This window comes from Artemia sp. Qi Xiang Cuo, chromosome 18 (assembly GCF_049724085.1).
Source record: "Artemia sp. Qi Xiang Cuo chromosome 18, ASM4972408v1, whole genome shotgun sequence".
NCBI lineage: Eukaryota > Metazoa > Arthropoda > Branchiopoda > Anostraca > Artemiidae > Artemia > Artemia sp. Qi Xiang Cuo.
Window position 1 is genome coordinate 37,454,131 of NC_142811.1, and position 72,089 is coordinate 37,526,219.

A 72,089-nucleotide genomic window follows, 5' to 3' on the forward strand; every position below is an offset into this window, starting at 1 on the left:
CTGGTAAGCATGATAAGATAAAAAAAAAAAAAAAACTAAAACAAGGATATTTACAACCAGTGAAAATGAAAAATGCAGTGTAAATATTTCGGCCGAGACCTACGCTCGACTGCCCTCAGTGCAAACACAAAAAATAATTAAATAAAAGACAGTGAAAACTAACCGCTAAAATAAATGAAAACAAACCGTAAAAACACCACTAAGATAAAAGAAAAAAAGTTACGTACCCTTTTTCACCGTTACTTGGAAAGGATTTTGCTTTCATTCAAGTGTTTTTCGCGGTTTGTTTTTGTTTATCTTAGTGGTTGTTTTTTACGGTTAAGGTAGGAAATGGGGTTAGTAGCTCGTTTCGTATTAAGTCAGGAGTTAAGCTGGGTTGCGTCCCACCCACATTTGTATGGATCATTTTTGATGGACTTTGTCTTACGGAGCAAAGCAAAGGCAATGGGAGAACACGGAATCAATTGGGGAAGCAAAACTCTCTTAGACTTTCATTATGCTGATGATTTAAGCACCCTAGACTACCTAGACGAAAATGTCAGCAAAATGTATGAATTTTTGGAGGTTTTGAAAGTTTAGGGTACAAGAATAGGTTTGAAAATTAATGTTAAGAAGACTAAGTCGCTAAGATTAGGAATAAGCGAAGAAGTGATGTTGGTTAGCGAGAAGATCAATAAAGTGGACAACTTCACTTACCTACGTAGTATTACTAGTAAAGACGGTGGATGCAGTGAAGATGTTAAAAGAAGAATAACCAAGGCCGAGGGTGTTTTTACTCAGTTGCAAAAGTTTGGAAGAATAAGAAGAAAAGTCTGCGAACAAAGATTAGAATATCGGAAGCTACAGTGATGATAATGGTCAAGTATGTTTCTGAAGGGTGCACACAAAGACGGAGGAGGGTTTACTAGATGTTTTCCCGATACATTGTCTACGGATTGTTTTGGGTACCCGAATGACTGGCAGTATCTCAAACGGTAAGCTGTATAAAAAATGTGGTTCATTCCCACTTTCTAGGACTATAATGAGAGAAAGGTTGAGATGGCTAGGACACTTTCTGCGATAAAGGATGATATATTGCCAAAGTTCGTCCTTGTCGGCCAACCATGCAGGGCACAACGAAAAGCAGGTCATCTCTGAATGGGGTGGGAAGATGTCGTAAGAAAAGATCTAAGGGAAATGGGAACTTCTTGGGAGGGTATAAAGAGGGTACAAGAGAGGCTTTGAATATATTGGGATGGAGGAGGAGCGTGCGCAGCTGTGTTGGCCTCAGGCGGCTTGGCGCTGCAGTGAGTTGTTAGTAGTAGCAATAGCATAGCTTTTGAAACCGAGAATTTGACAAGTCGATTTACCTTGACATCTACAGCACTAAAAAATAGAAGAACTGTAAAAATCAAGAAACACCTTTGATGGCTCAAGATCAGCTGTAAAGTTACACGAAATATAAACCAACAATTACATATATAATGAAAGAAAGACAAACGTAAAATAATTAGAGGGGTATATTGCCATGTTTCTTGTACGGGTTCTTCAAGCATTTGTTTGAAAGCAAGGCAAGGTCCTCACAGATACGTCTTCGCGTAGTTCGTGGCTCAATGATATCATCAACAAATCCTAAAAGAAACAAAAGAGAAAACTGATTTTTCTTTATCTTCACCCGAGGGAGAAATCATAATAAAAAAAAAAATTCTTTTATTAGCTAAGGCGTGTCTCCGCCATGCCATTTGTTACTGACAATTGTTAATAATGGTTCTGGTACACAAATATCCCTCACAAGGTTCTAGGTCGTGAACAATAAAATACATTATTCAACATACAATTTAAAAATTGGATACATTTTATACAAAATTATACTAATTCTAAGGCTCAACAATTTCATAAACAGATACAGGGAATTATAAAACCACAGAAACAGTTCAAAATAATTTAGTAATAAGGAAGTCACTGATATTATTTGTCCCACGCTACATTTTGAGAATCTTGATTGCTGATTCACAGCAACACACTTCTTGGTCAAAATTATTTACAAAAATTCTTGTAGAACGACAGAAAGCCCCTTAGAATTCAATTAGAGAAGACCAAAGCTTATTCATCATATTTTCATTAAATCAATGCATTTGATTTTTTTTTTTGCATTACTACAAAGTAGTCGTAGCGTTAAGTAAACAGATTCCGAGATCAGGCATATACGCGGGAAATTTTAGGGGGGGGTGAGAAATTTTTAGGGGCAGAAAAAATACACAGCATGTATCATTTATCACAGTAAAATTTACACAGAATTTGCTTATCGTCTAAAAAGTGCGAGAAAATTTGAGAAATTCCAGGATTTCCGGTGCCCCCCCCCCCCGGCGTACGTGGTTGCCAGAGACACTGACGCTGAACACCACTTCTTTCCATACCATTCAGAGTTACTGCTTTGATCGCCTTAAAAATGACCCAAGTGATTTCAAGTCATTGTTATAGTAGGATAGTAGTTTCATCAATGAAATTAGTCTATAATATATAATCCCAATCATTTGACGAAAATGACCCAGAAAAAGGGTATGGAAAATGGCAACTGAAAATAGCTCACCCAAAACATATTCTTCAATAAGCTTTAGCTGATGGAATGTTTTCCGGGGCGTACTTATTTCTTACAGAACATCAACTCCCATTATTAGCTTCCATCTTTTAAGGAACAGACTCGATTCAAGTCAAACTTTGTCGAGTGATATGCCACCAAAGGGACGTAATAAAAGCAATAGCAGTCTTATCCATGCACAACTTAATTGTGCCACTCAGCTTCACGTTGTACTATGTTCCGCCAAACTGTCCCACTCTCTCCCATGCCAAGTTTGTCTGATCACCTTACAGGCTATTCGACTGAATAAATATTACTTACGAAAAAAGCTTCTGATGTAACACAAAAAAAGAAAGAAAAAAGATAGTTAGTAGTCATTATATTCATACTCAATAAGCGGACGATTCAGATACCATACCGATTCAGATACGTTAAGAAAAACCGAATGGAATAGTTTAATTTCAAAGGAATTTTTCACTTTCTTGAAAAATCCGTCTTTTTTACTTGAGACGCATTTTTTTTTTCAATGAAAAGTAAAGAGTGATGCTAAATTTAAAACTACTATAAATTATTGGATATATATTTAACTTGTGAGTACCCTATTGTTGGCGCATCGCCACTGAAGCTCATGTCTAAAATAACATTTGAATTAAAAAGAAAAAATCTAACATATCTTCCGCTTCTTTTTTAATGTCTATAGTTCAGTGCATTCTTTTGACTATAAATAATTTTGTGTGAATCTAGAACGAAAGAAATAAGTGCACATAATCAATTAGAGTCGATCATTTCTGGCGTGAGCCTAGGGACCTTAGGGTTAAACAAATTCTAACGAAACATTATAACTTAAGATGCCAAGTGTGGCGGAAAACGCATGGTCTTGCTTTAAGTACAAGCACGATTAAGATCATTTCTGAATTTTTTTCATTTGCTCTTCTTTCTTCAGTACCTCTTCTTCTGGATCGCACTTAGCTACTTCTTATACCTTGTAGCTTAGGTTGACTGTCTTAAAGCCATACCCATAAACATGAAGGGAGAAAGAGGGGGGGATTATCACCAAAATTGTTTCAAAGACAAAAATCTATTACGCTCGTACGTCCCATCCGATTTTGACGTAGCGATGCATAAAGCCATTGTTGTTTTGTACTTGAGTATATATACCAAGTACAAGATTTGTGTACTTAGGGTAAAATATACCCGAGAGTCCAACTATTCTCTGGGTGGCTTTTTGCATTTCTAACTTTTATATTAGCATGCGCACTGTTTTCTTCTTTTTTTTTTCTTGGCTTGGATAATTTTTTGGACTTGAGTCCTGGAGAATTTTTTCTTTTATACGAAGAGACAGATCTCAACCGTTTTTAAGGGTTCATTTTATATGACCAATCAAAGGCTGAAATTGAAAAAAGTAAGAGAAGGAACAGTGCACAAAACTTTATAAGTGATGTTGTTCTCCAGGTAATGGTTGACATTTCTCATTAAGATACTTAATCTTTATGCTAAAAAATTTGCTAAAATGTTATTTCCCAGGCAAACCAACTTTTTAGGACTTTTCTTTCAACAGAAAAAGCCAACCTCAGCCAAGCTTTTATTTATATTTACTATAAGCCCTGTTTCTTTTGATTCGTAACACATTCACTCTAAATGGCTTGTTTCAGTTTCCATTTTTTTTTCTTGTTTAACAGAGCAGCAATAACAGTCACTACTTGCCTCTATTCAATTTTTTTTTACATATCTTACATCATATTTCTTGGATTGATCTTTAAAATAAACTAAGGTTCAATATATCATTCTAGTTTCTTATTACCAAGCCTGTATTCTATTTGGGAAAAGATATAAACAAATGTTCCTTTACCAGAAGCAGATATTAAATACTAACTAAGCTTTTTCAAACTACAATGAAATAGCGAAAACTAAAATTACAATGTGTAAACAAATTACGATTTACAAATTACTATTAAATAGCCCCCAAAAAATTACTATTATAGTAATTATATATTATATATGATAATAGCCTATTATATATTATATATTATAATTAATTAATATTAAATAGCTCAAAGATAGTCATTTTGTGCCCTCATCATGCCTTTTTCCCTGTAATGAAATTACTTGATCACTTTGGATGTTTTTAAAACCGCGGACAGAGAAAATGAGATCTGATTTGTTGATTGGTAAAGTATAAACTTACAATATAGATATATCTTAAAAAATTAGCATTGGGAATTCAATTTTAATAAAAAAGACCTACGTATACGGTTATCTAGTTTTTGGTAGTAGCGGCCACCTAATTTAAAAAGAAGAAATGTGGATAAAAATCAGCAAAAATAAGCTAAAAACAGGCACCAAACAGCTTAAGAATTTGTAGCATCCCTTTGAGGGGTAATAAATATATTGTTAATGTTTGAATTTGTACGGACGAAAAGCGCTGTCAAGTTTAACTAATTAGTTTTACTTGCGGTTAAACGCGACAACACTGACAAAGATATGGTACTGCCTTGATGTGATAGAAAATCTTAAAATTTTGAGATTTTCTTCTTTTTTTAGAAAATCACAGTCTTCAGGTATGAATAAACCTAATAAGGCCGAGGGGCGGGGGAGGGGGCAAAATATTTTTGTTTTGATGTCCTTGATTCTTTCAATAAGGTCCTTTAAAATAATTATTATAGATGCTTGATCAGAATTTGGCAAACAAACTTCAAACAAAGTACACGAGTCATCATTAACGGGAAAAGATTAACTGCGACAATACAAGACTACACTCTAGATCTATAAAAAACAATTTCACGAATGCTAGGCTTTGACAGAAGGCCATAAATTTGGCTGAGTGAAAACGACCAAGCGGCGTTGTCATGTGAAATCCAGCTGATAGGTGAAATTTAAGGCGACAATTTCCAAAGTTTACCTAGGATATCTCCCTATCTAAAAATGATAGGTGTTTTATTTTAGATACATGCATAAAAAAGAGTACTAATAGTACACTTTTACCTCCTTATTCAACCTATTTTTCAAGTTTTCAGGGACTTTTAAGTCCCCGAAAAGCGTGGCAAAAATCTTCCAAGTGTGGCTCAAATGCACCAAGATTTCAAGATAACTATGCCACGTGTGGCATATGACTTTTATGGGGAGAATTATTTGAATACAAATTCAAAAGCTCTTATTCAACCTATTTTCAATACAAGTCAGCCTGCCGGAGAAGCGAACCTTAACCTGCATACGAAATAAAAACAAACCCTATATTTGCCCAAACAAAGACTTTTTTCGTTATGTGGGCGCTTAATCCGGGTTCCAAAGTTAGATTTGACCCAATTCAGAACTTAGCTTAAAGCAGGGTCTTCATCCTATCGCTAGTTTAACTAGTACGAAATAACCTCACCTCGAACAGCGGCTGGGAATGGGTTACCGAACTTCTTAATGTACTCCTGTTCGTATTGTTGAACATTTTCTTTGCCCCTGTATAAAATTGAAACAGCTCCTTTGGCACCCATCACAGCAATTTCAGCAGTTGGCCATGCATAATTTTTATCTCCACGTAAATGCTTGGATGACATAACATCATAAGCGCCACCATAAGCCTAAAAAGTTTAACGTTCAAATCGGAGCCATCATCGGCATACCCACCCCGTGATCAATATAGCTGACTACAATTGATTGCAATCAGCTATTTTGAACACGGGACTTGTATGTTCAAAACTCACAAATTTTCAAAAGAAAGAAAGAATTAGTTTTAGCACAATTAGACTGATTACAAATACACCTAATCTAAGAATGAAATCCAAGAAAGTCATAACACGTCAATACTAAAGATCTTGTATTAGTAGATACTAAACAAACTATTTTCAGCAATCTCCATCCGTCTTTTCTTGGGGTAGGGCAAAAACGCCATCTGTTAAAGATTAAAGTTGGGTTCAAGAAGTAATTTTGAGATATAACACGTGCTTAATTTGACTTTTTATTGATATAATTTGAGTTTGAGGATAACCTACATATTAATCTAGCTTGCCCTCTTTAACTTTTCTTATAAAATGTCATAGTTGATCATTAGTCTTTTTTTTCACCCATACCGTCTTGTCTTGTCTGTCATTCATATGACGAAATACAAGTAAGCAGTTACGTGTTTTTTACGGGCTCCTTATGCTATTTCCTGGTCTTGGAAAGAGTAAATCATGTACTTAAAGTCCATGGGAAGTCTAAATTTGTCTCAGGAAATTTCATTGACAGCAATATTATGTCTCCAGTCGGAACAAACGTGAAAATAAAAATCACACAATTTATTCTGGATAATGAAAAAAAAAGGTGCAAATATTTTCTAGATCATCAGTGCAATGGATCAGTCGAAATCCGTCTGTACAACGGATTGGGGGATTATTCGTCAAAAATCATGTGCCTTACAATGCTCAAGTATGGAGTTCAACGAGACAGTGAAAACTGAGTGATGCTGCTAAGTTAATGTTGTCACGTGCTCTGAACTCTCGGTTTTTCGACTAATTTATTTTTCTAGGAAGAAGAGCTTCAGATTACACAAAATCCTGTTGTAGATACCAAAGTCTCGTGTTGTAGATGGTCTTGTGGTAAGCTATGACTGGGTTGTATCGCTAGAGTTATGCAAACAAGCAGTGTCTATCTTATTCTGCCAACAGAAGCTACTTATCATGCCAACATATTTGCAAAAATCAATGAGCTGATTTTCAAACTTCAAGGGTAGAGCAGTCATATGATTTCTTCTATTGCCAGTAGGCGAGTTTTTCTTAACAAAGTTACCTTCAGAGAAATACGATTGCTGTCAAACATCTTGCGGTATTTCCAAAAAAATACGCTTTCGGGAAGATTCGAACACCAAGTTTTCAATCTTCCCTAAAATCAAAGTATTGATCATCTCACCTTTGAAGAGACTAACGAAATTCCGCTATATTTTCTGAAACTAAAATGAATAGTGCCCAAATTAATTAAATTCTGGGTCCTTTCTGTGAAAAAGATATTTTGACAGCAGAACTTCCAGCTGACTTTCAAGATAAACTGTATGGAATTCTTTAAGACAGAACTTTACAGTATGAATAGATAGCAGCGTGGGAGATGTCTGACACAGCTTACTTAACGAATACGAAAACTTCAATAATGCAGCAAATTCAACTATACTGAATTATCCATCTGCGTATTCATGTAAGATTACTTATGTACAAGGTTTTAATTCTGAAGTAGGAGTGAAACTGTGTCATGCGGTTTATTAACTAGTGAGAATGTAATACTGATTTGATTTTTGCTCTGTTTGTCTTTTTGTTCTTGCATATCAATTATTATGGCGAAAAATGGTTTGAGTATGTAGCCAGTCTTGTGTGTAAAAAAAAACTGATTCAAATTTTATGTTTAATCAACATTACCTTCCTTGCTAATAATCTACTTTGTCTTAAAATAATCCGCCTTGACTTTTATGGAGATAATCTACGGTATCTAAAAAAAATTGATCATACCTTCCTTTTAATAAGTTTATTTTCTTTGAATAAAAATATTTCGGTTCTATAAATAATTAACATTAAGTTCCTAAGTAATAATCTATATTGTCTTAAAATAATCTTTTATGGGAATAATCTACACTATTAAAAAAAATCTGCCATACCTTTCTTGTAATAACAGTTATTTTAGGTACAGTGGCTTCAGCATAGGCATACAAAAGCTTAGCTCCATGACGGATAATCCCACCGTATTCTTGAGCAGTGCCAGGCAGGAAACCAGGAACATCAACAAAGGTGATGATTGGGATGTCGAAAGAATCACAAAAACGGACGAAACGACCACCTTTAACCGACGAATCAATGTCCAAACAACCTTAAAGGAATACAAAGATATATACCATTTTACCCTGAATTCACACATCCGCATTTTCAACAAAAACTTTTTGAGTTCAGTTTTGTCGCAAGCTATTGAGTTTGGGCGATTTATCGGATATATTGGAATATTTAAACCGAGCCGTCGGGAATCTTGCCCGTATTAAGATAAAAAAAAAGTCCTTATGATCAGAAAATAAAACTTTGAAAGCAGTTTTATTTGTAAGAAGTTATCCTATTATCTCATAAAACAGATTCATAACAGATATAAATTCTGGTTTGCTGGAAACAAATGGTATGTTTTGTTGCCTATATCTGATACAAGTGAGCTGTTTCGTGACAGAACAAAGTGTCATCCTAAGAGCCCTGCAATAGTCAGTGATCCAAGGCTCGCTATCCTTCAAAAAAGGGAGGGGTTGGCTCACATCAGCCGCAGTTGGTTTGAATCACATTCCGGGGTAATCTAAGGTGCTTAAAACAAATATCGGGGTGCACATGCTCACACTAATGTAGGCAAAAATTTCAGAAAAACCGATAAAACTAAGAAAAGGTATATTAAAAAACCTTGTTTTCAAAATTAAATAGGGATTAACTAAAAAAATAAAGGTTATGGGGAAAAACTAAAAATACCAGGTGAAAGTACTCGTTCTTAGAATTCAGAATATGTCAAATTTATAAAAATTTAAAGTTCATTTTACCGTGGAAAAAAAAAAAAATCAAGAGCGGTATGACGTCGTTATAAGCCAAATTTGACTTTATAAGCTAAAATGACCATGTTCTACACGCGTGCGAACTTGTGCACCCCAATATTCGTTATCAGCGCCCCCGATAGCCCTGGAATCCACCCTCGAACCAACTGCGGCGAATGTGAGCCACCCCTTGAAAGATAACGGTCCCTGGATCACTGACTAAAAAGCAAGTTCGAAGCCAATATGTGCGGGATTATTTATTTCGTAAAAGTTATGGAAGGCTAGTAAAAAATAATAGCTATAACTGTTATGAAGACACAAGAAATGAGCAAGTATCTCCAGTTCAAAGACTAGCACACATGATTCTTTGAAATGTGCATGAAAATAATACCTATATTTTTCATGTGCACAGTGCACCGAAGCTCAAGCACAATTTTTTTTTAATCATATCGTTGAAACAGCTGTTCCCATTAAAGATTTGAAGCCATTACTTCAAGCTATTAAAAATCATGAAAATATTAGACCTGCCGTTCGGTTTCAGGTGATGATATAGTTTTGAGAGTAAAATTGCCATCTTCGCCTGTTAAGCTTAAAATGAGGTGTGAGCGTCGTTTGTCTGCTGTTTTTGTTTATTATTTGTTGAATCTGATTTTTTGTTGTTGAAATATTTCTTAGTCTCCGAGCTACTCGTATAAAGACCTCTGAGATGACACGAGGGGAAAGTTATCTGAAATCTCTTTTTATGTTTACAAAAAATGTTGTTCTCAGGAGACTTCTTGTTTTATTAATAATACGGTTACAATTCAAATTTGAAAGTCCAGTTTCGAAATAGGAAAGTCATTTTCGTAGTCTTTCAGACACAAATAGGTCAGTTTGAAATTCAAAACAATTTAACAAGCCCTTACGCATGAGCTAGCAGGAGGAGTTACCCCAAAACATTCAATGAGGATGGCCGGGACTTCAGTAAGTAAAATTATAGTAAGAGCCAAAAAACCTTTCAAATTTTTTTTGGCTTTACAGAACTTGATTAACATTTTACTTCTAAACAGAAAAACCACTAACGTAGAATCCGAAAACTTTAACTCAAACAGTTTTTATTTAACTGATTTAGACTCGGTAAAAACCAATTTACAATTTTATTTTTCTCTGTATTTTTTTTAAGATTCTAGCTTTTTCTTCTATAATTTTTTTTTTTTTGGTTACCAAAATAATTTTTGTTCAGGTTGGACCAAAAGAAGACGAAGAGGAGGTTTATTTCCCCTGGACTTTGTCTAATGGTCTCAAATAAGGTTTTATTACCTGTAATTTTAAGGCCCATTTACGAGTCAGAGAGATATTTAAGCCCCCCCCCCCCCCTCCTCCCTGGATATGGCCCTGTTTAAGAACGTTTTATAATTGTTAGTTTGATTTTTTATTTATCTATTATTATTTAAGAAACAAACTTATAATTTTTCTGCTCCCTCTCGTTTGGCTAGAAGACTGTGTTTTACATCTCTTTGTGTTTAAAGCCGTTAATGAAAAACGGACATTACTTGCAGGCACAGGGACCAAAGTTTGGTGGGGGATGGAAGACTGAGCCACTATAACGAAGCCGGTAACGACTCTACAGATTCAGTATATATTTATATTTAGTATATCTTACTAAACTAATATAAATTAACCACAGCCCCCCCCCCCAAAAAAAAAACTGACAACGCAGCATCCATCATTATAAGTGTAAATTTTAGTGAGGAGGAGGGAGTAGGTCTGAAATACCAAAAAAGCACATTTTTAAGTTGTCACTTATTCATTATCCCTCGGTCAAGGCTGGGAGGATTGACTTTGAATCACTTTTAAGGGGTTAGCCTCTATGCCCTCCTCTTTGTGAAGGCATACTAATTGTAATATACTAAAACTCAAGCCATGACACTCGATAATGACAACCCATAAGTAGAGAGATCAAACCCGTTTAAGATGGGCGATGAAGCGATTTGGATATTTTCACATCCTTCTAGATTTAAGACACCCTGATATTTGACATGTTTTCAACTCCAATATTTAGTTGACGCTTAGCGCCAGAGTGGTTGTGAGGTTTTTGATAAAGCTATGAAGATGTTTATTAGTGAACATTGAATAACACTAATACAGCATATCTCTAAATGCATCTTTATGGTCGAAATATGTTTATTAACTATATACCTGAAAAAGGGGGGGGGGGAGGGGGGCTTGCCATCATGACTTGGCTGAAAGAATTCCTTCTCCAAAATATCTGAAAAACTGTAAGCTCAATTTATAATTTCTTAACTTTTTTGTCTTCCAAATCCTTGGAAAAATAATCTGATATTCCCCTCCCCCCGCCACCTCCAGGCTTGGGTCTGTGCGCACTACAATTAGCATAAACACAAAACGTTGGAGCTTTATGGAAATAAAGAACATATCTAATAAAATCGCAGTTATCGTGATTGGCAAAAGAGACACGTGTAAATAAATCAAATTTCAAACAATCAGCATTTTAATGAAGCCATCAGTCATCTGTAACGAACAAACGTTCTTTTTTTCAAGTAATTACAAATCATTCCTAAGTGAGTTGTTTTTTTTTTTTTTATTAAGGAAGTCAATGTCGACAGGCTTATCAACAGTCCTCCTAACCATAAAATCCCGTTCTCAGAAACCCTATTTTTGATGACAAGTAAATTGTTCGGTTGTATGGTAGTATATGCTGCTCAAACTGTGCTATTAGGGAACAAATACGAAACCCAAATTTTTGCAGGAGGAGGTAAAAACCGATTTGACATTCTTTTTCTCAGGGTCATACTTAACTCTCTAATCAGTTAAAAACAGTCGTGCACTTCTTTTTATTAAGCCCATAACAAAGTGAAAGAAATGAACTTAAGTATAAACGAAAAAAAAAAAAAAATTCGAGAATCATGCAAAATTCTAAAACATACTATACGAGACTGTACTCGAGATACGTTACTATTTTTCTTATGAAAATGTTAACTGAAAAAAATCGTATAATGACTTAACCAACCGATTCAGCATGGCAATTTGATCTAGAAAATGCACTATATATGGTTCAATTTATCTTAATGTGGTAGTTTGCCCCTTAGAGCAGCCACAAGTTGGTACCTAATCTGAATTTTGTAGGTTTTACAAATATTTTAGACTGATTTTTAACTATTTAAGAACATAGCAAATGCTACAAATTAGGCACATACCGGCTGCGACCTTTGGCTGGTTCGCCACAATCCCAACTGTGCGTCCATTCATTCGAGCAAAGCCGGTGATGATATTCTTAGCATAAGCTGGCATAATTTCAAAAAAATCCCTCTCGTCCACAGTACTCAAAATCACGTCCATCATGTCGTAAGCATCTGTTGTTTCCAAAGGAACTACTGTATCAAGACCTGGAACGTCACGATCCCTAACAAATTAACAATATTAATTCTCAAGAATATAGTTCTATATCCATGAATATATGTCATATCATAGGCAGTGGGTACAATGTATTATTTGTTTGTTTGTTTGTTTTTTTTTTGTTTTTTTTTTTTTTTTTTTTTTAGGCCAGGACATTTCGTATCGAAGGAGTCGTCATAGAAACTTCGAAAATGGCTCATTCGACTGGAAATTAAAATGGCTAGTGGCCTTTTTAATAACCGAAAGTGATTGGAGTGCAAGGTCAACTAACACCCCTCCCACGCCCATAATTTTCCCAAACACATCCAATAAAAATTTTGACATAGGCATTTTGTCCAACGTAGTTGAAAGCAGCCCTCAGGGCAGGGTTGTAGTTTATGTTCTGGGGGCATTTAAGTTTATATAGAAAGGGTGATCGTATAAACTTCGGAGGGGGGCTCACTGAAGTACTAATCAGAAGTTTAGTGCTATTTCTTGAGATTCAGAGCGATCAGAGGGTGGATACCCCCCCCCACCCAACTCTTATATTTTCCCAAAATGTAACTGATATAAATTTTGGGATGACCATTTGTTGTCATAGAAACTTCGAAAAAGGCTCATTCAAATGGAAATTAAAAGGGCTAGTGCCTTTTTTAAATGTAAAAAAAAATGATTGGAGGCCAACTAACCCCCCTCACACACCCACCATTTCCCCAAACACATGCAATCAAAATTTTGAGATAGCCATTTTGTTCAACGTAGTTAAAAGGTGCGGAAATTATCTATTATAGGATGACGACCCCCTACAGCCCTCAGGGTAAGGGTTGTAAGTTATACCCTGGGGGCATATAAGGTTTATATATAAAGGGTGATCATAAAAACTTTAGAGGGGGCTCATAGGACTGCTCATCGGAAGTTTTAGTGCCTTTCTTGAAATTCAGAGTGATGGGAGATCGGATACCCCCCCTCCCTCCAAACCTCGTATTATCCCGGAATGAATCTGATAGAAATTTTGGGATGGCCATTTGTTATCGTAGAAACTTCGAAAAGGGATCATTCGATTGAAAACTGAAAGGGCTAATGTCCTTTTTAATAGTAAAAAGTGATTGGAGAGCAACTGACATCCCTCGAACGCCCACCGTTTTCCCAAACACATATAATAAAAATTTTGAGATAGCCATTTTGTTCAACGCAGTTGAAAAGTCCGAAAATTATGTCTTTGAGGATGACAACCCCTCCCCCCAAGCCCTCAGAAAAAGGGTTGTAAGTTATGCCCTGAGGGCAGCGCTGCCTAAGTAAAGAACGATGTTGGCACTACATATTATTACTATTATTTTTTTTTTTTGGGGGGGGGGGGGTTCTTGGTCTTAGACCAGGGCACATCGTATCAAAGGAGTTGTCGTAGAGACTTCGAAAAGGGCTCGTTCGATTGGAAATTACCACAGGTAGTGCCCTTTTTAATGGTGGGAAGTGATTGAAGGGTAAATACCACCCCTTCCACGCTCACCTTATCCCCAAATACATGCAATCAAAAGTTTGGGATACCCATTTTGCTCAACGTAGTTGATTTCCAGATAGAAATTATGTTTTTGAGGAGGACACTCCCCTACAGCCTTCAGGGCAAGAGTTGCAAGTTATGCCTTGGGGGCGTATAAGGTTTTTCTAGAAAGCGTTGTCGTAAAAACTTCAAAAAAGGCTCATTAGATTGGAAATTCAATGGGCTAATGCCCTTTTTAATATTCGAAAGTGATTGGAGGGCAATTAACCCCTCTCTCACGCCCACCATTTCCCAACACACATTCAATCAAAATTTTGAGATAACTATTTTCTTCACCTTAGTTGAGAGTTGTGTAAATTAGGTCTGTGAGGATGACAACCCCCCAGAACCCTCAGGGCAAGGGGGGTAAGTTATGCCCTGGGTTCATATAAGGTTTTTTATAGAAAGCGTTGTCGTAGAAACTTCAAAAAGAGCTCATTTGATTGGAAATTGAAATGGCTAGTGGCCTTTTTAAAAGTCGAAAGTGATTGGAAGGTAACTAACACCCCTTCCATGCCCACCATTTATACAAACACATAAAATCAAAATTTTGAGATAGCCATTTTATTCAAAGTAGTTGAAAGGTCCGGAAATTATATCTTTGAGGATGACACTTTCCCCACAGCCCTCAAGTTAAGAGTGTTGAAGTAAATCAAATACATTATGTGTATACAGATTGTAAAAAGGGTACAACACAGAAATAACTGAATATATAAATTTGGAAAATTCAGGAAATGATAAGGGAGATGATCAAAAAGGCAATATTTGCATGCTATCAATGCTACTACAGTTACCACCACTACTACTACCACACTACACCATTTAGAGCATTAGGGGAAAATTGAACGAAATCAAAAGAAGCTTTGTGCATGCACATTGTTCAAATAGCGTATCTCAAAAACTGATCTGGGTATTAAGTTGAAACTTTCAGAGAATACTTCAAGGGGAAGGTCATGTCACCAAAAGGCAATATGTGCACACTACTGCTAATGCCACTGTTACTGCTACATTTACTACTACTACTAATACTTCTATTGTAACTACTTGTAGGGCCAATAGCATTGAGATGAAATTTCAAGAAGCATATAAAAATATAGGTTATCAAAAGGACATAACAGCAATGTCATAACAATAGCTAATTGAACTAAGTTCCCGCTTCTAAGACTTGATTAAAGTGGTGTACTGCTGACCAAAAAGCAATAGTTTAATACTACTGGTGCTAGCAGCACTACAGCTATTCAATACTACTACTAGTAATATCAATGCTACTACTGTGACTACTATTGTAACTATGCCTAAGGGTATGAAGATGAAAGTTTCAAAAAATTTTGAGGGTGAAAGACGAACTGACCCAGAACGCGCCCTCTGCATGCAGGTTGTCAAAAGGGTGGAACAGCAATATCTTAGGAACAGTTTAGTGAGCGAAATTGAAACTAACAGGGCTTGTTGTGAGGGATGTTGAACTAACAAAAAGAAAATATTTGTATCCTAATGCTACTGCTTCTACTCATACTACTGCTACTGTCACTATTATTACTAACTCTATTACTGCTACTGCCATTAAAGCTTAGGCTAATGCAATTAATTCTACAGCTACTAGTACTACTATTACTTCTATCAAAACTATGGATATTAAGGCGATAAATTTCGGATATATAGAAACTGTGTTCTGGTCTTGAGAAAACATGAGGGTTATCAGCCCTACTCATGTTAATTTTTGTTCGTTTTGAGTTTGACTTGCCTATTTATTGTAATTTCTGTTCGTTTTGAGTTTCATTTATTTATTGATAGTGATTTGTGGTAGTTATAGCCTACCCTTGGAAGATTGTTTCACTTTGTTTTTGCTCATTCTTGGATTAATGAAGCTTTTACCTTTCTTTGAGAAACTTGTTTTGTGGAAAAAGTTTTTTAAGTTAATTTTTGTTCGTTTTTTATTGACATGAAAATGTCGTGTCAAGCCATGTATGTGTCACGTCATGTCATACTATATGTCATGAATATAATAGAAGTGGTACCTATAGATTTGAAATTCCATACATTGTCATTTTCAGAACAGCAAACGTAACCATGCGTGTGCCCTATGAAACATTTCCAGCGGTGGGGGCAAGCTTGCAACGAATTGTTTGTGTCGGGCCAAGTTCGGTATCACTAAGCGATATTTTTCAGCTCGGCCCATAGAATTGCTGAATTTGCCCGCAAAGTCTACGAGATCATTTTACAGCTGATATAGAGATGAATACCTGGGCCCCTCCCCCGAGATTAGTCTAAAAGGCTGATTTACCAGTCTTTTTCTTCTAGAGCTTCATTGGGGGAAAAAATGACTGTTTTGATTTGGGTTGTTATTAAAGGTACCCAAGAAAGAAAGGACATCTAGAGAAAACTGGCCAAATTACAAATTACTTTTGTACGGTAGTTGCAAGTCACAAGGTATTAATAATAAAAGGAAACAGTATAGTATTTATAATTTCGAATAGGATGGAAGGACATTCCATATTTGGCGATATTTGGAATGCAGAGAGGTATCTCGACCTCCTGGTGCACAATTGTTAATATTTCAGAGAACATTAAAGACTTCCTTTTTACAAAAAGGGGGCTCCTCCACACTTTACTATTGCTGTTCGTGAATGAATGAATGCAACATATTCCTGGGAGAGGGTTAGGTCTACGAGTATTTAGCTAAAATGTCCTAATGTCTGACCTTGTGGCTTTTACTTTGGGATTGTTAAAAAAAAAACTTTCTACCATCCCCCAAGAGTTTCTGGGAATATCAGTTGATGTGAATTACGAGAGGCTTGAGAAACTGCAGGTGAATGCTGGTGCAATTACGAAATTTCAATAAATCTCACTATAATTCTTTTAATGTTATTCTTCTGTAAAAATTTATTTATAAACACATTAAAATTTTTAAAATAGGGAGAGATAAACTTTCTATTCTTAAAACCCATTGTTGAAACCACACAAAAAAGAGGTTCTGTTAAGATTAATAATCTAGCCCATTTCCGGTCTAGCAGCACCGCGAATATACTGTGGCCATGCTTTTAGAAACTTAGTCCGGAGTTTTAGTTTTGTTCAATGTAATTCATTAGCCTATGTTTTTATTTTATTTTTCTTTGCTCCATTTTCCAACTACCGTTGAGAAAGGGCCCAGGAAGTAATCCCGAAATATTCGCTATTTGCGTTCTATGTTATATTGTTTTTGACTTATCACTGTCTAAAATAAGAAGTTCCAATTTTATTGAAAAACTGTTTTTATATCAAATTAACGTTATGTTGGGAACTAACAGAACAAGTGGGATTACAGTGGGTTGAGTCTAAACCCCATATCCTGTGTTCCAGTATTTTATATACAGAAAGTCCCACTGAGAACCTCATTTATTATGTTCAAGGTATTTTGTCAAGATTAGCATTAATACCAAGCATTAGGTCACAGCCGTCTCTCTTGTTTTCCAGCAATTTATGTACGGAAAATGCCAGTATATCACGTATTTTTCCCACTGCTCTTTGGGATGTAGTCCTCGTGTAATTTCGGAATCCTCTTCTGTAACTGACTGGTTTAATTATTTCTAGTCGACCCCAAGCTTCGCGGATCTATTCAGCTGTATCTAGACCCTGGCGCCGCGCCGGCGGATCTACCGAACACCGCCAACGAGAGGCCGGGTCGAACGCTAACGAAGTGTCGTAACACTGCCGGCATGCCGCAGGCGCGCCGCCGCCGGCAGAGGCGGCGGCGTTCGGTCGACTTTAAATTAATTTTGCGGCAATTCTTTATTGCGTCAACCGCAAAGTCGGAGCTTTTCCTTCTCATGTGGTTTAGTATTTCAATTTTCCTGATAAGAAATCAAGCAGGGCTTGAACTATCCCCGAATTTTTGGGTATTTCCCCGAAAATTTATGCGTCACCCCGAAAAAAAATTTGGTTCCCCAAATCCCCGAAAATCACGCAATCATGGTGCCACCCCTATTGATTTATCACCAGTGACTTTCCCTGCCAAATATTACTTTGCATACCATAATTCTTCAATTCTCTCTTGTTCATTAATTTTCACCTCTTTTGATACTTTGCATAAGAACTAGACAGATGCAATATGCAATTACAACTATTGTAATATACACAGTTCTTAATATGTTGACAAAAAAAAGGATTGTCTTTATAAAATGAATTTAAATCCTTTCGTATGAAGTCTCTGAATCGCTATTTCTTACATCATTCGTAGTCAAGTATTTCATTTTCAAGTTGAATAGAATTATAGAACGCATTCACTACTATACAGCTTCAGCCTTCAGTTGGATTTTGAAATTGACAGCCGACCGATTGTTTCTACAGCTGAAGTGTAAGTTTGCAGTTTTTTTTTTGCTGTTTCTAGATCAGATTTTCTTAATGTTTAATACTCAATTGTTGAACGCCTTATAGAAAATACAATATTCTTTCTGAAACATTTTTAACCCCCCCCCCCTCCAAAAAACACCTTCTATTTAGATGAAATTTAGCTGTAGACTAATCTATGTACAAGGTTGGGGAATTAAAGACAGAAACGGAAGTTACCCCAAAAATATGATTCATAGATAAATTGTAAATTATTGCCTATAGGGGGGGGGGGGCTATTATTTTTAAATGATAATACCTCATTTTTTTTTTTTTGAAAGCAAGGGCGCAAAAAGGAAATAATTTTTTTAATTTAAAGTGGAGACAGAAGAAAATGATATCAAATTCCCAGGGAAACCATTGAAATATTTTGATAGACCCAGGGCCCCCTATTAGGACTTGTTCATTGTCTTGGGAATTTTGCGATTTCTCATAGGCTACTGGCCTAATTTGGCTTTTGTATGTGCTCCCTTTTAATTATATTCTTTGGATCTTATTGAATGCCACGGTGAATCTACGACTCAGTTTTCCAATAATTTGAGGTATATCTGAATAATTTCGATATTTTTGTTGTTGTCTTTGTACCCCTTTAGTCAAACCCTCAATTTTTTTCCAAGGAACACTAAGCTGTTTAACGTTATTTTGCGTGTTTGTTTGAATCATATAGTGACCTAGTTAATTATTAAGTAAATTATTTTCCTAATGAAAGCTGAGACGGTATCCTATCAAGGCCGTATCCAGAGGGGGGGGGGGGGGTAGGGAGGTATTACATTTAAATGATAATATCTCGAAATTTTTTTTATTGAAAGCAGAGATCCCAAAAAGTTAATTTTTTTTTAATTTAAAGGAGAGACGACATCCTATCAAGGTGGTATCCAAAGGGGGGGGGGGGGGGTAGTGAGCTATCACATTTAAATGATAATATCTCGATTTTTTGGGAAAGCAGGGGTGCCAATAAGTTAATTATTTTTTTTTATTTAAAGCAGAGACGGTATCCTATCAAGATGGTTTCCAGAGGGGGGAGGGCATAGGGAGTTATTATATTTAAGTGATAGTACCTTGATTTTTTTTTTTTTTTATTGAAAGCAGGGATACCAAAAAGTTGAAAAGTTGACAAAAATTAACAAGATTTCCGTGAATTATACTTGATACAGCACTTACATGGTTTTATCGTCCAAATGGAAAGGGACATATGCGTCCAACCCGTTTTTTCTTTCTTATTGATGAAACGGGTTTACTTTGAAAACATTCATTCATAAGAACCAGGCAGATTCACACTAAAACGAATTGGTGTGGCGAAAGCGATATCGACATCCCCACCTAACGTTGCGCTCGAGTGACAATGGAGCCCTTGGTCCAGTGCCCAAGTTACATTAAAAGGCCAGGTCATAATAAAAGCTTTCAATTTGGGAGGTTCAAGGAGGAGTCTTTGACAGTCTTATGACCTAAGGGTACTAGATGTTGCAACGTTCTTACGTATCTACAGTGGTTAAAAAAATTCGATCACCCCACAAATGATTACCAAAAATATGCACAAATATAACAAATGTAACACTTTTTTCAAAGCTTTGAAGAAAAGCAAAAAGTCTAAATACCCCTAACTACGCTTGAAAGCTATTTTAAAAAGAAACTCTTTGGAGATTTCCATGGAAATGACCATAGTAGAAGCTTTGAGCCTGGGTGGGGATTAAAGAGGAGTCTTTGAGTATTTTGACCACAGGTGACTTATTGTTGCGACTTTCTTAAATTTGGTAATTTTTGTGAGCATTTGGAAATCAAAGCTTAAACCCAATAACTGATTCTAAGTGTCCCAACATTTTGCTTGGATTAAAAGTGACGAACTAGGATGAAAATCTCAACATCTTCCTGGAGCTACTTCAGTCTGCATATTATTTCATTTAATTACATTTAAAACGGCATTTTTTACCTAAGAAAATAGCTGGCACTTCATTTTTCTTCATACCGAATAAACCATTAAGTGTTTTTGTTTCATTGTAATTGAAGTGTTCTCATGTGAAGTGTTCATCATGTATTTTTCAATTTGATAAATATACTCCTTTTTAGATGCAGTTTATAATTTGAGAGATATTAGGTATTTATGAGGTTATAACATGGAATGAATCCTCAAAAGAAAAAATGAATAATATTCAAAAGAGAAGCCAAAAGCAATAAAAAAGCAGCAGTTCAGCCTTAGCCTACATGACATATATTCCATAAAGAAACCAAAAAAAACTTTAAAATGCATTTTTTTTAAATTTTATTTAAAACCAGTTGTTAATTCCAGGAAGACTTTTTAGGAATCCGAAAAAGCAAAAAAAAACAATCAATATCAAAGTCGCCCATTTCAACTGTTTTAAAGTGACAAAACAGAAATAGGCAAAGGGCATTATGAAAAAATTAAGCTTCTATGTTCAAAGTTATATTCAAAGTTTTTACCCAGATAACTGACGAATTTTGTGATACGGTATTTGAAGTTTTGTATGCAGTAATGCTCGATGAAAAAAATACTACTAATTTTGATAATTATTTATGTTAAAAATACATAGCTAATAGATACTTCAACTACTCGTATTATGAAAGGGTTCTGAAACGCCACAGCCATTTCGTTTCTACCAGATTTCTACTTCTCTTGATGAATAACAAAGAAGACCAGTTTCAAACCAGCGACTTGTGAAGTTTTGAACTCATGAATAGGGTCGAATCTGTTGTAAATTTAAGCTGTGATTTGAGAAAGAGTGATGAAAACATTAATGTTTGCGGTCAACATTGATCGCGCCAGCGGCGCGCCCCCGACATCTTGCCGGCGGCGCGGCGCAGCGTGCTGTTTTTGGCCCCGCCGCCGCCGATCTTCCCTCATCGGCGCGGCACCGGGGTCTAGTTGTATCCATACCCCTTCCCTTTAGAAAAAGCTCTTACACTTCTAAGCAAACTTCGTAGAAACAACGGAGTTGGAGCAATAAATTATCCAATTACAGCCTATAGCTAGTTTACAAGAAACATTTTGTGAGCTTTGACGAAATGAAAAGGGTTAGTCAGAAGCACGGTATTAATCACAAGCTCCTTAGCTCTTTTTCGTTAGCCCATGGTTCCACATGCAATCACACGGATTACACGGATTACTAGGAGGGAGGGGGAGATTTCCGTTCATTCACCTTGTTTGTTTATATACATTACGAGTAACTTTTTAGTTTGCCCCATCCTTTTTTTATTGTATTTGTTAAATTAAAAAAAAACAAGTTTATTACTCAATTAAAGTCAAAATGTCTATTGTATCCTTTTGGTTTTATTATGAAAGGATACTCACAAGGCAACCATACCTTAATAGCTCTTAGGAGCCCCAGTGTTTCATTACTTTCGTAATGAATCCTGGAGGGTTCAAGTTTCCTTGAAGAAAATTGAATTCACTATGATTTTTTTGCAGACTTGGAATATGTCTGTATTATAAGAATATTTGTGTATATATAAATATTATGAAGGTAAATAAAAGTGAAAACAAACGAAGTAAAAAACATGAGAGAGAGAGGTAAAAAAGAGAGAGTGAAAGAGAGTCCTTACCATGGATCTTCACATACGCGGATCGGTGCCGGTTGTTTATTAGACCTTGGTAGAAAACCCATTAGACTTCTCAGCATCAACAGTGCTTCAACATCATTTTCAAATGCTCTGTGTGCAACACCTGATATTGTGGTATGAGTCTTTGACCCACCCAGCTCTTCAAATGTTACATCTTCATTCGTTACAGACTAAAGATAAGATAATCCTATATAGCTAGATATAATTTTAGCTCTTAGGTCTAGTTCTAGATATAATTTCTTAGATTTCTAAGAAACAACTGCCTTAAATGCTATGTATTATGATGCCTTTTATTTGCTTTCAATAGTTCGTTTTTGGTTACGTCCCAAACAATTTAGGGACTCGTATATATTTTTTTGCTTCATGAACTTGTGCTATATCTTTAAACGCCATTGTAGTGTTTTATGTTGTGAACATTATTATATAATCGGAGTTGTCCTATACAAGCCCAAGTATTGGACTTCTTGGTATTCTTTCGTCAAGTGCCTCCTTACTTTTATAAGCAAAGCTCCTTAACTCGAAAATTATAAGTATGACATTAATCATACAACTGTACATAATATCAATAATTGTAATACTACAATATACCCAATAGGCAAGAGCGGCAAATGACAACAGAGTTTTTAGGCTTAACAAAAATACTATAAAAATACTGGAAAGCTAAAAATTCTGTGATAGCATTTCGAACAATGGGTTGTTAGTAGTAGTAATAGTAGTTTTGGCTCCGTTCTAGATTTGGTACATGGATTTATACATTTAGAATTTGCCTCGTTCACCTTTTTTTTTCTATTTTAAGGTGTTATTTTAGTTCTTGAGTTATTCGGTTGTATTTCTACGGTCTTATTTGCTTTTAAATCTATTTTCTTTTTGACAGACATGGCCGATCAGGCCAATTCTTCTTCTACTTCTTCCCCCTGTCTCCCTCCCTCTGTTCCCTCTTTTTGACAAACATGCCCGAACAAGCTAATTCATCTTCTACTCGTTCCCCCTGTCTCCCTCCATCTGTTCCCACTTTTTTACAGACATACCCGAACAGGCTAATTTGTCTTCTACTTGTTTTCCCTGTCTCCCTCCATCTGTTCCCACTTTTTGACAGACATCCCGAACAGGCTAATTCGTCTTCTACTTATTCCCCCTGTCTCCCTCCATCTGTTCCCACTTTTTGACAGATATACCCGAACAGGCGAATTCTTCTTCTCCTTGTTCCCCCTGTCTCCCTCCATCTGTTCCTACTTTTTGACAGACATGCCCGAACAGGCTAATTCATCTTCTACTTGTTCCCCCTGTCTCTTTCACTATGTTCCCTCTTTTTGACAGACATGTCCAAACAGGCTAATTCGTCTTTTACTTGTTCCCCCTGTCTCCCTCCATCTGTCCCCACTTTTTGACCGACATGTCCAAACAGGCCAATTCATCTTCTACTTGTTCCCCCTGTCTCCTCCTTCTGTTCTCTCTTTTTGGAAGACATGCCCGAACAGGCTAATTCATCTTCTACTTGTTCCCCCTGTCTCTTTCCCTATGTTCCCTCTTTTTGACAGACATGTCCAAACAGGCTAATTCGTCTTTTACTTGTTCCCCCTGTCTCCCTCCATCTGTCCCCACTTTTTGACCGACATGTCCAAACAGGCCCATTCATCTTCTACTTGTTCCCCCTGTCTCCCCCCCCTCTGTTCTCTCTTTTTGACAGACGTGCTCCAACAAGCTAACTCTTCTATTTGTTCCCTCGGTCTCCCTCCCCTCTTTTTGACAGACATGCCCGAATGAGCTAATTCTTCTTCTACTTGTTCCCCCGGTCTCCCCCCGCTGTTCCCTTTTTTTGACAAACATGCCCGGACAGGCTAATTCTTCTTCTACTTGTTCCCCCGTCTCCCCCCTCTATTCCCTCTTTTTGACAAACATGCCCGGACAGGCTAATTCTTCTTCTCCTTGTTCCCCCGGTCTCCCCCTCTGTTCCCTGTTTATGACAGGCACGTCCGAACAGGCTAATTCTTCTTCTACTTGTTCCCTAAATTCAGTTTGATTACAGTATGACAAACTGGTTCACTGTCATACAAGAGAAATAAGCAGCCTGGTGATACACGATCTAAAATGTATCTCTGGAAATGTTAAGCTCTTCTTATCCGAAACGGGTCCATTAAGGAACTTCGGACCAGAGAAGACTAGAACTGAAAGAATTCCATTTTTAAATACGAGAAACATCCATTAGTTTTAGATTATTTTTTATAGTATTGGTGTAATATAAGCTCGGTTTAAAGTTGATCTTCATTCAGTATATACAGATACAAATTTTTATTTGAATTCGGCCCTTCGCGGCTTATGATAGGGATTTTTAGAAATAAATATCTTATCTACGAGCATAAAAATACTAAAAAGCAACCTCGAATAGAATTTTTATGACAAACTGGTTTAACTTCATACAAGAGGAATAATCAGCCTGGTCACACGATTTAACTTTTATTTCCGGCAATATTAAATCCTTCTCATCACAAACGGTTCCATTAAGGAACTTCAGACCTGAGAAACCAAAAATTAAGAGAAATTCAACTTTAAAAAGGGCCAATATTCACCAGTTTTAAAAAGAGATTGTTTTTGAAACATTAGTTTAATATATGTTCGGTATAAAGTTGAAAAAAATTAAGGGAATGATACATACAAATTTAATAGTACATAAATACAAAAAAAACTATAATAAAATTATATTTGTACCGTACGAAACGACTGGATGTCCTAAAGCTTAAAGAGAGTGTATTTTTGGAAAATAGTAATCAAGTTTAATAAATTTGTACCTATGTAAATCTATAAAGTTATTCAGTCATCCATTGCCCCTTATTTACGACCATTACATATTTGAGTTAAGTTAAAAAAAAAAGAGATAGTCAAATAGAGAGAACAAAGACATAAATATATTCCGGGAACTTCTACTGAAAGCAACTTTTTGTTATACTATTTCAATACCGGTATTGGCTTTTTTGTTTTATTTTTATATCGATCCTAATAAACTTATACCCGTGTAATAACATAGATGACCTACTTGTGATTGGACAAGCAAACAATATTTCATGGATAGATAGAAAACTAGACAGAGGAGAAAGAAAAAAAGGACCAAATATATAACTAGGTCTCAAAGTTATACTTTTGAGACCTTAAGTGGACTTCTACTTAAATTCTTAAATGGACTTTACTATAACATTTCTAACACATTAATTATTAATAAACAAACTAGAGTCAAAGAAGACACATTGACATAAGCTGGAAATACCTCATTACCAATTTCGTTACATACAATTACATTTCATACACAACCCTTGATGGCCAGGAAAAAAAAGAGAAGTTTTGTGACCTGTAACACACCAAGAACTACAAATACAAAACAATGCAAATAAATTATCAAGACTAGAAACACGAAAATAATTAAATAGACTAAGATTCACAAAGAAAATCGTCGCCATTTTATTTGGAGGCCTTAAGTAACATCCTATGATACAGGCCATATTCCAAGTGTTAGTAGGAGCAGACATTTTGATCTGTAATAAGAGGAGACAAGAATACTATTTTTCCCATTAAATTGTCCTTTTTTTGCATAACCCTGCGTTGTTGTTTTTTTTCTATAGTAAGTAAGTGCATAAATATGTGATAACATAGTCAGAAAAATCTCCTGTCCAACAATCAACCAAAATTACAATAATACAGGCTGAAGCTGATAAATTTTAGATTTCGCAGAATATTCAAAAAAATTCACACACAAGTCAGTAATATTCAGATAAGGGTCAGTAGATGTAAAATTATGCAAAAAAAAATGTTTGACAAAGTATTCAATCCAACAATTAGCTAAAATGGTGAGGGGGTTTTATGATATATTAAGAATTAATATAATGCTCAAATTAGAATTTTATATCCAGCGGTAATATTGACATATCCAGGGTAAACACGACATATCTTACAAAAAAAATATGATCAAAAGACAAGGTATCAAAATCCAATTAGTATAGTAAAAAAAGAAGTTGAATTTGGGTTGAATTCTTTATATTCATCTTCAGAACACATACATTTCGTATTGTCTAATTCACCTTGGCTACTTCTAAAAAAAAGAGGGGGGCATACCTTAACGACGTCTGGTCCCGTAATGAATAGGTATGACGTATCCTTGACCATAAACGTGAAATCTGTCAAAGCTGGACTATAAACAGCACCACCAGCACATGGACCCATAATCAACGAAATCTGAAATTAGCCAAACAATATGCTAGAAAATAGGAACCCTTGAATAATTTTCAAAGCCATATATCTATTTTATCTAACAATTAAATCCACTTTTTCTTATAGCTAAAATAAATACAGTTCTATTATACTCTGTAACATTCTGACATTTGACCTGTTAACACCTATGCTGGGTCAAATTTTTGAAACCCGTTTTGGAAGTTATTATAATCCCAAATTCAGTCATTGACCAGCTTTGAGCTATATCATCTTGATTTTTTGTTTCACTATTATGTCAAGGCCCATGAAATTCACATGCCCAGAGTGCAGACTTCGTGCCGCTAGTGGAACAGTGCAGTGCAGCCGGTGTCAAGAGTGGTTTCATTCAAAGTGTGCAGGCATTTCTATTGAGGAGAGAAAACAATGTGGTGAGTGATTAAGTTTAAACTGCCAGTCCCCCCGTTCTAATGATGACCCTGAACCACCTTTAACACCACTTTCTCTACCCCCTGGCTCTAAACCACGCTCTACATCCAAGTCTGTCATAAAACTTACAACCCAAAAATCAGTTTCAAATTGTTAAACATATCAAACAGCAGGCTGATCTCCGAGCTAAATGCAATTCCCAGTTAGAGAAGAATTCAGACCATGAAGTAGCCATAGAAGATTTGAAAAAACAAGTTGACAAATTTTTCAATGAACAAAAAATTGGTAACGATATACTCCATTAATATGATCTGGAAATTAAAAAATTAAGCGAAAATATCAACTCCCATAATTCCCACCGCCTTCTTATGGAAGATGAACTCTACAATCTAGAAAACAATCAAGTGACCCTTAAATATAAAATCACCAAATTACAAGAGGACTTAAAAAACAACGAAGCAATTATTACTACACTAGGGGATCAATTATCAGAGTTCAGCAAATCCACCATTAATTGCAAAGTATCCCACGAGAGCATACAAATACCAACGTGTAGTATGAATACTGATGACGCCCTTGAGTTCGTGAATAGTCCAGTGACTTCCGGTTTTTTACATAAATTATCAGGTGATAATGAACTAAACGAAACGATTAACAAGGTTATGCAGAAGTCATCACCAGACGATGACATTGTTATTATTTTTGAAAAAATTACAAAAGTGATGGATAAAAGGGAAATAAGTCAAGTTTCGCAAACAATGCAAGTTTCTACATATTTGTCGTCGTTTTATTTAGGGAGTCTGTGTGTCTGATAAGGGTATTTTTGACCATGTTGATCTGTGTTCTGTTTTATCTTGTAATTGATAAGTCGTGTACTTTTGCTCATACATCTTCAGGATTGGAGCGTAGGTTTAAAACCCAACGTTTTTAGGGTGACGTCGAAGGTATTCACGACCCCCCCTCCCCTAGTTCGTGTTCCATTCGACTTTCAGTCTTATCCCCCTGCATACCCGACACAGAGCAGTATACCTCAGGAATCCATCCCTCGAAACAATCCTTCGCCCCAAGTACGTACGCATGGCCAGTCAGTCCAACCCCCACAATCATTTTCCTCAATTCGGACCATCTCCAAACCCTCCTCACTCACATTCCTCCCAAAAATCCACTTCCTTTCGACTCCGTTCTTCTCCGTGGGACCAAGAAGTTACCGACCGGTTCTGGACTCCACCCGTTATTTGCCGAAATAAACCTGACCCCTCCCCTCTCAGACACCCCCCACCGTACTTCCCTCCCTCAGCATCATCTTGCCCCCCCACTCCCCATATAAAGAACACTCCCAATTTGACTTATTCCCAGATCACCAGGAAACCTTTCTCCCTTCCCTTGCACTTTATCCCCCCTGGCTACTCTACCAGTATGACTCTGGTTTAAGAGTAAGCAGGCAGAACGATCCACAGGTAACACCTCCATGCAGAGTTTCTAAAACTTCAAATAGTAAAACGAATTCCACCGTAGCTCCATCCCAACTTAATAATATCCCCATAATTTTTCCCAGGTCCTCCTTTTCTCTCAAGGCTTATCCGGTCCATGCTTTTAATTATACCTCTAAACCACCCCACGACCCACAGAATTCTTCACCTAAAATTCAGCTCCAAATAATTCCTTCCTGAATTGAAAAAAAAATCATAATGAAGGAATAGGTTTAAATTTCCAATTTTTCTACTTACCAATGCTGAGAGCTTAAATTTTGACACAATTACCGAACTCAAGGGTATCTCTGAAATTCATAAAATTAATATTATTGCTCTGACAGAGGTTCAGTCCCAGAACCCAGATTTCCTAAAAATCAGCAATTATACTCAGTTTATAAAACTTCGCCCTCCCAATCACCCTCTGTGGAAAAAAGGGGGTGGTATATTATTTTTTTTTCCGAGATAACCTCCAACCTAAACTCATCCCCACCCCCAACTTATCAGATTATGATGAAATTCTATGGCTGAGCCTTAGACCAAAAGTACTTCCCCGCCCTTTCAATTTAATTTTAACCGCCGTCTTTTATCATTCCCCTAACCAAAGTATTGACCAGAAACGCAAACTTATACAACAATTTCATATAAGTGCTGACTTTGTGTTATCAAAGTATCCGACGGCTGGTATTTGCTTACTTGGCGATGCAAATGACCTGAGGATAGACTCTATCTGTACCTCTCTTAATATTAAACAACTGGTTAAAATATCTACAACAAAAGGTAACACCTCTCTGAATGTTATTTGTTCAAACATGAGTAAGTATTACAACTCCCCGCAAGCACTGCCACCATTAGGAGGCAGTTACCACTATTGTCTTCTTTTTTCTCCCTCTTCAGCCATTGAACTTTCCTTTACTACCTCCATTGGGGTTTACCGTCCCCTCAATGACACAAGCCTTTTTTCTTTTGAATCATGGCTGACCAGTGAAAGTTGGTCAGACCTTCATAATTCTAATAACCTTAATGATATTTTGATTTGTCACAAAAAACTAATTGATTCCTACTCATTATGTCTCCCAGAAAAAAAAAAAAATCAGAAAATGCTCCAGTGATAAACCTTACATAAATAATCACATAAAAATGTTAATCCGCACGAAAATAAGCTTATTTAACAGGGGTAATTTAGCTGAAGCAAATAAATTAAGAAAGGAATTACAAAGTCAAAATAGAAAAGCTGCCCGAGCCTACTATAAAAATAAAATTAAAAACTTGTGCCATGATAAACCAAAGAATTGGTACTCTGAAATTAAAATAAAAACTTACCGACAAGAGTCAAGAACAACTAAATTTTAATATAAATGAACCTCCAAAGACCACAGCTAATGACCTCAATAAGTTTCTGGCTTCTAGTGTCCAGAGTCTCCCACCACTTTCTTATGCATTTCCAGATGTTCATGATCCTTTTTCACTCCCACATATTTCTCCACTTAATGTTGTAAAAAAAAATTGAAAAACTAAAACGATCAAGCATTTGCCCTTCAGATATTCATGTTCCTCTGATTAAAGCTTTCAGTGATTACCTCTCAAAAACCTTATCCACCCTGTTTAATGAAATTACCGAATCTGGACAGTTCCCTCAATATTGGAAACAAGGCTTTATCACCCAAATCAAAAAGAAAAATTGGAAGCCTGGCTTTGATGGCATTCGTCCTACTACCCTCACCTCAATTTTTTCAAAATGGTATGAAAGTTTTTTCGCAGACTGGCTTAAGATGAAAGTCCTCCCCCTCATTGATGTTAGACAGTTTGGTAATCTCAAATCCACGTCAACCTCTCATTACCTGATCCATCTTGTTGATACCATGGGTAAATTACTTGAAAAACCTAACACTTGGCTTAATCTGATTTCTATTGATCTTCAAAAAGCTTTCGATTTGATTAACCACAATTTACCGATAGATAAACTTATAAATGAATTCCACAGTGAAACTTTCCTTGTTAATCTCGTTGCCTCTTTTCTCTCAAATAGATCTTACTTTCGGCAGGAACCAGACGATGAACTGTCCTGCCCGGCACCAAAGGATCTTGGGATGACTTCCGACGACCACTTGGACCTGTCGGCTGCAGCTTCTCCGGCGATCTTCAGCCAGTCTTTGTCCCATCTCCGACCGTGTCTCCTGAATCCTCCCCACGGTTCCAGGTCCTCCTTGAATTTTTGCCACAGGTTCTTCTTTTGTCCTCCTGGTTTACGTCTCCAGGAGGGGGCTGGTTTGCAAACAAGGGCGGCCCGACATATCGTGCCTTTGGGACGGTACAATGTGTGGCCGAGGAGCTTCAGGCGACGTCTTTTAATGATAAGCGATAGCTCTTCTGATTGGCCACAGCGACTCCTTACTTCACTATTGGAAATCCTGTCTCATCTCTTAATGCGGAGGATGTAACGAAGGCAGCGGTGGTCGAACACGTCCTAAGTTCTCGCAACTTCAGTCTTGATCGGTCATGTCTCGCAAGCATAGAGTAGTTCTGCTTGAACAGTTGCACTATAGATTCTGACGTTTTTTTGGGTTGAGATCTCTCGTCTGGTCCATAATACTTTATTCCGACTAGTAAAGACTCCCCAGGCTTTTGCTATGCGGGAAGAGATATCCCTTTCAGCTCCGCCATCTGGTGTTATGATAGAGCCAAGATACTTGAATTCCTCAACGTTTTCTATTGGCTCACCGTCGAGGGTAACTTGGCAAGGAGCAGGTTGGTTGAGAGCCAATACTTTAGTCTTTACGCCGCTGATGGCCAGTCCGATGCGCTTTGAGACCTCATAGGTATCGTCGATCATGACTTGTAAGCTGTCGTCGGTAGTTTCTAGCTCAGCAACGTCGTCTGCGAAGTCCAGATCTATCAGGGGCTGGAGGAAACCAGCTATTTGTCTGAAGACTATTCCACTGTGGTTTCTCATTGCATTATTCATGATCCAGCTATCGCGTAGTTGAATAATATAGGCGAAAGGGGGCATCCCTGCTTTACCCCAAACTCCACTGGAAACTTAGGAGTGTCATTGCCGGAAACACGGACGCAAGTCTCAGTGTCCTTATACGCACTTCGGAGTATCTCAATGATCTCCTGTGGCGCACCGTCTTCAGCCATAATTCTCCATATCTCCTCTCTGATGAGAGAGTCGAAGGCAGCTGCAAAGTCAATAAAGGCGATGACAAGGGGTAGATGAAACCTGCTGTACTGCTGAAGGATGAGGCGAATCGTCAATATCTGTTCTGGACAGCCTCTGCCTGGTCTGAAGCCTGCTTGTTCAGGACGGGTTAATTTGTCACGTGCGTCTTTGAAACGATTCAAAAGAATGACGCAAAAGATCTTCATGGCATAATCGATCAGGGAGATACCTCTATAGTTTCCGCAAATGGCCTTATCTCCTTTTTTGTATAGCGGAACGAGGACTGAAACTTTCCAGTCTTTTGGGAAGGTCTTTGTCGTCCACACCTGGACAAAAAGGTCGGTTAGGCGGCATAGTAGAGTTGGTGAGGATTTGAACATTTCAGAAGGGATCCCATCCTCTCCTGGAGGTTTATTGTTTTTCATGCACTTCAGTGCTTTTTGTCCGTCCACAATGCTTGGCGGATCGAGGTTTATTGCGTAGGGTTCTCTAGCAGCAATCAAGAAGGCAGGTAGATCGCACAGGGGTTTGGCAGGGTTCAGTAGCTCAGAAAAATGCTCTCGCCAGCGTTCCATGCGTCCTTCTTCTGTTCGGATGAGTTCTCCGGACTTATCTTTCAGTGTGTCAGCCGTTATAGGAGCTTTTCCAGTCGCTTCTTTCAGTAGTTTGAACATTTTCCTGCTGTTGTGGCTCCTGGACGCTTGTTCCAACTCATTCGCCAGATCTGACCAGTACTGTTCTCTGTCTTGTTTCAGTGACTGTTTAACTGCTTTGCGGGCTACTTTTAAGGGTTCTTTTGCACCTCCCGCGAGGGGTCGCTTCTTCTCAACTAGTTCCATGGTGGTGTCAGATATCCAGGCTCGCTGTTTTCGTTTTGTGTGGCCAAGCACCTCCTCAGCTACGTCCTGTGTCGCAATTTTTATCTGCACCCATTCTTCATCGACGAGTGAGAGACGATTCAAGGCATCGAACCGGTTGCTTAGCTTTAACTCAAAGTCGGCTTTGATTTCCGGGCATCTTAGTTTCGAAACATCGAAGCGCTTCCCTGCCTTCTGTCGCTTCTGCCTACTAAGGCGGTGACAGAATTTGCAAGTGAGGAGATAGTGGTCGGATCCATTTAAAGATCCCGTGTCTGCTCCTCTGTATACCCGGGCATCTGTGCAGGAGCTCCTCCATCTTCTGCTAACTAAGAGGTGGTTGACCAGAGATGTTGTTATGCCGTCGTTTGAACGCCATGTAACGAGATGGAGTCTCTTGTGCTCAAAGAGAGTGTTTGTGACGCATAGATTGTTGTATCTGGCTAGCTGTAAGAGCTTTTCTCCATTGATGCATCTATCACCAACGGTCTGGCGGCCAATAACTGCTGCTGTGTCGGGGTCTACTCTGCCAAGACTGGTGGTCCAGTCTCAAGCTACAAAGAGCATGTCACGTCTTGGTGTCTTGTCGATGATTCTTTGTAGGTCATAATAAAAGGCATCTTTGACCACGTCACTACTGTCCCTTATCGGAGCGTACACGGCGATTATGGTTATGTGGCTAATGTGGCCTCTCAGTCTGATCATGGCGATCCTTGGTGACACTGGCTCCCAAGAGGTGACGCATGATGCAGTAGGACCGTCTATTAAGAACCCAACTCCTTACTGGCCGGAACCATCATTGGGACCCGAGTTATAGAACTGGAATGAGTCCGAGTCGGAAACGGTCAACTTTTTGGACAGAACATCATTAAGTCTTGTTTCTGACAGACAACAAACGTTGATTTTATACTTATGCAGCTCCCTCGCAAGGATCGGTTGCGTGGATTCCAGCTTGCAGCTGTGAACATTCCACGCGTCAATATTCAGATGTTTTTTTGATCGGGTGGCTTGCATTCTTGTCGGACCAGGCACTACCCTGACCTGGTCTGCGTCGACTACCGCGTAGTAGTAGTATCTCACTGCATTTGATCTTCAATATCCATTGGTGTTTCATAGGAATTGACTTGACCAAAGGCTCCCCAGACCCTTGGCGCCCCGTTGCGTTAGCCATTCTATTTGTCGGACTAGGCTACTAATAGAATATCTAAATTGTTTCTCAGATCATCTCCTCATATTTAATGGCATTCCTCAGAGGACTATTCTAGGCCCTCTCCTTTTTTCTCTTATGATTAACACCCTTTCAACCCTTTATGACAATAGGTGGAAATTTGTCGCTGACTTGACAGTTTTAGAGATAATTTTTTTTTCATATTTTTATCATAAAATAATCATATTTTAATATCATTAAATCATAAAAAACATTTTTAGCAACCCAATGGGCATACTCCAAGATATTGCCTGTGATGCCTCTTCCCTTGACATGAGAGTTAACCCTTCTAAATCCGCAATAGTCTCAGTAAGTTTCCTTAAGTATCCCCTCCCCGTTTTCTTGCTCCTATTCCTCCTGAAACCTCTGTCACATCTCTTAAGCTCCATGGAATTACAATTTCTTCCAATTTGAAATAGGATGCCGATATAAATAATAACCTACGACAAGCAAACTCCTCGCTTTCCCTTCTTAAACTTTTAAATAAATCTAATTGCCCCCAATCACATTCACTACAAGTATACATTTCTTTTGTGCGTCCAATATTAGAGTATGTTTGTCCTGTGTGGCACCCTGGCCTCTCAAATGAAGCAACAAAAAAATTGAAAATGTCCAAAAGAGAGCTCAAAGAATAATTTTTAGAGAGGGCAAGATACCATATTTGTATTTGTTAAATATTTCAAAACTAGAGACCCCCAACAAACGAAGAGATAATTTGTGCATACGTTGTGGTAAGTTGGTCCTTTTAGACCCATGTAATGCAAACTTTATCCCTGAACATCATGTACCTGGTACAAATCGTCCTCCACGAACTGTGTCCCAGCCTATCCCCACCTTATCTCCCATTCTTTGTACTACTTGCGGTACAAGAAATCTTTTATCCCTTTTATTACTGATATAATAAACAGTTGTTAATTTGTACATAAATTTTATCTTATCTCTTACATGATAAAAGAAACATCTCGGTTTTCTTTTTACTTTTTTTTCCCTTATCCCATTTTCATGTTGTTTTTTATACATCTGTTAATGTATATATTTTTTTTCAGTTATATCAGTTTTTATCTTTTTAACTAGTTGCCATTTTGCAGTTTTTAATATAAGTGACAAACGAATCATATAGCATTCCGATATTTTTTTTTTTTTCATTGTTTGCCAATTTTTTAGTTGTTGTGCTTTTGTTATAATTTTCTTGTTTATTTGTTTTTTATGGATTTCGGAATTCGAATTCAGCCTATCGGGGCTTGAGATAGTAATTTCTCGAAACATCTATTTATCTATTTATCACTTTTAACAATGAATCATTATGGAGATAAATAATTTTTTTAAATTTGTTTAAAGTCCTTAAGATGATTCTTTTTTGTTTTCTATAAAGGCCAAAATCTAATCTTCTAAACATTATAATCATCCCTCGAATGATGTATTAGACTTTCACCTATAATGGCAAGGGAACTGTTCCCTAGCATAAGTTTATTTTAAGTGTGTGCTGGAACCACAGAAATAGGAGGAAGGGGGTAAAATAAGATTTAGCCCAAACCTTTAAAAATCAACTCCCAGCTTCAATTTAAAACATTAATGTTGGGATCCTTTTCAGGGGCGTAATTTGCTATGGGGCTTGAGGGGGACAACTGCCCCCTCCAGACCCAAGTTTGCCCCCCCCCCAACTAGAATTTAGTTTCTGCAAACAATCATGTCAAAATAAAGTTACGCCTGCATAATTCAAGCATCCAGAGAAATAAGTTAGTTTTCTTTAGTAGATCTTGGCCTTTATGGTACTGTATGGCTAATTTTTCAGTTTTCACTGTCATTTTAACTTGATTTGGGAAGATTGGGTCCAACTTTGCCCCACCCCAGGATTTTGATGATATTACGCCACTGGTCCTTTTGATGGCCGTTAAAGAAAGAAAAGACAGGATTCAATATGGAATTATAATCAGTGAAAATAACTGCTATAACCTATTAGTCTTACTCAATCAGTTTTTAATGTCTGTCCTCACAGAAGTGAGATAGATTGGTAATAGGAATTTTACTTTCAGTACATAGTATTTAATTGCTGCGTAAAACCTCCTTCTTGAAACAAGTTTTTGATAAAGAAACTGATTTTTATAGCATAAGAATATAAAACTCATCTTCTTTCGGCATCCTTTTTTCTTCTGTACCTAGGTCACGTACCCTCCCCTCCCCCCTTTCACTTACAGGTGGCACCATAGCCCTGACGCCGAACCTGGTCAAAAATCTTGAAATAATTACCTTTTAGGCAATAAATCAATAAATTATTTAAATAGCCTAAACTAAAATTACATATTGCCTTTCTAAAATGACACTATTCCTCATTTGGCTTCAATTGGCTTCATGGCACCATAGCCATGACGCCGAACCTGGTCAAAAATCTTGAAATAATTACCTTTTAGGCAATAAATCAATAAATTATTTAAATAGCCTAAACTAAAATTACATATTGCCTTTCTAAAATGACACTATTCCTCATTTGGCTTCAATTGCAGATGCAAAAGCGGCCAGTTAAACGATACCCAGTCAAATGTAGTGGAAAACAGGTTCAAATACATAAATTCTGTTTCTAGTTCTTGTGACGGACACTCTAGGGTTTGTGGCTGCCAGGAGGGGGAAGGGACTCTTCTACTAATAGTTAAGCCAAATATATTTGGAAACAGATAAGACAGAATATTTAAGTTAGTCTTCTAGAAAAAAATTATGCTATCTACCGCTACCGAAGGAAAGTAATAAGTTAATTATAAAGACCTAAATAAAGTATAATTCAATTCAATTAATTTAATAATGTGTAAAAAGAAAATGTTATCCCCATTTCTTAAAATGAATTTCTTATGCAGAAACCACTCTTTATGGCATGAAAATGTTCGCAAATTTTTGTCTCGTTATTTACTTTTGCTAAACATTGGGCCCATAATAAAGGAACCAATTCGGCTATGATAATCAGAAGTACGACATATGTCATTTTGGTAAAAAATGAGTTATGTATGCGCCATGGGTACACGAAGCACGGGAATCGAATGATGCAGTTAGGATTGTCCCATCTTGTACCGTTACGAAGATAAAAACAGACATAAGCCTCTATGTGGTGTAGATTTTTTTTTTTATCAGGTCTTTTTGCAATTCAGAATGACAGGAGAGAATTATCTTACGGAGCTATGACATGAGGGCCTGGCGTTTGTCTCCTTTTTTGTCAAGGATAAAGGAGACATACTCCATAAGACGGAATAGTTTTGATTTGCTCGGAATACTTGAATTTAATCTATACCACTGAAAAGAGCAAAAAAGTTGGTTTAGAAAATGTTCCCTTTATCCCCATTAGCCTCATCCTTCAGAGCGACCACAGCCGACAAACTTTTTTTTTGTTTTTTGGCTCTCTTGAAAAGTTCCAAACATGGCATGTGTCACACTTTTAATCACAGCCGAATTATACCAAAAGGGTATAATATGTAGAACTGCGTACATTTTTCTAAAACCTAGCCTATGTTTTCCGTAATAATCTAGCCATCAATCTTTTACAATCATGAAAAATAGTTTTAGATAAAAGAACCTGCATAAATTTAAGAACAGTATAATTTGACCTTTATTCCCACTTAATTAAAAACCAAATTTCGGTATATTAGAGATAAAACTCTTTCGAGTGTTTTTAGTTTTACTGGATAACGCTGCACTGTCAGTGGCACTAGTATATCTATTTCCTATGAGACTATGTCAAAGCGCCAAACGTTTTTACCTTACCAGTTTTCTTTGATCAAAAAGAAGCGGGGAAATATTTCGACGCTAAATTAATTAATCAATAAAATAAATTAAAATCCAATATTTATTTTAAATTAGTTATCAGTTACATTATTTTATTAATTAGATATGTTTCAACCTATTTTTCGTTTGAGGGTTTATAAACTACATACACTATCTTTAGATATTTGTTTGAGCGAATGAACAAAATAATAAACTCTTTCTCTCAGCTCATTAATTATTTAACCCCTTTTGCCCGAAGAAGAGTAACCCCTACGAAAGGAAAGGAGAAAACAAAATTGTTAACCCTAATTTGAATTAGCGCCATTCTGATGCGGGACACCTATACTATCTTTCACCGAAAAAATGTCGCAAGAAAGAACTGCTCCTAATTAAAAACCAAAGGTTTGACAAATAGTGGCGAAAAAGAAACAAACAAAAAACGTCATAAAAGACAAATAGTGACAAAGGCAATATGAAAAATATTTATTAGACAGTGACGAAATCAAATTAGAATTCTTAAAAAATGCCAACAACAGAGCCAGTCGGACAACATGGATAAGAAGAAAAAAACTTCTCTCTTGTGAGGGGGGGGGGGGGTGCCTACTAATTGTATGATAAGAAATGCATATTTGGCTCAAGGTCTCAGGTGCCCATCATACAATATCACGTCATTATTTTCAAATTAGTGATTCGCTGGGAGCTGGGGACACTTACCAATTAAATAAAGTAAGATTTTTGAAATTAACTTGAATCATTAGTTTTAAGTGTTTGCAAGAGTTTCAGTGGCAAATAACATAGGCGTTCATAACCCAGGGTGGCTGATTCAAACCCAGGGTGGCTGATTCAAACCCAGGGTGGCGTTCAAACCTAGGACTGAATTACAATATCCCAAATTATTAGTCTGTATGAGATTTAAAACAGTTTTCGTCATTAATATCGCTGAGCTTAGATCGATCATTGTATGATCATATTTTGACGGAAGTGTACTAGGGTGGATCTTATTTGAATAGTAAAAGAAAAATCATTTTTTTTTCTTTTAACTTTATTACCCTGAGGACACCACAATGAGATCAATTGAATAACTAGGATGTCACACAATAATGTTGACCCCCCCCCCAAATACGCAAAATTTTAATTATTTATTTTCTTCACTGGAGACCCTATTTTTAACGCTATTTCATAATAGACAATTATTATAAATTTAGAAGTCAGTAACTACAAAATGTTTGTTGAAGTTTTCTCCTTAAAAAAAAAATTCTGTAACTGTGAGAAGTTAACCAAATAAAAATTTATAGTTTTTGTTTTAAAATTTTTAACAAGTTTTTCGTTAAAAAAAATCCATCGTCTCAATTCTGTATATTCTTGAACAATGATAGAAAGTCATTTTCAAGTCCTCCTTCCCAAAAATCTTAGTTGAAGTTTTTAAGGTTAATCCTTAAAACCTTAAACTTCAGTGGGATTCCTTAAACTATTGTGAAAGAGATAGGAAACTCTCCCACTTAGAAAATTAGTGACAGGTCTTTAGGGTTAATTTTGAAGAGAAGAAAACTCCCCCACTTAAAAAACAAAAAAAAACCTGTGGCACAACTCCAGAGGCTTCTACGTTTCGTTGAAATATATCAGCGTAACCAGCCAACGATTCAACACCCTCTTGGATTCTAGCTCCACCGGAGTCGTTTAGTCCAATTACGGGTGCGCCCACGAGCATTGCTTGATCCATGATCTAAAAATAAATAGTTTACTTTAAAGAGTAGGTTATAGATGTTTTTCTGGGACAACGGTTTCCTTAATGGTAAAAGTAATAGCTGTTACGCCTCTGATAATATCTAACTAATGGCTGATAATAACAACAACACGATATTAAAGACTAATAGCTGCGAGAAACTTATTTTCTGGCCTTCCATTGGTTTCCACAATAAAATCCTATTTCGTTGAAATAGTGAAATAGCTTGGATAAATGTGACTGGTTTAAAGTAACTAATTGGAACAATCACTAACTATTTCCCCCCCCCCCCCCAAATTTTTTATAACGGATCGAATTGACTTAACTTTTTAAGTTTTTGCTTTTCTCAAGAAAACGATGTTTCGGTGCTTATTCTAAACCCTTTTTAATCCAGTATGTTTCATTTATAATTGTACTGATGAATCAGCGACACAAAATTATTAGCAGCTACGTAAATTTCCTCATCTGATGGAATATTCTATGACTGAGAACGATATCTAATTTGCTCATCTCTTTTAGAACGGCTGGAAAACTTTTAACGAAGAATGATTTAAGCTTGGGGGAAAATTTAAATTCCCAAATAAACGAGTATTGACACCAGTAAGCTGTTGTATTTCATACGAAAATAAAAACCAGGTTCCAACATTTGTAATGGAACGAAGAACCTACCGAGGAAAAAAAATTGAAAAGTACATAAAATTAGTAAGTCACATGAATATCAAATGGGAAAATCCTATTACAAGCTTTTTGCCTGGATTCGAAATCCGAGTGTGGACTCTATGAAGAAGCTTTTACCAAAAATTGAACATTTCAACAGTTGTTTTTCCTTCTTTCCTTCTCCAATGGCACCAATTCAAGGAAATACTGGGGCTTTTTCCTCAAGCTTTTTTTGCTTTAGATCAATGTCAATATTTAAGTTTTTAAGCATTATAAATATCCATCGAATGATTTATTACACTTTCACCTATTATGGCTAGGGAACTGTTCCCTAGCATAAGCTTATTCTAAGTCGGTGCCAGTGCCCGATAAATAGAAAGAAGGGTGTAAAATAATATTTAGCCCAACTCTAAATCAACCCACAGCTTACATTAAGAACATAAACACTGGGGTCCTTTTGATGGTCGTTAAAGAAAGAAAAGGCAGGATTCAATATGGAATTAAAGTTAGTGAAAATCACCGCTAAAATTTATGAGCCTTACACAATTAGTTTTAATGTTTTTTTCAAAATCTAGGCGAGGTAATTTTCAATTTTTTTTTCAACGAAAATACGAAAAAAGGGAATTTTTCAATACAGATAAAAAAAACCGTATTTTTCAAAATTTCGGGGGGGGGGGGGTGTCACACGGGGATAATTCTCCCTGCCCCACACTTTTTGCCACTATTCTCTTTCTTTACGGCTTTGGACTTACTATATTCTTAGAAAAAAATTGTATTTTAAATACATTTCTTAATAGAGCAACTTGAAACTTGAAATGTGAGCTTTATTGTCCAATTGAGTAGCTGCAATGAGGGAATTTGGGGACACGACTAAACTTAAACTAAAATCTTGACTCGAATAAATTCAGAAGCCTACTCGTCGACATTTTGTATGGAAGGCTTCATATATTTCTACCAAAATTACACATAAAAAAAAAAATCAATACAAAAAAGTTTACGACGACTTGTTGAACAAATCATATTTTAGGAAAGCACCTGAATATTCGACAAACGATTTTCAGAAATCACTTATAAGTGCATTACAGTAAGATGGCTCAGGTTATTCCAAAACAGAGCTGAAAAAGGCCCACCCGTTCTCAGTCTGCTAATATACTACAACTACTATATCCTAGTCTATTTATCGTGGAAAATAGACAACTCGTATTCGTGATATGAAGAAACTCTACATAACTTAAAATTCTTTTTACTCCAGAGCATGGTTGTGTATAGCCAATAGGGAAGAATCTCTCGCAAAAAACTTCGACCAACCCACTCAGAACAGGTATAGCAGCCTGAGTTTTGGGAATACCCAAACTCAACATAAATCAAAGAAAAAGATTAGAGCTTTTAGTTAGAATTCTTCAAAGTAGCCCCGCAAACCTGGTCAAACCAGAAAAAAAACTAGCCGAATCCAAACATCTGGAACTAAAAACACAAGTTCTAACAGAATTAGATCAGTTTATTTAAAACTAAAGTTCCAGACGTGCAGAGAGTTTGTGTTTCACTTCCTTCCCATTCCGAAGATTATGTATCACACTGTTGTCCGTAATACATTTCTTTTATAAAAGCCTGATTAGTCTTTCCCAGAATTGTCTCGCTCTCCTTTGTCAACCTGCTTAGACGGTGTTTGCTTTTCGTGTGGTGTGCGAAAAAAGTTTTGGCGGATGTTTTTCTCCAACTGGTGGCTGCGACCACTGCTTTACTCGTTGGTGAAGAATAGCGGCACGCTACATATTTCATTTCTATGTATTTAAACTTTCTTTAGAGAATCTTCCTGTTAAAACCATTCCTATTAGACAGCACCAAGAAATGTTTTGGGAAAATAGTTTTAGAGGTTCCCCCCCCAAAAAAAAACAGGAAAAAATATTCCTTGAGACAGCGTCATAACATAAACAATAACAACGACGTTATACTACTATTGCCAAGAATTCATCGTAGTACTAAACAGATATGCACACCACTCCTTCATCCTGCTCTATTCAGAACTTCATTCTTTACTCTCTCTCTCCTTGATGAGGTTCCAACTACCCTAAATATTTCCTAGAGCCTCTTCAACACCCTTTGAGAGCATCCTGCTTTCCATTTGACCCACTGGGATTAGATTACTTCAGGCTTTTACCAAAAACTATGTTCTTCGGCAACCTATTCATCCATAAAGTATGACCAAAGTATCTGAGCCTTTCTTTCATTATACATATGGACAATGGGATCCAACAACATTTTTCGAAAATTGTACCGTTTTTTTTTTATTTGTAACGACCTCTAGACTCCCTACTGTATTCAAATAGATAAATATTGTTGACCGGTATAATGCAATTATAAATATTAAGGAAGGGAGACGTCACAAATACAAACAATAATAATAATAACAATAAACTACCTTGCAGATTTTCTTTGCATGAATTGAAGAGAGACTCCCTCCAAAGACAGTAAAATCTTGGCTGAATATATAAGCTGGTCTACCATTGATCAGTCCATGGCCAGTAACAACTGAATCCCCAGGGTACTGCAAAATGTGAATTAGCAATTAGTTTTTGATTACGTCGCAACCGAAGACTGCCAGTGTTCACTAGCACTTTAGTCGCTTCTCTCCTAGGATAAGATTAAGGTTAAAATTGACCGAATAAATTCCCCATTGCAACATAATAATTACAACCTTCTTTTTAGTTCAGAAATCTAATAAAATAATCAATCCAGCGTAAGAAATTCAATGAGAATCAACCAATCACAGGTTTTCAACACAAAAAGTTAAATTTTTTCCAGTGTTGTTACTGTGTTTTTAACAAATTTGCTGTTTATTTTTTTTTTTCATTTTTGCCTGGGCAATCACTGAGGGCGTCTAATATATATAAGCTACATCTAAGACATTTCGATTTCAAAGTTTTGATTTTTAGTTTGCAATATAAGAATTACCTCCTTGTGTGAAAGCATCCAATTAAATACAATTCAAATTTTGATGAAGCAATGTAGTCTTTTATTGGTGATTCTTTAGTCATTATTAAACTAAACTTTATTTTGATTTAGAAAGGCTAATGATATCAAAGGTGAAACTTGCAGGGAATGTTGAGGGGTATGTTGAACTAAATCGATGGGGCAAACAGTCCACGACTGGAAGTGCCTAGATTAAAGCAAGACCTATCGCCTAGAACGCGTATACCTATCGCCAATACCTATTAATATACATAACACTTTCCAATATTCAGTCTTTTCCTTCTTCTCACTTGTTGCCTTTCGAAACTCAGTAAGCAACCATTAGATATTCGATTGAAACACTCCGACTTTATATTTAAATTTCGAAGTTTCAAGGTTACTATGCATATAACAATCTTTTTCTTTTCATATTCTGGAAGAAAAGCAGCATGATTCATTATCTTAAATTACCTCCCTGTCTTATCAAGTTAAAGCTTACCATTAAATCTTAGACTGAACTTTGATCAAGTTAGGTCAAGTCTCTTTTACTGCTGGTTTTTTAGTTAGGATCCCTTTTTACTTTCAGCCAGTCTCATATAGGCTATATTTTTCTACTTTTTCCTTTCATCTTGTAAAGATGGCACTTACAGAAGGAGCCAAAACACCCCGAATTTTACATTTTAGACATTTATTTTACCATATTAGAGTTCTTCTTTTCTTATTCTATTTCTTTTCATATTTTGGAAAAAAAAGATTTTTCAATATTTATATTTCAGTTATGTTTAGCTTGTCCTCTATTAATTCAAAGTGGATCTATGATACCTTTTCCTTTCCCATTCCAAAATCAGTACAAGTGTGCTCAGCAAAGGTGTCATACTCAACAAATGTTCCTTGATCACATAAAAGTGAAATTCTCTCTCTGGCTGTCAGCTTCCCCTGTAAGGATAAAACTCAAAATAATATTTATCAAGACACCTCAGCATAATGCCACATGAGAAGGAGAATCTCCTAGATTCTAACTAGTTTTAGACTATTTATTATACACCGAATGAAAGACCTGAATCAATGGTTTTATTCTTCTATTATAAAGAATAGAAGAAAAATTTAGGAAACGTCCACAGGGCAATTATTATCACACCACGCATAGTTGAGAATCTAGCAAAAGAAATGATTCGCACTCATAGGGGGGTGGGGGTGTAATTTTTACCGGGTAATTCTTACTCAGTTCCACCGCACAGATCAATTTCATTTAGTTACCTTACTCCTATCACTATCACTGGCTATGTAATTTTTACTCTAGATTCACGTGACCAAAACTGAATTTTAGGTTATGTATGAAACTTTAAAGCGGCCTATAGCGAAAAATTAACTGTCTAGTCATTACTTGACGCAAGGTAAAATATTATTCTAAATAGATCTAGACTACTAATAATAATAAAAAATAAGGGGACTCAGCAATTGAGCCCCCCCCCCAATGATATTTCTGGATATTTAGGCTAAAGTCGTCTCAGCGCCTTCACAAAATCGGATTTTTGACAATGAAAACAGAATAAAAGAAATTATACTGGACTATCATATTCTAGAACGAAAGCATTGACTTTTGAAGGACCTTCGTGATGTTCTTGTTTTTTTTTTATACAACATTATTCTCAAGACCATTCACAACCTTGAAAATAAAGTTCTAGTAAACGCCTTGTCCATTTTCCATACTTCTTTTTGAAGTCTAAAAAATATGTCACATTTGAATTAATATGTTGTCAAAATTTTAATTTTTACAGCATATAGTTAGAACCCTCAGAGTCACATTGCTGAAGCCCTGTCTTATTAAGGCAGGGTAGCAGACTCACTGGTATGATTTACTGCCCAATTGCGTCTCAGTGAACTGTTAAAGTAAAAAAATTTTTATTAAACAATTTTGTATTTATGATTATATCCCACCATTCCTTTACCCTGCATGCAACTAGCTGAGGCAAAAAGTTATTCAGGACGTTTCTAATAAGGTTTAGATGTTTATAAACCTAAAATAAAGTTTATAGAGCACATACAAAAGTTCTCCCAGAAAAATTTGAAAATATCTGTAAACATCATGTAAAAACACGATAGGAATTTTTTTTTCACAGTAAGTGGCTAAAAATAACACGCAAAGTAGAGTGAGCTTCCCTGCTTCCACCTTCATGCCAAAACAAAATGGTTGGGGTGATCTACAGGAAAATAATGTTAAGAAGCTAAAAACAAGAATGTGTACTGACATGGAAAAAAGTCTTACAAAAGCCTTATGTGGAGGTAATTAGTAACGTAGTTCAATAATTTAAATGGTGACTTTGTTGAATTGCTCAGTAAAGATTTCCTCTGCCAATGCTGATGGCAATATCTAGGCCATGTCTTGAGAATGGGGGACCTCAAAACTCCCAAGAAAAATATTCCACGATCGAGAAGATCACCGCTCTCTTAATACGTTCCTGCAACCCGCGTGGGAAGATGTGATGCCGGCAGCAAAATATTGTGAAGACTGGAGACTCCTTGTCAATGGCCTAGATGCCTCTGAAGCACAGGAGGATCTATTGTCTATTGACCTTTCTGTTTAGCATATTCCTTTGCTTGAATATTTTTCAAAATGTGATCATACAATGGATTAGTTCATTTTCAAAATTACCACATCACTCACTTTTCTTCTTTAGCCTAAGCTCAGATATAATTACCTTTTTGTGTTGTCCCTGAATTCTCTTGGGGCCTCCTCCCTGGTATGCTGCTTCTCTTTTTTGGTGTATAATATCTTTTACTTCAAGCGTTTGTTGTGCTGTAGAATTAGCTCGATAAATTGCCAGCACCTGAGGCAATCTGAATCCTCTTCCTCCTAGTGCAGTCCATGTCAGGGCTTTCAGAGACATGGTCTATAACTAGATAACTAATCAGTCATAATAAATCCAATAGTAAAACTGTATACTACATATAAAAGGTCAGTGCAACAGACTTGACTTCATGTTTTAATTAAAATATACTATTAAAACATAAAAAAGAAAGTTGAACTTTGAAAATGGACAAAAGAGAGAAAGGATATGTTGTATGTGTAGAAGCCCTTGAAAAAGAAAAAGTCTCTGGGTCAAAAAGTGCCAACATTAAGAACAAATACTAGGTAAGTAATATAAAAGTAAATAAGCAATGGTAATAGTATGAGATCAAAAGGGAACCAATCAATAAAAAAGATTGATAAAGAATGATTAGATGATAAAATTTTTAGATTTTTATTTGTTTACTTGAAAACAGTTGTTAAAATATTGTTTGTGGCATTCCATTGGTAAACATATATCGCATTTTTATATGAGTCCTACTGAGTCATATTCTTAGTAGGGGGCCTCCCCCAGGTCACTCAGCGCGTCCCCAGGTGGCGGATAGGGGAACGTCCTAAAGATATGTAGGATAACTCCATAGGAGGCGCAGACCTAGTTCCTGGAGGTCCATAATTGAAACTGGGACACCCTAGCCCGGGGGTCATAAATACAGGCGTAGGAGGAGGAAGGCCCCTAAGATGTACACCGTATAGGGTCCACTTGCGTGTGGACACTTCCCGGCTGTTACAAACCCTCCCCCAGCAATGGGTCAAACTGCTCGGTGCTGCAGACCACCGAACGAGAGGATCCCTTTCTAGAGGGACAACTGTAAAGGGCAGATGAGCCAGAACCCTGGACAATAGCCTCTGCTAAGAATAGAGAGGAATGGCATACCGTTATCATGACAAAAATGCCACGAAACTCCTTCTCTTTTATATGAAAAGGCAAAAAAAATAGAATAAGAACCTATGCTACCTAGTCCAGGGCAACCGACGGTCTGATATCTAGAGTTATAAATAGTAGAAATGATGATATTATTGATGATGATAATGATGACAGTCATAATATTTTATTTGCCGCGTCAGCGGCAACCGATGATTATTTAACCAATTTGACTACTCTCCAGTCAGAGAAGACACCAATATTTACCCCAAAGACATCACTTTCACTTGGAACGCTAAACATACGAACACTTGCTAAGCCTGGAAAAAAGGAATTAATTTTAAATAAAATCAACCGCTACCATCGGGATATTATCGAACTGTCATATGCCCACCTCCCTTGAAATAGAACAGAAGCCATTAATGGAAGCACCCTCATAACCTTAGGATGAAGTAATGGTGTTCACCGTCAAAATGTTGGCATTCTACTCTCGAAACATGCTATAAAATCTCTACTTGTCATAAATCCACTCTCAGAGCGTATCATTACCGCCCGTTTTAAAGAATCCATCGCTAACATTTCCATCATTGAAGTTTGTGCCCTGACTCTTCCGGGAGTGACCAAGATGACGAAGACTTCTACGCCCAGCTCCGACACACCATAGACCAGGGGCCCAAGAAGGATGTTCTGTTCGTCATTGGAGACTTTAAGGCTATCGTCGGACAATCAAATGCAGGTTTCCAAGACGTAATGGGAAAGTTCGGACATGGGAGACAAAACCTTAGGGGGAAATGCTCATAGATTTCTGTCGTGATAACGAGCTTTTCATTACCATGATATTGTTTCCAGAAAAGTTACATAGAGGTCCCCAGACGGCCGAACCTCAAATATGATTGACCTCATACTAATCCACAAGCGTTGGAAGTCATCAGTGCTGAACACAGTATCTTTGGCTGGTGGTGATTTTGACTCAGACCTTGTTCTATTCATGTCAGAACTCCGTATGCGCCTCCGAAAACCCCAACCACCCAAGAAAAGGTACCCAAAATACCGCGTCGATCTCCTAAAAAACATCAAAACATGACAAACATAAAACTGCTCTCTCGAATAAGCTGTCAAGCATCCAACTCGTGGGAGTCCCAACCACTGAGGAAGTCTACCGTCTGGTTGATGAAAGCACCTCAATCATCAGAGAAACGGCTAATGAAATCTTAGGAATACAGTCCCGCTCTGACAAACCACGGATCACACCCGAAATCATCGATATCTGTGCTGAAAAACATATTCACGCCAATCACGCCAACAAACAAGACCGACAAACCCAGGATGAATACAAGAGGTTAAAACGTCAAGCAGAGAAAAAAATACGGCAGGCTCTGGGCCAATACGTCAACGACAAGTACCATGAATGCGAAGCCGCCTTAAAAGAAAATGACAGCCGCTACATGTACAGAAAAGTACCGGAGTTGTTTAAAAAGAAACCCGTGACAGCATCAACCCTGTTAAATAGACGTCGGCAACTCATCGCAGATTCTGATGAGAGATAAGAACAATGGAAGGAACATTTTCGCCACAAACTAAAACTCACAATAACCCCTGACCCGTATATCCTACTGTCTTCTCAACTACCGGAGTACATAGATCCAAGTCCACCACCATTACCAGAAGAGGTAGTTGCTGCTATACAATCCCTGAAAACAAATAAAGCTCCTGGCCCAGATGGCATACAGTCAGAGCTACTTAAATCAGGCCCAGAAGAACTGGTAGACATTTATCATAAAGTCACAATAGGCATCTGGGAAACAGCCCACTTTCCCAGATCCTGGGCGAAGGCCATGATTGTCCCCCTTTACAAAAAGGGTGAAAAAGGCAACTTTAATAACTACAGACCAATTAGCATGACAAGCCAACCAGCCAAGATCCTCACAGAAAACCTACTTGACCAACTATAAAACTTGACAGGCCTCACTTAAGAGGAATATTAGGCCGGCTTCCGAAGAGATCGATCTACAATAGATCAAATATTTTCCACCCGGCAACTGATGGAGAAAACATAGAAATTGCGAAAGAACTGCTCTTACTTTTTATTGACTTTAAACAGGCCTTTGATTTAATATGCCACATTGGGCTTTGGCACATACTTCTGCATTATTGAGCCCCCAAAAATATGGTAACGTTGGTCAAAAATATGAAATTGAACTTCTGTAGCCAGGTTCAGACACCTGAGGGATTGACAGAAGAGTTCCAGACGTCAGCAGGTGTTCTTCAGGGTTGCCTCCTATCCCCTCATCTATTTAATCTATTCTTAAATGCAGCTTTATCACTTGCTAAAACCACAGACGGTGCATCCATTGGAGAGAAACTTGTCGACAAATTAGCGTACGCAGACGACATCATTAAAATTAAGTCATGAATATCTCCTCCAAACAGACACAAACGAGATAGTGTCAGCAACCGAAGCCCTTGGGATGGTTGACAACACAACAAAAACGAAAGTCATGCGTGTATCCAGAGACTCTGCACCCAGAGCCATAGAGCTAACCAAAAAAAGAGATAAAATGGAAAATGCAGAATCTTTTGTCTACCTCGGCAGTCTTTTAACCTCTAATAACGATTGCTCAAAATCAATTAGGTGCAGACTGGGCCTTGCAACCAGCAGCTTCAAGAGCCTATCATCAATTTGGAAAAGTAAATTAATATCAAAATCATTGAAGGCCCGGCTCTTTAACTCTCTCCTAATCCCCATTGCTATGTATGCAAGTGAAACATGGTTTATTAAAGCTGATGACGAAAGGCTAATCTCCGCATTTGAAACAAAATGTCTTCGTCGCATAATAGGGATCACCTACATCGACCGAGTATCCAATGAAGACCTCCGTAAACTCCTCCACTGCTCATACACTATCATGGAGCGAATTAGAAGTCAGCAACTCCACTGGCTTGGTCATATCCAACGAATGTCATCAACTCCCCAAAATCACGTTTGAAGGACGGTACATGGCACACGACCTCGTAAGAGATGGTGCGACAACTTCAATGGCTAGAGCCTCCCGTTAACTCCTGCGTCTTGCACCAGATGGAACCGAATACCGTCGCCATATTAAACGACTAGTGAGAAGAGAAGAAGCCCCAATACAGCCACAAGGGCTGGATGGGATATAAGTCAAGTAAGTCAATTGTTTGTCAGCAATGGATTGGACGTACACTTTTATTTTTACATATGAATAAAGTTCTGGGAAATGTCTTTGGTGGATTACTCAGTTGTATAAAGACATTTTGAAAAGGGAGCAGTATCAAAACCTAAAACAAGCAAAAAGAAAATCACAATGATTCAAACTTAAAATGAACACAAACTAATATGAATGAATAAAGAAAACCTTAAGAACAGAAGTTGAAATGAACAATCAAGTCAAGCTTAACACAAATAGAAATTACCACAAATAAAAGTCTGGATACCTCCCCCTAAACTCTCTAATGGCTAGAGTTTCATTTGTATTTCACTGAGTATAAAATATATTTAAACAGTTTTCTTTTATCACTATAACTTAATAACTAATTGAATAAAAGATTGTCTAAACTTCCAGAAATGCTTTCTACACATTATTATATTTTAAGCAATGCACCTAGTTTCATTAGGCTGATATGCAACAAACGTTCAATAATTTTTTTTTTTGCAGATATATTCCTTCAAATGCATAGAAAATTGATTGGTGAACTGATTATCTTGAAATATTTGTTGCTTTCTTGTAACCTTGATTGAGGTTGTGCTTTTCTTAGTTTCTTATTGGTGTTTCGACAAATGGAAAACTTTTGAAATGCATATTACTTTTAGTAGAACACACATGACACTTGCCTTTTAGAGGGTTTGAGGAGAAACTCTAGTTTGTAAACCTTTAATACCATTGTTTTGGCAATTAAAAAACACAATGTTCAAAATACAAATGGTTTTCAGTAAAGCACAAACAACACTCTAGCTTTTGAATGATTCAAAGGGGCAATAGCCCTACTTTTATTATTTTCTGGGCTATTTTCAGCCCTATTTTTGGTGGACGGCAGCTTATCCCCCCCTAGAAAATTTCCGCCGAAAAATAGTTTCCAAATGTAAAATAGAGCAGCCAAAGGGAAATTAAGGCAAATAAAAAGAATGAAGAAAAGTGTATAATTGTACATCAACTATTATAAAGGAGGGGTAGTGGGTCATTGTGTAGGTGGGGATGGATGCCAGATGGCTAAAAGAGCAGATGTCAATGCCCAAATGGTCTAAGTCTCAATGAACCTTTAGATAAATAAAGGGAGTATGGGGAAGGGGAGAATTAATCCCCCATATCCCTTCATTTAGATCAAGCTGGAATAAGGTTGCTGCAGGGTGATACCTATCTTCTTATTATAGAAAAAAAAAAGATTCAGATAGTTATTTTAAAGCTTTGTTTAACTATACCAGTTTGCTTCATATTTCATTAAATTATATGCAATGATTTGTAAGTGTGCATCAGTTATTATGAAGGAGGGGTGGTTGATCATTTTGTAGGAAGGTGTGGGGGAGCAGATACCCCAAAGGGTGTATTTTAATGCCAAAGATCGTCACTCTCATTAAACCTTCGAATAAATATAGAATTAGCTCTAGGGAAGGGGGGGGGGAGGGAGAAATTGATATCTAACTCCTCTTGATTACTGGGAATATTTCTGGTCTACACTGGGTCTACACTAGGGAAGGGGGGTCTACTACTACATTTTGAAAGTAAAGAGTTACATTAAACCCCAAAACGAGCAACATTTATTCTGTATAGGAGGCCTAACCTCTCCTCAAACCCCTCTTATAGTTTTAAAAACTTTGGAGGATGCTCATTTGATTGGAAATTAAGAGTTTTAGTTCCTTTTTTAAAAGTAAAAGTGGTTGAAGAGAAAGCAGTCCATGACCTAGAACTGTTTTTAATATATGGTCCTTTTGTAACCCTTTAGGACATCTGATCAACATTTTGAGGCACCTTTTCGCTCAAAATATTTAAAATATCAATAAATTTGTATCTAAGAATGACACCCCAGAGACGATGGGATAAGACCTGCAAATTATGAACAATGTCAACCCTTTACAGTTATCAACAATGTCAACCCTTTACAGATATATTTTATAGTGGAATAGGTGGCAGGGGTATGTTTGGTCTTGGGAGCAGGGGCGTCATTTGGGGGGGGGGGCAGTCCCCCAATAATGTGGAGAAAACAATTATTATATATCCCGTGCCCCTTTAATATCCGGATAAGGACCCCTCTTGCCCCCCAATAAAAATACTGGAGATATTTGTTTCGTTCAAAAGCTTTGAAATGTCTAATATGTTTGCCTTTGAGGTTGACATCACCCCTACATCCTTTATCTTTATCTTTACCTGCTAAGATAACTCAACCCCCCGGAAACACAAAAAAAGAATTAAAATAACATAAAAATAAATACGATAAGATATTCTACACCACATAACCTGCCTATATTTTCGAATATTTGGAATGTAGCACTGTTTTTGGCAACCAATGTCCCAACCTAGAAATTGATTTCCACATTAGTTTCCTTACCCTGGGGACTTGCATATATTTGTTTAGCCCTTTACCAGCCCTATCTTTAGACAAAGCAATTACTTTAATTTTATTGTGTACCGGGTTCCCTTAGCCAAAGGGCTTGCAGATAAAAGTTTCAAGCCAATCCAAAAAAGTTATTTCCCCTGTATTTGACCTCATATTTTAGGGGTTTTGCCAATAAACTAAAGTTGTTGTGTATATTAGGTTTATCTTGGCCCAGAGACTAATAGCTCCAAGTTTCAAATTAATAAGGGACAAAAAAGTTTTTGGCTCTTTTATCTGAAAATCAATATTTTTGCCAATTAATGTCTCCTTGGTGCAATGACTTTCACGGTATAAATTTAAATAGAATCAAAAAATTTTATTGACCTATTTTTGGGAGGTATATGCCCCCAGCCTAAATATTTTTGTGCATTAGGTTTCTACTTGCCCAGGAACTTATGGTTTATAATTCTTAAATATGTGTTTTTTGGCCTGTCAAAATAACTTGCCTTATCTGATCACACAAGAATTTGCTGCAACCCTGCTCTCCAGAAGGAAACACTAAGAATTCAGGAACCACATGATGGAAATACTATATGCTGAATTTGCTGTTGTATAGCTTGTTTGCCGAACCATTCAAAGGGGGGCCAGGGAGGGGGCAACCACGTCAACTGCCCTGGGTGCTACATCTGAGGGAGGTGGTACTTTGATCAAATTTTTCACTTTTATTTGGCTTTTTTTGCTTTTTCAGTGAAGAGGGGGGTCTGTAATTAATTTTGCCCGGGCAACACCATCCCTTGGAATGGCTTTGCTTGATTGTCATTAAATCAAAATTAAGAAAAGAGCACACATAGAAAATTCATCATGTATATATATATATATATATATATATATATATATATATATATATATATATATATATATATATAGGCTACATCTGGAGCCAAAAGTGACCCAGGGAAAGGAGGGTTGCATTATCTGAAAGGGTACCATATAGGATTGGTGAAGAATTGGGAATATTGAGAAGGAAACATGTTTAAAAAAGAAAAACAAAACAATTCTTACATTGCAGTGACATATTCCTCACAAACAAATATGTTGATCAACCCCAAAATAATTTACTTGGTTACCCAAAGAAATACAAACACAAGGTCACTCTAAGAAGCTTCAAAAGCCTAGAGTTAACTGCAGAAGCAGACAAGACTTTTCAGCCAAAGGGTCATCAATGATTGGAAATATTTAAGTGAGGAGATAATGTCTTCAATATCAGCCAATGTTTTCAAAAGGAGACTTGACAAAGAATGGGAAGCCAAACCCTTAAGATATGACTGGAACTGGAACTGCCCATTGTCCTGTGTCTCACAAATAGTGATTCATTCATACCAAAGCAACTCACACACTCAATCAAAAGTTGACATTGTGCAGCAGTGTGTATTATAGACCACAGGAAAATGATCCCCTTGATCATACCTATGTGTGGTTGTTGTTACCAAGTGGGCTTAAATTGTATCTATCCTAGTACTCTCTTAGTCAGAAGGCATGTCACTGGGCTGTAAACACAGCCACAACCATCTTTTTTATATTTTGTGCAAAGTGCAAATTAAGGTAATAATGAACAGTCGAAACAGAGCACATTGATTGTAGTGAATGTGATATCCTATCGGCAATATCACTAGTCTGAGCAGAGATGTCCCATTTAATGTCAGTTCTCAGTTGGGAGTGTTTGAGTCAACTGACTAGTGTTGGCAAACTCCATCTTGAGATCTTCTTTGAAAGATTTCAAGGAATTATCCATAACAGAAGCTAGCTTTGCTATCATAGCTTGCTCTCTAAAGGGGGGAGGGGAGGGTTAAATTTGTAGGATGGACACGACCAGGAACAAGTAAGTGATTGCATCATCTTGCTTAATAATTTTTATTCTCCAGTGGACAGGTCCTGACAATCACCGCAAACCCACTTCTCAAGAATGTCACACTCTATGGCAGAGGACCCCTCATCAAATTCTGTAGAACCGGAAGTACATCTATCATGGCCTTTAACTGGGCTTATGTGTTTTCACTTGGCCTTGCTGGACAAAATATGTTCAACTAAATCAGAAAATGAAACTAAACAAGTCCAGGCTATGTGCTAGGATACTACCTAAAAAAAATCTAGGTACTTTTGTCTTATAGTCACCATACTCAAGATCTTGCATTGCGAACATGAGACAATAACCTGTTTTCATGGTGTTTATACCAGACAATTAGCTTCGGCTCGGTGGTAAACTACATTGTAGCAATATTTTAATTAAATATTTAGTTGGTATATTGGTTAGGTTATGTATTTAATATAACGTGGTCTGGGCAGCCCTCCTTCCATAATTCTTTGTTGTAGTTTTCATAATTTTGTTGATAAAGTATTATATTTTCATCATATTTTGTTTCACTTCATTAGCATTAACCAAACTTCACTTCTAGACAGAAATTGAGTGTGGTGGCTATAAGACACAAGTACCAAAATCGAACAAAAAATACTTCTCTGCAACAACTTCTCAAGCTGTCACTAAACCAGAAACTTAGAATTAAGGCAAATGCTTCTTAAGAGTTAAGGCAGGTGCTTGGCTCACTACCTTTATAGAAAGAAACAAAAAAAGATTTACAAATCAAAACATTGAATTGTAAGTAGATTACAGGATTTGCATAGGCTAATTTTGCTCAATTGCATACTAGGTTCTTTACTCTAAATATTTTTGAAAGAGGGGTAAAGTTTAGCCCAGTGCAACTGTAATCAAAATGTGTTAGCTACAATTACTCTACATATTATAAAGAAAAAATAGTTTTCTTATTATTTTTCCTTCTCAACAGCCCCAATTTTAGAGGGATATCCACTCTTTTACAATTGGAAAAAATAATTTATAAGCTTATATAAAATGGTACTATCCAATCTCCTTATAAGCCTAATGAAAAACATTTTTGCCATCTAGTTGGAAAATTTAGCCCACCCCTATATAGAAAAAATCAATATTTGACAACTAGTTGACTAGTAACTTCTCCCCAGCAAAACTTTCATTTTCCAACTAGTTGACAAGTAACTTTTCACCAGAAACACTTTCTTTCCAACTAGCTGGAAACATTACCCGAGAAACAATTCATTTCCCAACTGTGGCGTTTATCTCATATAAGGATGGGCCAAATTTTCCAATTAGATGAAAAAATGTTTTTAATTATAAGGAGATTGGATACCAACATTCTATATAAGCTTATGAAGTAATTTTTGTCTAATAGTCACAGGGTGGAGTCCCATTTTAGAATTATACCCAGAAAAGCAATCATGATATTAGAGAAGAGCATAAAATTTATGAATCAAATAGCAACAGGTTAGTATTATTTTATTGTCAAGTTTCCTTTAGATGTGGTCATGCACTAGATTTTTGGGATACCACCAGATGGCTAATAGAAAATAGTACAGTTTAATAAAAACAGAAAAAAAAACCTTAGCCAAACATTATATATGGAAAAAAATGTCTAGCCAACTAGGTGGCTAAAAGAATGACAGTGGAGGCTATATATATGGAATCTTTAAATTAGCAAAGCAGTTGGCTATTAGATCTCACATATATATTCATTTCAGCCTTAATTAGCCAAATAGTAAGCTAGTATTATAATTGTATATACACTATCAAATTAGCTAACTAGTTGGCTATTAATATCCCAGGTATACATAAACTTTATTTTAAAGTAGCCAACTAGTCAGCAACCAATAAAATTGGCTATTAATATCCCAGGTATACATAAACTTTATTTTACAATAGCCAACTAGTCAGCTACCGTATCAATAAAGTTTCTAATACACAGTAGAATTAGCTAACTAGTTTGCTATTGAAGTCTCAACTATATACACATTAGAATTAGCTAACTAGTTTGCTATTGAAGTCTTAACTATATACACATGTTTAGATTAGCCAATCAGTTGGCTACTAGATCTCACCTATATATACACTTCAGCCTGAATTAAGCCAACTAGTCAGCTAATAAGAGAACTATATTTACTTTATAGAATTAGCTAACTAGTTGGCTATTAATATCCAAGGTGATCATAAACTTTATTTTATAACAGCCAACTAGTCAGCTATCAATACAATTTCTAATACACTTGTGGAAATAGCTAACTAGTTGGCTATTAAGATTTCAAGTATATATAAGCTTTTGTTTAAAATAGCCAACTAGTCAGCTATCAATAAAGTTTCAAATACACAGTAGGATTAGCCTAGCTAACTAGTTTGCTATTGAAGTCTCAGCTATATACACACGTTTAGATTAGCCAACCAGTTGGCTATTAAATTTCTCCTATTACCTTGAATTGCAGCTTGGAGCAAAAAGGATTTTCATCCTCGTAATGCTTCATTATGACTTCTATGGGTTGTTTGCTAAATTTGGGTTGAGGACTCAGCAGCTTCCCATTTGTGCAGGAGCTACTGCTGCATCCATTCTTTGTCTAGAATTTTCTTGAATGCACCTGTTGAATCAGTAGCCACTGTATCTTCAGAGAGTATTCCACAAGTTTGTTACTTGTTGGCTCAAAAAATGGCTTCTTTCTTGGACTAAGGAGCATTTCTTGAAGATCTTTTTGGAATGACCTCTCGTCACAGAACGTTCTGGGGGGAGGGGGGGGGGGGGGTAAGGCGACAAGGGAAAACATTTTTGGAAAAAATTTCCAAATATATATATACATTTCAACTTGGCCTATATATAAACTTCAACCTGAATTAGCCAACTAGTCAGCTAATAAGAAAACTGTATATACTTTATAGAATTAGCTGACTAGTTAGCTATTAATATCCTAGTGTAAATATAAACTTTAGTTTAAAATAGCCAACTAGTCAACTATCAATAAGGTTTCTAATACACAGTAGAATTAGCTAACTAGTTTGCTATTAAAGTCTCAGCTATACACACATATTTAGATTATCAAACCAGTTGGCTATTAGCTCACCTATAAATACACTTCAGCCTGAATTAGCCATTTATTCAGCTAATAAGAGAACTGTATATGCTTTATAGAATTGGCTAACTATTTGGCTATTAATATCCCAAGTATATACAAAATTTAATTTATAATAGCCAACTAGTCAGCTATCAACAAAGTTTTTAAAGTTTCACTTGTTTAGATTAGCCAACTAGTTGGCTATTATATATATATATATATATATATATAATAAGAGAACTGTACATACTTTATAGAATTAGCTAACTGGTTGGCTGTTAAGATACCAGGTATATATAAGCTTTAGTTTAAAATAGCAAACTAGTCAGCTATCAAAGTGATTTGGAGTGCCAATTAGTTTAGATTGTCTGTGGCAGGGATGCGGAACATCTTGCTTTCTGCTCATCATCTCTATATAATATTTAGACTACATGGCTAATATCAAACTGCTTTATGTATAAATGTTCTAGATATAGCCAACCAGTCAGCTACTGAAAAACAGTTTAAGTATACACAAAGATATAAAATAGTGAACCAGTTGGCTACTGAATTGATTCTATGTATATACAGGAATGGAAATTAGCAAACTAGGATTATCTGCTAAGTGCTGACAATTTCTTTTTTAATGAGGGGGGGGGGGTAGGGGCAAGGTTGTTGACTTGACTTTATTTAAGGAAAAGGGGGTAAGAAGAGGGTTAGGGAAATGGGGTTTAGAAAAGAGATGGCCAGGATTAAAAAAAATGATTATTTTAGCAGAGTGCAAATTATATCTGATTTGAAGTGCTAATTAATTTAGATTTAATCTTTCCCATCATTTTACTTTGATTGGGCAGGAAGGGTAGGGATGTGGAACATCTTGCTTTGCACTCATCATCTCTACATAATAAGAAGATTACTTGGTTAATATCAAACCACTTTATATATATAGCAAGAATAACAAATAGTGAGATAGCCAACTGGTTAGCTAATTATGCTGTATAGGCTATTAGAAACTGTATTGATAGCTAACTATTTGGCTACTTTAGGCTGAAAGATATTTATAGGTGAGATCTTAACAGCCAACTAATTAGCTAATTCCACAAGTATATTAGAAATTGTATTGATAGCTGACTAGAGATCTAATAGCCAACTGGTTGTCTAATCTAAACATATATATATACAGCTGAGATTTTAATAGTAAACTAGTTAGCTAATTCTACCTTGTATTAGAAACTTTATTGATGTTTGACTAGTTGGCTATTTTAAAATAAAGCTTATGTATACATGGGATATTAATAGCCAACTAGTTAGCTAGTTCTACAAAGTATACACAGTTTTTTTTATTAGCTGACTAGTTGTCTAATTCAGGCTGAAGTGTATATATAGGTGAGATCTAATAGTCAACTGGTTGGCAAATCTAAACAAGTGAAACTTTAGAAACTTTGTTGACAACTGACTTGTTGGCTATTTTAAACTAAAGTTTATACATACTTGGGATATTAATAGCCAACTAGTTGGCTAATTATCTAAAATATATACAGTTCTCTTAGTAGCTGACTAGTTGGCTAATTCAGGCTGAAGTGCAGGCCTATATGTAGGTGAGATCTAATAGCCAACTGGTTGGCTAATCTAAAAACAACTATATAGCTGAGACCTTAAAAGCAAACTAGTTAGCTAATTCTACTGTGTATTAGAAAGAAACTTTATTGATAGCTGACTAGTTTGCTACTTTAAACTAAAGATTATATGTACCTGGGATATTAATAGCCTACTAGTTGGCTAATTTCAAGTGCATTAGAAACTTTATTGATAGCTGACTAGTTGGTTATTTTAAAGTAAAGTTCATAATAGTTACCTGGATTATAAATAGCCAACTAGTTGGCTAATTCAGGCTAAATTTATATAGAGATGAGATCTAATAGTCAACTGGTTGGTAAATTTAAAGATTGCTGTATATACACTTTCATCAATTTTAGCCACCTAGTCAGCTAAAAAATAAAGTTTATATATAATGATTGGCTAAGGATTTTTTCTCTATATATAAACTATACTATTTTATATTACCTGTATGGTTGAAATCCCTAGATATTTACATAAGATTCTAAAAAAAATATTAAAATTGTGTTTTTTAAACCTAGCTTTTTTAGCCTTTTTTTATGATCTTTCATAATAGCCTACAATAATCACTTCTGCCACAAATTGCAGTTTGGGCCCTTAGGGGGCCCCAAAGGTATTTCATTTTTGTTACCACACAAAGAAGTTATAACCTAACCTAACCTGTAAAATACTTGATTTTCAATTCAAACAATTTTCCTACCATTTCAAGTTTTTCAAATGCCATCAACAAAAATAGCAGTGAAATTTGTGATTTGAAACTTTGCCATTGACAATTCAGGGTATATATTTGCACATTAGGGGGGTGGGGTAAAGTTCATGGTAAATTAGCAGTGGGCCAAATAATTTAGCTAGGATGAAAGTGAAAACATCATTTGATGTTTTTTCATAATTCATATAAAATACCTTTGGGGCCCCTTTAAGTCTTCAAGATGCAATTTGTGACAGAAGTGATTATTGTATTATGAAAGAGCATAAAAGACCCATTTTTAGCACTAAGATCTTACATCTTTCTGCAAAGATTATCATTTTCTAACTCATCTTTGTTCTAAGATCTTACAGCTCACTGATGTTAGCAAAAAGTGTGAAGACCACCACTGTTCTCCCATACAGAACAATGATAAGAGAACTTTGATGATCTGCTCATCATTGTTCTCAGACCGCTGATCAGAGCAGAATGATGAAAGACATTTGCACAAAAACAACCAAAGATGTAAGATCTTTGTTTAAAGATTTCACTTTTAAGCATTTTCTGACAAAAGATGTAAGATCTTAGCACAATGATGAGTGACAAAATGCCCCTATTGTTCTCAGACTGCTGATCAGAGCAGAATGATGAAAGACGTTTGCACAAAAATGACCAAAGAGGTTAGACCTTTGTTCAAAGATTTCACTTTTAAGCATTTTCTGACAAAAGATGTGAGATCTTATCACATTGATGAGTGACAAAATGCCCCTATTGTTCTCAGACTGCTGATCAGAGCAGAATGATGAAAGACGTTTGCACAAAAATGACCAAAGAGGTTAGACCTTTGTTCAAAGATTTCACTTTTAAGCATTTTCTGACAAAAGATGTAAGATCTTAGCACAATGATGAGTGACAAAATGCGCCTATTGTTCTCAGACTGCTGATCAGAGCAGAATGATGAAAGACGTTTGCACAAAAATGACCAAAGAGGTTAGACCTTTGTTCAAAGATTTCACTTTTAAGCATTTTCTGACAAAATATGTGAGATCTTAGCACATTGATGAGTGACAAAATGCCCCTATTGTTCTCAGACTGCTGATCAGAGCAGAATGATGAAAGACGTTTGCACAAAAATGACCAAAGAGGTTAGACCTTTGTTCAAAGATTTCACTTTTAAGAATTTTCTGACAAAAGATGTGAGATCTTAGCACATTGATGAGTGACAAAATGCCCCTATTGTTCTCAGACTGCTGATCAGAGCAGAATGATGAAAGACGTTTGCACAAAAATGACCAAAGAGGTTAGTCCTTTGTTCAAAGATTTCACTTTTAAGCATTTTCTGACAAAAGATGTAAGATCTTAGCACAATGATGAGTGACAAAATGCCCCTATTGTTCTCAGACTGCTGATCAGAGCAGAATGATGAAAGACGTTTGCACAAAAATGACCAAAGAGGTTAGACCTTTGTTCAAAGATTTCACTTTTAAGCATTTTCTGACAAAAGATGTGAGATCTTAGCACATTGATGAGTGGAAAAACGCTCCTAAAGAAAGGCATCAAATCAAATGGTATTTTCACTTTCATCCTAAGCTAGCTAAATTAAAGTGCCACCTATAAATTTACCAGATCATCATTTCCAAGGATAGTGAAAAGCCTCTCATCTAGAATTCTAGCATCTCTTTCTTTCCTGTGGGTACATTTGACTGCTGGTAGTCTATAGTTCCAATAGCCTAGAGGCTATTGGAAACAAGCTAACCCTTACTAATAGTAATTATATATCGCAGATGGGGCAGGTACTCTGCCATAGGCTAACAGTTAGCCCACCATTTATAGAGTAGGTTTTAAAACAGCATACGACTGTTCTTGATGATTTGAAAACGAGCTAAAATCTGTAAAGGAAAAAAAATATTTGCAAAAATTTCAAACCGAGTTTTATCCGCCTATTATATTTCAGATTTGCCAACTGTAAATAAGCTAAGTTCTCAATTTGGCCTAACTTTTGTTTCTCTTTTCGACCATAATAAAATGAAGAATGATGGCTTGGTGGTCCATCGGACCATCTCTTCTTACTGTTTCTGGGATAAATAATAGTTCTAACCTCCACTGCATGGTGACAAAAATGCTATTGGGTTTCAAGAGTTTAACTGGAAATTTGCTATACGACTTCACACAGCAGTCTACGGTAGATGGGTTGATAGATCTATGATAAAAAAAGGAAAAAAACTTGGCCGTTGTGGATCAAACAGTTCGTGGTAGCGAACTGTAAGTAAGGAGCGACCCGGCTCAATGGTAACCGAAACTCTAAAAAAAGGAATTTTGATACCAATAGAAACATCAAAAGAATCAGATTTTAATGCTGATTTCAAATATATAAGTTTCATCAAGTTCAGTTTGGCCCAAAAGTTACGCACCAGAGAAAATTTGGCTGATTTTAGAAGAAAAGGGAGAAAGACCACCTAGAATTTATAGAACCTTAATGAAAATAACACCATCATATTCAGCGTATCAGAGAACCCTACTTTAGAGGTTTCAAGCACCTATTTACAAAAATGTGGAATTTTCCATTTTTTGCCAAAAGAAAGATCACGGATGCCTGTTTATTTGTTTTTTGTTTTTTTTCCAGGGGTGATCGTATCGACCCAGTGGTCCTAGAATATCGTCGAAGGGCTCATTGGAACGGAAATTAAAAGTTCTAGTTCCCTTTTTAGGTGACCCCCAAAAATGGAGGACAACTAGGTCCCCTCCCACGCTCATTTTTTCCCAAAGTCACCCAATAAAAATTTTGAGATAGCCATTTTGTTCAGCATGGTCGAAAACATGATAACTATGTCTTTTAGGATGACTTAATCCCCCGAAGTCCCCGGGGGGAGGGCTGAAAGTTATGAACTTTACCCAATGTTAACATATAGTATTCGTTATTGGGAAGCATACAGACGTTTTCAGGGGGATTTTTCTGGTATGTGGGGGGGGGGGGGGGGCGGGGGTTATATGGCAGGATCTTTCCATGAAAGAAGTTTTCATGGACGAAGGGGCATTGCTATGAAGGGGGTGAAGGATTTCCCAGCATTATTAAAGAAAGAGATCAGAAATTAAATAAAAAAAAACAAGTTTTCAACTGAAAGTAAGGAGCAACATCAAAACTTAAAATGAACAGAAAATATTACGTATATGATTGGGTTCACCTCCTAGTCAATACCTCGCTCTTTAAGCCAAAGATTTTTTTAGTACTTTCATAAGAGCTATTTATTCTAATTAACGACCTTTGTGATAAAGGGGTCATTTTTAAAGAATTAGAACAAAACTCGAACTTTAGCTTAAAGAACAAGGTATTAAATCTATGAATATAGAAGTTCGTTACATAAGTTACGTATATTTATTACTAATAAAAACGTTCGGAAATAAAATTAAACAAGTTTCGAGAAAGCCATTTAACCAAATAAAAGTTAAATTAATATGCAAATTTCGTTTTAATTATTCATGTACAGTGAACCAAAATCAAAACCTGCATTAAAAAAACGTTCAAAAATTAAATAAAAAAACAATTTTTTTTTAACTGTAAGTAAGGAATGACATTAAAAGTTAAAACGAACAGAAATTATTCCGTATATGAAAGGGGTTGTCCCCTCCTCAACGCCTCGCTCTTTACGCTAAAGTTTGACTTTCTCATAACTCTATTTTTTTAAACTATAAAAAACTTTAGCGTAAAGAGCGAGGCGTTGAGGAGGGAACAGCCCCTTTCATATACGGAATAATTTTTGTTTGTTTTAAGTTTTAACGTCGTTCCTTACTGTCCGTTAAAAAAACTTGTTTTTTTTATTTAATCAAATATAACAAGACCAATCCAAGCAGCTAAGGAAAAAGTTACTTGATAATGTCTAAAGTAATGATAAACGAAAATGAAAGATAAATATATACAGTAAAAATAATTCCGTCAGCGACAATTTCAACAAGTCAAAAACAAAAGCGAAGAACAAGGCAATATGTGACTAAATGATATGTCATAGCGAGAATAAAAAGATAAAAGTGGCAATGACGATAAGTGGTTAAAAGATAAGCGGCAATGAGAATTACAAGCAATCGCAAGAAAGTGAGTATCAGAACGTGCAAAAATGGTGTGAAGAACAAAGAATTGTGGTGTTAGAAGACGAGCGACAGTAAAAATCAGAACGACTCAAAAATGACAGCGAAGAATAAAGAAATATTACATTAGAGGAACGGCATTATAGCATTCTTTGAAGGTAAGTATTTATAAATATAACTATCTATGAGAGAGACAGAGGGAGAGAGAGAGAGAGAGCAAGGGGAGAAAGAGAGAGAGAGAGAGAGAGAGAGAGAGAGAGAGAGAGAGAGAGAGAGAGAGAGAGAGAGAGAGAGAGAGAGAGAGTGAGAGAGAGAGAGAGAGAGAGAGAGAGAGAGAGAGAGAGAGAGAGAGAGCAAGAGAGACAGAGAGAGAGAGAGAGAGGATAGAGAGAGAGAGGGAGAGAGAGAGAGAGAGAGAGAGAGAGACGAGCTAAACAACTAGATAGTTTTTTATACTTAAGGTTGAAAGAAATAAAAAAAACTAACCTGACTTCAACCTCAGTTTATTGATTGAACAGCTCCAGACAACGCTGAAACTCTTGTAATCAGTTTCAAAAACCCAATGATAGTAGACTATAATTGAATATGACCAGTAGACTAAAATATGAAATTATGTTTAATTTCATACTACTAAAATCAGTGAAATAGCGTTAAATAAAAAGACGATACATCTCATGCTTTTTATAACAAATAAGAAAAAAAAATTGAATAATAAAATTAAATAGCCAAAGAAAACGAGGATAATGTCAGCCAGTGGACAGAAAAGAAGTAAAATTGACACAAGCAGATATTTCGGCAAGGACCTTCGCCAAGTTGTCTTCAATACTAAAAAAAAGAAGAAAAATTAGCCTTTTGAAGTACGGTAATTAATAAAAAAAAAATTTCCACAAAACAAGCTTTCCAAAGAAAAGTAAAGAGCACCATTAAGCCAAAAATGAGCGGAAATAAAGTCAAATAATCTTCCAAGCGTAGAACCACTACAAATCACTATGAATAACTAAATGAAACTCGAAACGAACAGAAACACAATAAATAGCCGAGTCAAACTCAAACGATTAAAAATTAACATTAGTACGGCTGTTACCCCCATGTCGTCTTAAGACCAGAACATGATTTACGCTTTACTGAAAGAAAAAAAAAACATGAATGAATCGTGGATTGTCAGTATAATAGACATATAATGACATTTATTCCTTAAAGTTTTGGTAATTTCTTATATATGAAAGTAAAAAAATTGAATAACTTGTTTTGTTTTCAGTAAAGCGGGAATTCTGTTCTGGCATTGAGAAGGCATGAACAATATCAGCCGTACTAATATTAACTTTTGCTCGTTTTGAGCTTGACTCGGCTATTTATTCTAATTTCTGTTGTAACTGGGATCTGTTCTGTGGGGATCTGTGCTGTTGTAATTGGCATTCTGTTGTAACAAGGATATGGTTTGTACTGGGATCTGTATCAACTGTCCTATATAGGCAACATATAAGCATCGGTACTTCGGAAACCTGGACTGCTGACCAAGTAGAAGGCTCACCGTCTTGAAGTTGACGCAAGTGGTGCATTGGTGCTGATCAGATTGAATTTTGTCGAACACGTACTTCCTTGCTTTATATTTTTCTTTGAGAGTTGTGGAATGCACAAGAAGGATTGAGGCGAACTGGTTCCCGTTGTGGAGGAGCACACACTTCAAAGAGCGCTTGTTGCTGTCAATGAAGAGTCGCCAATCTCTTTTCGAGCGTCGAGTTTACCAAGAAGACCGGTTACATCTCGGCAGTACACGAGGTTTTCCTCCTGGCCGAAGTAGCTCATTTAGTGCTCATGCCTTTTACAACAGAAAGTGATACGCACGTCCTTACCAAGTAGATTTTGATCTTAAGGTCAGGAGGTCAACAGCTTGGAGGAAGTCTTCTTCAAGCTGAGATCCCGAACCAAATTATTAAGCTCAAATTGTGAAAAAGGCCGCAGACCATTTTGTGCTTTATTCCATCTTCTATACAACCTCCTTCTTCTGCACTGGTGGCCTTGTCGTCGCTGTTCTGAAGCTCTGTCAACGCTGGTACAGGAATTTCTTCACAGTGAGCAACTGGAAGTACTGGAGGCTGTGTCGATTCTTCCAGTTGATACCAGTAATATTGATAACGCAAAAGTAAAAATTTGATGCATGGTCTAGCGGCTCCTGTCAAACCATTGGAATCCCAGCATTGAATTAAGTTTTTGTGTCCTTTGTCCACCACCTGAGGTACTCCATGTTTGTTTTGCACACCATGTGTGGTGCCCAAGACTTATCTTGGTCACCCAGTTTAACATCAAAGTAGTCCTCGTAGGCGTGCTTTGAAAATCCTGTGACGTTCCTCCTGTACACTGACAGTGTGTAATCTACGCAGATGTAGCAGAAAACGTCAGTATCATTCCTGCATGGCCATAGCGCCGAAGCAATATCAACCAAGTGAAACAAATATAAAACTGCAGGTTAAAGTCAGGCAATAAGATTTAGAATCGATTTGATTGGCTAATTAAATAGCCTTGCAATCACGGATACACGTATGCAGCTACTTTAGACAAATGAAATAATATTGTATTTCAATATAAACTTCAAAAAAATATGATTGAACTCGAAAGCCCTGATATTATCATAGCTCGTCAGGTAGGTCTATGGCTGTATCTAAAAAATTTCACCTGATAGAGCGGAATGAATGCAATATTCGGACTCAGAACATCGAAATTAGTCTAAATCAGTTGAGAAACCCCTGGCGGGTTTTTGACTGTTACCCAGTGTAACATTCAAAACCATTCATTAGAAAAGTATTTACTTCATAAAATTCGAATTCTGAGATAGTTGTTGCAAATAGTATTATAATCATTTTTATTAATAATTTTCTTTTGAATAATGAATCGAGCAGCTCAATATTTTCATCTCTCGCTTCATCAGATGTATTTTCAGCAGCTCTGCTGCCTAGCAAACTGTATAATTTTTCAATCGTATCATTCTCATTCATGTAAATCCCAGTTCCTTGCTGAGGTTGTATAACATCAAAGTTATCTTTAATAGCTTTTAACCTTCTTCTATAGATTTTTACGAACTGAGATTCTTTTCTAATTCACTAGATTTTCCTCCATATCTTTGTTAAACTTTTCCTGATTCATCTAAAGCCTCTTTTAAATATTGATAGTTTTCTAAATAAAAACAAGGCATTTCAAAATGAAATCCATTATAATCATAGTCCTTATTGATTTCTTCCCAAAGTTCTCCATCTTATCCCAGAATCAACATTAGCAATGAAATTTGTTTTATTCGGTGGTAGAATAGTTTGACCTGAGTGAGCTTGATTGCTTGATTGAAAACTTACTGTGTATCTCAAAGATTGATCCAGTCGTTGGAATTTTCTTCTTAAATTAATCCATTAGGATCATTGTACTTATTGTTATATCTCAAAAGTCCTTAATCTATCCCAGAATCGACTTTAGCAATGAAATTTGGTTTATTCGGGGGTAAAATAGCTTGAATTGAGTGAGCTTGATTGCTTGCTTGAAAACTTACTGTGTTGCTCAAAGATTGATCCAGTCGTTGGAATTTTCTTCTTAAATTAGTGTCATTTTCATGTAATTTATCAGAAATCATATTTTTAATTTTATCATCTGTGCAGCGATGAAAGCTTTAGGGTCGTGGTTATAAATATTGACTGCGTCAATTGTAATATAGTACCTTAAAGCTGAGGACATACAATTTATAGGTTCTCCGATATCGCCGCGTATATCGCTAAAGATTGTGTAAACTAGGCTAGCGCCGCCCGCAATTAATGGGAGAAAATAGAATATGTAGACATATAAATGTGGCCTTTTTTTCTTGAGCTATCTGGAGATCAGATTCCCTGGGAACGTCCTTGGAGATTTTGCGAACTAATTGCCTGTTACTAGCCTAGATGCAGACATATAAAGTGAAATAAACACAGTTAAAAAACAATGGATTTATTGGGACTTACATATTTAGGTGCACAGAAGTGAGTCACTTCAAACGACAACAATGGTGACTGAAATACAACAATCAAAGAATTGCTAAGATCGTACGCCGAATAAATCTGTCTAAGTGGTCCTGATTTTCAAATACGAATATCTTCAAAAAGCAGTTCTACCCCACTATCAAACTTAGCTCTTTTATCTTGCGCTGTAAGAACTAGCTCAAAATTGGCTCGAGTGGCCCCAAGGATAAAAACCCTTCGTCCAATAATACATCTTAAATATTTTTGATGATTTAGACGTTCACACGGTTCTTACCGTTTAAACTTCCTGCGAAAGTGACTGCACTTTTTCTCTTTGCTGATTAAGGACTTTTCATTTTTGAAACTAGATTTAACTTAATTAGAGGAAGTCGGGATTATCTTTGGAAAGAAGGAACTTTATTTTGGTATTTTAAATACATCGTATTTTACTCATGGTACATATTACCCTTCCCATCAATTAATGACGCCCCGTCATTAGTAATTGCTTGCCTTTGGGCTTTTAAAATGTTCGCCATTTATTAACTATTTCTTCTACATAATTATTTTAGATTTATGTTATGGTTTTATCAGGAGTGCTAAAAATTTTCTCTATTACTTTTCTTTTTCTTTTTTTTCTACATCCCTATCTAAAATTCATCTACCGGACTAATATTATTCATGGTTCTAGGCTAGCTACTATACTAAAGATTTTTTTTCTACATCTAACACTGATTTCTTTTACATTTCCAACAAGGTTGGGGCTATTCTACCTTTACATAAGTTTTCTTTTTAATTCACTTTTAACAAGGTTTTTTTTTGCTGTCAATATGGCATACTACATACTATCTACGCTACATTAAATGAATAACATGATAATACTACACCTAATTCTACTTGAACATCTAGCGGTACATACATGAATGATTTATAACAAACAATATTATGTTTACCATTTTCACTGGTGACAAAAACACTTTCACTTGGACTGTTTGTTACGCAACGTTAATGATAGGATATTGGGATTTTTGAATTATCAAAGTTATTAAGAAGTAACATATGTAAATTCACATCTATTTCATCACCTTCGAGTCTTTAGTGTACTTAATCCTTCTGTTCTAAATTATTGTCCATCACTCTTTTTGTTTTGGCAAAATTTTTTAAAGCACTTACGTTATGGTTTCTTCATGGAACATCTCGAGCCTGATTGTGTTCATACGGCAAGTTTTCTCTTATTATTAACTGGGAAATTATAATTTCCACTAAAGGTGTTGGCATATGCTATCAGGGTTCATTCTCATCTGCCTTTTTTTATAGTTCATAGGGTGCCTTATCATCAAGGGGTCGAACACTGGGAGTGCGTTTATTTTCTTCTCAGCATATCATTTTTAGGATATTTTTGGGCACATGGAAAATGTATTCTATCATAAGATTGTCCCTTTGTGCCTTTTTTGAAATTGTTGACTCATGGTTTGCGTCGATTAACCCTTGCGATGATTTCCAGGTTAATCACGGAGCAATTAAAGTTTTGATTTGGAACGGGTTGACATCAAATTATGGTGAATCCTTCAACATATTGCCTTTAACTTCAACTTCAAATATCTTCAAATATCATTTAACTTCAAGTATCGTTAAATATCATTTAACTTCAAATATCATCACTATACAGTCAAATGATTCTAGGGTCCATAATAATTATCAAGGGTGATATTTCTGTATTAATATCTTATACTGTTCGATGAGGTTCTTCGAATTTTTGTGATTATAAAGTTTGATAATGCGCTGGATACTGAGATTCAAATATAATGTTACCTGATACGTAATATGGTTCATGGTCGAAGAAACAATGATCAAAGGTAACTGTTGTTTTCGTGGACGAAGCTGGGATGAAAATTGCCTGGAGTGTATGGAGAGTACTCTTCGTTGGTTGAGGTATGATGAAAATAGATGCTACTAGCTTGCGTATGCACTGGGAAACTCACTGTAATGCTCGATATCCAATGTGTCAATCCGTTTCCTGTAATAAAAATAACGAAACAGAATCATGCGTTCTTTAAAGTAAATACTTATAGTAAAAATAAGTCACGTATTGATCGGGTACATGAATTTTACGCTATGAGACAGAGTTAAATAAATACACTAATATTAGTACAGAAAACTAAATTTTTATCGTTTTGGTTATAATAAAACGACATAATTCCCCTTGGGAAATTCAATACATAGAAGTTTCTTCTAAGTTGTTATAGCCTAACGACGTTATAAAATATTAATTCTTCAACTTTAAGCATTGTCTCTTATCATACTTTCTAATATACACTACTACATAAACTCTATTTTAACTTCCTTCAACACTTAGTTAATTTTACATTAGATTTAAGATAATCTTTTAAACAGAGTTTATGCTACATGGTTAATTTTGAGGTCTAATTTTACAACATATTTCATGCCTGCATTGTTCACGCACGTCCGTGCTGTTTAAGAAACGCATTTTGCAGCGTCGTAACCACACGGTTTTACGTAAACGATACTACAATGAGGGAACAAGACGTAACAAGGACGAGTGGAGACCTCTATACCCACTCGTTTTCTAATGTCTTCCCTATTTCTTGGCTTAGACGTTCTCATGGGGCTCCGGGTTTAACCTCTGCATTTCAGCTGTTTCCCCGTGTTTTTCTCTTGGTTTTCGTCTTGTTAGTCTTAGGATTTTTCCGTAATTAAACATCAATAGGGTTCTTATGGTCAGGGAAGTCGCAAATGCGAAACATACGGCCAATAGTATGTTCCACCAGAAATTGGTCGATTATTTGAGTTCATTCGTGTTTCTTTCTAGTCTTTTTACTTGTTGAAACAAGGTTTCGAAGGTTTTGGGGTCCAATTTCATAAAGATTTTCCATGCGTCATGGCTAGCTAGCAATGAATTTTCATGCTTGAATATTACTCCATGTTTTACAATATCTTGGGCCACTGCGTGAACAACGAGAATTATGATGATATTCTTAGGCCTCATCTTATTGTTTGTTTCTAAAATTAATTAATCATTAATTGTACCCGTTTTTTGCAAAATTCTTTTGTTTATTGCTTTTTTATTATTATATATTTTTTTTTCAAAGGCACTTTAATTTTTACTTAGGTTATTTCTTATTATGTAATCATTTTGTGGCATTGGCCAAAGAAAACTGATTTGTAGAAGTAAAACAGAATAAATATTTTTATGATTAGATAGGTTAGGAAGTAAAGTTAGGGCTTCCAAGCTTAATTCTTGTCATGATATACCTCTATGACTGGTTGAGATATGATTTTAAAGCGTTACTAATAACCGCTATACAATTTAATTTTACATTATATTTCTCGAGTAAGAAACACATGAATAAGCAAGCGTGCAGCACATAATTACACTGGTATCCTATTTTATGTGTAGGCCTAAAATAATTATAGTCTGCACTAAGACAAAATATTTCATATAATTAGACGCTTCTGTACTGGTAAGTTCTTGTTTTGGATAATATCCATCTTGGTTAGGACATGGATCGATTTTTCATAGAAAATCTGAGGGTAAGCACGCCTACAACAAATTAAAAGCTGCATGGGCTTTGAGTTCCTCCCCAGGCTTCCCACAAAACGTGGTCCAACACCACTTGTCCCTCTCAGTCGACCACGAGCTTCCTACTTTGGGCCTTTCTCTCTGATCACTAATGTTTTGACATCGCTCGTATTATTATTATTTTTTTTCATTAATATTGACTTGGTTAACTTTATTTGCACACGGTTAGATTTATTATGGTGTTAAATTTATTATATTTGAAATTTGTCTTTACATTAATTAGGGATATTTCCATCTGTCAGGTTTTTTAACCGTTCTACCTGACTATGTCGTTATTTTCTCCTCTGTTTCTTGCGATTTTTTCTTTTTCGGTTTTTCTAACGAAATAAGGTCAAACTAGTTATAGACAACTTTTCAGGATTTACTTTTGCAAAAGCATTAAAAAATCAAGGTGCTTATGCCACCAGTAAGGCGTTAGCAAAATTATTTTTAAAATTTGGCATTCCTAACAAAATTTTGAGTGACAACGGAGGTAATTTTGTTTCAAAAGTAATAAAAGATTTAATGAGTTTTATTAATATAGAGAAAATGATGACATTGCCGTACCAACCACAAGATAATGTTAAAATAGAAAATAGGGATAAAATATTTTCGAACTTATTAATTATTTATAAAAACGGCAGTAGAAATGACTGGTGTAAATTCTTACCTTATTTAACTAACGTAATCAACACTGCTTACTCAGATACAACTAAAGATAATCCATTTTATTTACTTTTTGGTCGTGATTTTAGAATCCCGTATAATGAAATTATTGAATCTCGGCAGTATTATATAGCTCGGAAGATTACAAACAAGAATCCATAAATAGGATGAGGAAAACTTATAAAATAGTTAGGCAAGAGTTGGAAAAATGTAAAATAAACCAAGAGCTAAGAAACCAACCCAATGTCAAGGGGAGTATAGATTTCAAAGTAGGAGACTGCGTCTACCTAAAGAACAAAGCAAAAACGGAAGGCAAAAAAACTTTCTAACAAATATTCTGGACCGTACAGAATATTCAAAAAGCACGATAACGATTATACTTTTAAAATGGAGAACCCCGATAGCGGAAGAACTTACAAGGCACATGTTAGCAGAATAAAAAGAGCCAAATTTCTGGAAAGATGGGTATCACATCCCTCTTCTACTGATTCGTCAGATTCGGAAAATGAGCCACCTAAATCAAGATTAGCAGAGCTAAAACCCTTGAATTTTAAACAAGATTATTTTGAAGATGACAGTGATGAGGAAAACTTTGAAGAATTTTTAGCAATGAAAAATCTAGTTATTCCTAAGAAAAAATCCCTAATACCAGGATTTTTTCCTGAAATAAAAACATCAAAAGATCCAAAGAGTTATTACACGGCGAGCGCAGGAGAATTAGATTATACAGTATCTCCAAAAAACCAATTTTTCCCCGATAGAATTTCGACCCCTTGTCCCCTCCAAAGATTTCAAGATGATACGATTTCTCCTGTAACACCGATAAAAAGACTTCTGTCTTTACAGGAAGAATTGATAAGAGCTGTAGAAACCCCCGGTATGGCTGTAAAGAAAACTCCCCCCAAAGATTTAACTAAAACAAACCTGCGTGAAGCTATGGATTTAATAGATTTTCCCATAAAAACGAGTCAAAGTACATTGCCCAAGAATA

General features: G+C 36.2%; 1 protein-coding gene across 1 annotated transcript; it reads right to left on the reverse strand.

Moving 5' to 3' along the window:
- Window positions 1-1,441: 1,441 nt before the first annotated feature.
- Window positions 1,442-60,536, reverse strand: LOC148941464 (propionyl-CoA carboxylase beta chain, mitochondrial-like). Its single transcript, XM_089103793.1, has 11 exons — window positions 60,425-60,536; window positions 45,001-45,198; window positions 43,124-43,237; window positions 41,772-41,897; window positions 38,549-38,695; window positions 26,011-26,130; window positions 21,892-22,079; window positions 12,260-12,465; window positions 8,166-8,374; window positions 5,928-6,126; window positions 1,442-1,611 (listed from the first exon to the last, which is right to left on the reverse strand). The coding sequence occupies exons 2-11, from the start codon at window positions 45,187-45,189 to the stop codon at window positions 1,490-1,492; spliced, it is 1,620 nt and encodes a 539-aa protein (XP_088959919.1). The 5' UTR covers window positions 45,190-45,198; window positions 60,425-60,536; the 3' UTR covers window positions 1,442-1,489.
- Between the last annotated feature and the right edge of the window lie 11,553 nt (window positions 60,537-72,089).

Excerpts from the sequence above, each read along its gene's own strand:
- LOC148941464 (XM_089103793.1), bottom strand. The coding sequence starts at position 45,189 with ATGTCTCTGAAAGCCCTGACATGGACTGCACTAGGAGGAAGAGGATTC. Across the intron at positions 41,898-43,123 it reads TTGGAATGGGAAAGGAAAAG|TACCCTGGGGATTCAGTTGT; the intron begins GTATCATAGATC and ends CACATTTTGCAG. Across the intron at positions 6,127-8,165 it reads TAACTGTTATTACAAGAAAG|GCTTATGGTGGCGCTTATGA; the intron begins GTATGGCAGATT and ends TAAACTTTTTAG.